Raw genomic sequence first — 72,089 nt, 5'->3', positions numbered from 1 at the left:
CGTGAAAAACATGTCAAACGTGTCAAAAACGTGTTAAACATGTCAAAAACATGAAAAACGTGTTCAATGTGTCAAAAATGTGTTATACGTGCCAAAAACGTGTTCAACATCTTAAGAACGTATTAAAAGTGTCAAAACGTGTTAAACGTGTGAAAACGTATTAAACGTGTAAAAATGTGGAAAACGTGTTAAAAACGTGTCAAAACGTACCAAAAATATGAAAAATGTGAAAAACGTGTTAAACGGATAAAAATGTGTTAAATGAGTCAAATACATGTTAAATGAAAAAATAAAAAAAAATTGGGTTACCCAACTCATATCCAAGCCATATTAGTAAATAATATGGGTTGAGTTACGGGTTGGGTAAATTTAATTTGGGTTGGATAATACGGATTGAGTTTACCTGTTTGCTCACCCTGAGAGAGAGAGTCAACAGTTTGACCAAGGGGTTTAAGGATATCGGAAACGCTGAAACGCTGGAGGACCCATCTTCCACCATTGTAGATAGAATAAATGTTCGTGAATCTGGCTAGGGGTGGAGAAAATTACCGATATTAAAGGTATATCGAAAATACCATACTGTAATATATCAAAAATATCGACTTTTAAGATATACCGAAAAAAATGTAAGATATGATATCGATACCGTAGTTATTTGGTACGGTAAATGTATGAGATTTTTAAAATTTTGGTATATCGAGATATACCAAAATACCGAAATAATATTTATAAGTTAATATATATATATATAAATATATATATATTACTTATAAGAAAATAATTAAATAGATTTGAAATTAATTTAATTATAGAAATATAATTTTTTAATAATATCAAAATATAATTATATTGAAATATTATTCAATATATGCAATCTATACTTTACCGATGAGATTGATTTTTTTTTAAAATTAATATATTTTTTAGGTATTAAAGGTATAATACCGATACCGTACTGAAAATAAGGTATACCGAAATTAAGGTAAGTTAAAGGTATGAATTTTTTGTATATCGAAATTAACGTATATCGAAACAAGGTATACCAAAATCAATGTAAGGTAAAAGTATACATTTTTTGCATACTAAAATTTTAGGTAAGGTATAAGGTATGGATAAAATATTAAAGTATACTATACCAACCCACTTCTAAATCTGGATACATACATTTGTGCACTTTAAATGCTAGAAAAACAGGGTTTATGGAATTGGAAAGGGTTTTTTATTCTTTCTTGGGAATGGGAAATGGAAAAGACCTTTCAAGTCTAGAGGAAAAACTAGGCTCTTCTATCTGTTATCATCTTATTAAATATGTTAATTTTAATTAGTCTAAACTGTATTGTTTAAGACTTTATATATCTGAATACTAATCAATTAAAATAAATATATAATATTATTAATATATTTATTTAATTTTGTTTTTATATTTTATAAAAGTTTTAAATTTTATTTTTAATTAAAAATATAAATTTTTAATATATCATACTATATATAAAAATTAATTTCATCATATAAATTAATAATTAAATGAAAATTATTTATTAATAATGTCCCTATATGATTTTCTCAAATTAGATTGTATGGGAATCTAAAAATAATTGATTTGCATCTAGTGTTCCGCAATTATCTTTACATTAAAAATGGTCTTTAGCTATTGTTTTAACATTAGTTTGAACTTCGCAACTACATTTGCAAGTACCGTTAAAAATTGTAAATACCTGGTTGCAAATTTGAATTAGTGTTTACACTGTGAAATAAAAAATTTATAAATGTAAGGTAAAAATCCATTTTTTCTGAAATTGTAATTAACCATGATTAATATATAATTGTCATAGATTTTGTAATATATTTTTTATTAATAAATCTAATATTTTGTAATAGAAATTCTAATAAAATGAATTTATTTAACAATAAAAATATATTCAACATAAAATACAATAACTTATAAAATTATGAATTATAATATATTTTGCAATATTCAATATAACAAATATATAAAAATAAAACAATAAAATTTGCACATTTTTATGCAATCATATCTACACTATTTACATTAAAAATATATTCAACATAAACTGAAATACTTTATTAAATTACATAATTTAATACTCTTTGCAATACCTATATTTATTTTTATTTGTAAATATATCTGATGTTTTATTTGCAATATTTGGTTTGAAATTTTATTTAAAATATTCAATATATTTTCGTGTATTACATCATTATCATTTTTTAGCAATGTTATAGATAAATTATTTTATTGATAATACTGCATTATATTAACACTTAATTCTACAGCTATGTCTGCAGTTATTGCAATTACTTTAGGCATAATTTTACAATAATATTAACAATAATTTTTACAACTTTATTTGCGTTATTTTAAATACACGATTTGCATAATTGTACATAATATATTTTCAAATTTTGTATTAAATTTGTAACATTCTGGGCATTATTTTAAAAACTACTATTACTAATTCAATTAATCTTTTTTTTAAATGATTCCCTATTTAATATATATATATATATATATATATATATATATATATATATATATATATATATATATATATATATATATATATATATATAATAACCAAAACAAACAATTATATGATAAATTTATTATAAACTAACCTAGTTCATTACAAATTTGCAAATGATATACATCAAGTAGTAAAATTTGCACATTTTTATGTAACCATATCTATACTATCTACATTAAAAATATATTCAACATAAACTGCAATACCTTATTAAATTACGTAATGTAATACTCTTTACAATACACGATTTACATAATTGTATATAATATATTTTCAAATTTTGTATTAAATTTGCAATATTCTGCGCATTATTTCAAAAACTAATATTATTAATTCAATTGAATCTTTTTTAAATGATTATTTATTTAATATATATATATATATATATATATATATATATATATATATATATATATATATATATATATATATATATATATATATATATATATATATAACCAAAACAAATAATTATATGATAAATTTATTGTAAACTAACATAGTTCATTACAAATTTACAAATGAAATCCATTAAGTAGTAAAAGTTCCCAAAATATTGTTAAACATGCCAAAATATTTCAGAGCACAATGCAATGCATTGATCTCTATTTGTTGTCAAAGACTGGAAGGATAACAAGGTGTGCCCATTAACATAAGGTGGAATGAAAGCAATGTTCATCAGTGGGAATTTGGTCGAGAGACTGCAATGCCACCTGAAGAATTCATTACAAAGAAATCACAATAACAACCACTTTATTGGCTCAAAGAGTTTATACATTTAACATCATGTTAAAATGTGTCGAAACCTATAGCATGTTGAAATCAGATTTCTTCTGAAGTATAAAATATAAAAAGAACACAAAATATGTGATGAAAATAGAACTACAATAAACGAGCCTAAAAAGTAGCTTTAACATTTTAAGTAACATATGTAGTATGCCAAACAATGTATTTAGTCAGAATATGTATTGAATTGTATAATGATATAATGTTTTCAGCTAAAATATTGTATATGCGTTCATCACAAAAGAACATGAAAGTCACACATTTCTTAAGGAAAAACATACCAAATTATTATGAGTTCTAAAATTTAATCAAAATACACCATCAGTATTGAAACATTGATTCTCAAAAGAACCTAACTCAACATGTCTTATAATTTCCTTGCATTTCCTAAACCAACTTCAGTTATCCCTGTTTTGCCGGTGTATAGTTTTTAGTTATGATTAATGTGAATTTACAAGTTTTATTCTTTGAGAAGATTTTCAATATTAGATTTTTAACCATAATTGTTGTCTTTAATGTTGCATTGCAAAATAGAGCAGTTATAAATGTTGTTGAAACCTCATGTTCCATAGAAAGGAGAAAGAAGAGATTTAATCTTCTCCAATTGGTTTCAGTTTTAAAGAAATGAATTAAAATTAAGAACTTTATATATATATATATATATTGTATCCAACACTTGTTGCAAGCTTTGGCTAATCTATATATATATATATATAATGATGCTTAATTTTTAAAGTATCCGGATTGCCGGGTCGAGAGCTGTGGTTAATTTGGATATATGTGAGAGTAAATGAATACTTGGGTCGGATTGTGGGTTGACCCGCCTATAAAATTTTTACCGTAATATTTTTTTCACGGTTTTTTATATTATTACTCGTGCAAATGCACGGGATACATGTTAGTGAATAATAAATCCAGTTTGAAGACATAGTAAAATATAAATTATCTATCATTGGCTAATGTCTGCAAATTAAGTATGAAAAGACACCAAAGACAAGCAATGAATCTATTTTAAACGAACTATGAATGATACATACCTTATAATTAGAATGAAGAAAACATTATAGCAAGTTCCTTATAAGGAACCTTAACTTCAACACAACTCCCAAGAGCCTCCACAAGTCTTGCAGTCAGTTGATGCATACATTGCCCACACAAAAATAACATCATCATTTTATTTCAAATCCCATTTGAAAACACATCCTAGAGCTGGTACTGATAATTTCCTTGAAAATCCATAAATTGGTTGACATTTTCGTGTCCAAATTCAATTCCAGCTGTTTCGAAATGGGATTATATGTTTAATTTACACATAGTTGTTCTCCTCTATTAACCACGTCATAAAAGTAAGAATAGTAAGAATTTACAATAATGTTCTAGGAAACAAAGTATTAATCCTTCCTCTTAAACTCTCCCATCAACTACATACACACCAAATTAATACCTAAGGATTTCTATCATGAATAAAGCAGAGTTACAATAACAACCAACCTGAAAATTGATCGCCCACTAGGTTCGCCACATATTTTCTTAACGCCTTTTTGATCCACTATCCTAGTAACTCTCTAGGTTTTTTCCAAACAAGAAATGCAACCTATAAACACACATTATCAGAACCATCTTCAATTTTCAACTTTCAAACATTACAACGAGTATGTATATACACAAACATGGATAGATGGTCGTCGTTTACTATAGTAGATTTGAATCCAATCAACACTCATCACCAACAGAACATAAAGATAAGATATTATTAATTAGAATACTAACAAACGATAATCAAAGAGGAAAAGGGGAGTTGATGATAAGCAATTGGGACTTGAGAGAGAAGAAGCAATATATTTCAATATTGTTTTTCTGTAACAAGATTACAAGTGGAATTCATCTATCTCTGCTCATTCACAACAATTAGAATTTAGAATTAACCAATATGTGCTTTTATCAACGACACAACTAATTTATGAAACTATTTTCAAGCATATTGATAATACTTCGAATTCTATGAAATGCTCTCTGTTGGAAAAAAATAAGTTAAAAGTTAATTAACTTAGAAGAAATTGTTGGAAAAAACTAATTAAAGAGTTAATTAAACGGAAATTATGAAATATTAAACAACTGAGTTTTGATAATGTTTAAATGTGAATAAAACTAAGTGTGTGCAGGTGCGTCAGACTTGGCTAATTTAGACGAGCTCTAAGCAGGCTAATTAGACGTGTTGCGAAGTTAGACGTTGAGGTCTAAATCCATTAGATATGATCGTATAATGGGTAACGTAGTTCGACGTTGAAGTCTAACAGATACGTAGTTAGACGTTAGAGTCTAATAGATACGTAGTTAGACATTGCAGTCTAACAGATACGTAGTTAGATGTTGCAGTCTAACAGATACGTAGTTAGACGTTGCAGTTTAACAAGTAAGTAGTTAATCTTTAGTGTCTAACTCTTTCAGACAAGTCTGAAGTGATACGTAGTTAGACGTTAAAGTCTAACAGATACGTAGTTAGACGTTATAGTCTAACAGATACTGAATTAGACGTTGACGTCTAACTCCTTTAGACATGTCTGAAATGATACGTAGTTAGACATTGAAGTCTAACAGATACGTAGTTAGACGTTGCAGTCTAACAGATACGTAGTTAGACGTTGAGGTCTAACTCCATTAGACATGGTAGTCTAATGGGAAATGTAGTTAGACGTTGGCGTCTAACTCCTTCAGACAAGTCTGAAGAGATGCGTAGTTAGACATTGAAGTCTAACTCAATTATACTTGGTAGTCTAATGGAACACGCGATTATACGTTGACGTCTAACTTCCTTAGATTAGGCAGTCTAATGGAGCACGTCTAATGCCTCGCTTCACCAACTGTTTGAAGTAAGTATACGTCTACCCACAATCAACTAGTTGTCTGCTACTTTGCTCCATTTACTCCTGTGTAATCTGACAAGCCAACTAATTGTATCAAATGAATGAACGCCTTTACACATATGATCTTCCAATGGTTTGTCCAGTACAAGATAATATCAGAGAGGATATTCGACACACTACTAGTTCGGTAGGGCCACGATCCATTTGCTCATAGTCTGTTGTACTCTTGTCCTATGGGCGGCCTTCCAATGGATGCTTGCCATGTGCCCATGAAGAAGATTCGACAGTTGGTGTCCTTCTACTATAAATAGATGTTCAAGGACAACAGACGAATCACTGGTTATCTTGCTCACATTACTGTCTTGCCGAATTATTCTTGCACTTACTAATTTTTATCATCTTCCAAGTTCAAGAGAGAAAGAATCAAAACATTGTCTAGCTGAGATAATATTGTTCTTAATTAAGTTGAACAGAGACGGTTTTGTTCAACAAAGTGATAGCTAGTTAAGTAAACTATATTTGATTCAAAGAGTTTAGTGAAATTCTTCCGGTTATAGAAGAAGGAGTGACGTAGGAGGATTTGCTCCGAACATCCATAAACAACTTGTTGTATTCTTTACTTTCTGTCTTTCATCTGTCATTGGTTCAAGCTTCAAATCCGACGAATACTTCTGCCCTTAAATCTGTTTCAAGAGTTCGAAGGATTTGTGAAGAATAGAAACAAATATTAATCTCTAACATGATTAATATTGAACCGTTTGTCATAAGCTGTTAACAATAGTCAGACCCTAGTCTCTATTGGAAACACTGATCCAATCAAGTGGTATTAGAGCCTTGTTTTATATTCTCAAGCTTCTAAAAGAACCTGAATCATGTCGAAAGATGTTAGCTCCTCCAAGATCCCAATGTTCTCAAAAGAAAACTACATGGTGTGGAATAAAAGAGTTCGTTCCCATCTTGCCTCCTTAAACGATGACATATGGAGTGTGGCCACATAAGGTCCTATCAAGATAGAGAAGGAAAAATCAGAGTGGACACATGAAGACAAAAGGAAGAACAACCTCGACAACTTGGCCATGGATATCTTGTACAAATCTCTTGACGACAGCATGTTCAACTACATCATATCTTGCAAATCAGCCAAAGAAATTTGGGACAGACTCACTCAACTCTATAAAGGCAATACGCAAACCAAAGAAAACATCAGAGAGATTCAGTCAGATTGTTACCACCCTATCTATTATGGGAAAGACCCACAACAACAAAGAGATTTCTATAAAGGTCATGTGTGCTTTACCAAGGGAGTAGGACATCAAGATTATGGCGATGAGGGAGTCCAAAGACCTAAATAAGATGGAGCTTTTCGACTTGCTTTCTGATCTGTAAGCTTATGAGTTCGAGTTGAACTCTAGAAATGAAGAGGAGCACCCCACATCCGCCATCATAACCAAGGCTTTGGTGACTACTGAGGAGTCACCATTTTCCACTAAAGTAAAGACAGATGCTCAGTAGCTCATCAACGATACTATGGCTCTTCTCGTGAAGAAATTCGGCAAATTCATGAAGAAGAAGAGCAATTCTAACTCAAGCTCCTCTAATAATACCAATGATGATAAAGCTAAATCTAAAGTTAACGTTAAATGTTTTAACTGTGGTATTTTATGTCATTACAAATCGGAGTGCAGAAAACCGAAGCGTGATGAGAAGAAGAAAGACAAGGAAAATGAGTTGAAGACCCTTATGGCGGCTTACAGCAAGACCAAGTGGATGCAAAGCGACTCAGACTACTCATCATCCAGTGACAGTGATGATGAAGAGGCTGTTTGCTTCATGGCAAGAGAAGAGGAAGATTATGAGGAATTTGAGGTATTAGATTTCTCTTTTGAAAATTTTTCACGAGATGAATTAGTGGATGCACTAAATGACATGGTCTCAGAGTATAAAAAACTATCAAAATCTCAAATTGAAATAAGTTCAAAATCTGAAAAAGATGAATATACTTTTTCTCAAATCTCTGAGCTAAAAGTTTTTGAAAACATGGATGAGCTCTCATCAGAGAATGAGACGCTCAAGGAAAAGATTCAAACTTTTTCTTCTAAAAACAAACGTTTAAACTATATTGTCAATTCTTGGACAAGGTTTGGAGAAGATTTCAAGTATTAGATTAGTCTTTTGAGGCCAGCTGGATGCAAATCCGGTCTAGGATTTGACTGCGATGACTCAGACAAGTCCTATAAGAAGTTAAACTCAGCAAATGACAAGCTTAAGCCAATAAGCTTTATCATATGGAGTTTAACTGATAGTGGAATTGAATCAAGCTGTGAAGATCTAACATTAAAGGATGAGATTATTTATGTTCCGCCAACTGTTAGCTGACTAAAACCTAAGTTAGAAGTAGCCAGCAAATCTAGCATATCAAAACTGACAGGAAGTCAAGGAGTTTTAAACAAAAATCATCCTCTAAGGTTAAGGGATCAACTGCTAGCATGAAGACGTCTGCTAAGCCTAAATCATACGCATTAATCAAAACACAAAATGAGAAATCCATCAAGATAACTCAAATATGGATCCTAAGGGACTGATTGACCCAGAACCCAAGTGAATGTGGGTACCAAAAGTTGTAAATGAATTTTTGTGTAGGTGATATAGGGTAACTACATGGAGGAAACATGGAACACACTCTTTTGAGATCATGCTCAAGAAGATGCACAGTGGCACACGCCACTTCCACAGACTAAGTGTTTCTTACCTAAAAATATTTTTGGTCTTGAGGACCTCAAAACATTCATTTATTTATTCTGTAAATATGCATAAATTGAGGGGGAAATTTAATGTTTTAAAATGTTTTAAAACAGATGCACGCAAACAAAAGCTTTAATTGGTCCATTAGACGAGGACATCTAAAAGAGAAGCAAGTACTTAGACATACATATGCTTACATAAAATGTGCTTCAGAGGTGGATTGTCTTGGTTTAAAACTTATGCGGTTAGACGACGAAGTCTAATAGACGTTTAGACGTTTATAAAACTAGCGTAGTTAAACGCTAACGTCTAACTAGACACACGTCTAATACGTGACATCTATGCATAATTAGACGTCTATGTCTAATAGACGCTTAGACATCTATAAGACAAGCGTGATTAGACGTCTGCGTCTAATAGATGTCTATCCAACTTAGATACCAGAAAGTAAAAGCAAATGACACGTCTAACTATGCGTGCAGTTAGACGTTTCATCTTCGGACAATTTAAGGACAACTGTTCTTATGCGCGGTCATCTAACTTTCCCGCATAAACATTAAAGCAGTCATTTATTAATGATTTGAAGACGCATGTCTTTCAATGTCAAGGAAAATGACTAATATACCCTTTAATATTAAATTATTATTGGTTTAAACCCAGTTAATGATGACTACCTTTGGGAAAAGGCGTCTAACATTAATTGGTGGTCCATCTTTGTCAAAACTGACAGTTAAGACATGTGACTTTTCGGATTCTATTTAAAGACATTGTGCATGTGTTTGAAGATTTTTCTCTCACAAGTTTCTTAAGAACCCTATCTTTTCTCTAACTTCTCTCTAAGAAATCGTGTTCATCTTCATCATCTATTCTAAAATGGCTAACAAGAAACCTATCACTCTTGGTCACAACACCTTGTAGGTGGATTTCGCATCGGTTGACACCATTGATCAACAAGATATTGTTGATATGTTCCATTCCTTAGAGTATTCTGGTCTTCTAAAGTACCTTGACGGACCGTTCGTCTTCTACGAGAAGGAAGTATGAGAGTTCTTCAAGACGGCGAACATGGTCGGAGATTCCATTACGGCGACTGTCAACGAAACGTCAATCTCTTTCAATGAATCTGCCTATACTGAGTTTCTGGAACTTTCATCGGATGGTCACACCTTCAATCTACCACTTCCAGCGAAAACCATCTTATAAATGCAGATTGCTTTCTCCAATGATGACTCTTCAATCAGGCTAAACGGGAAGAAGAAGGCCCTAAAGCCGCATTTCATCATTTTGAACGATATTGTGGCGAAGGCTCTCCAAGGCAAAGCAGGTTCATTCGACCTGTACAGTTAGGACCGCTTCGACTACATGACTGTCATTTCGAAAGGTATGCAAATCACCTGGGAATCTACGTTATTTTTTAATTTTTTTCTAGTTGGTTTACTCGAGGAACAAGGAGAGTGTGGGCTTCTGAACCCAACTCGGATGGTTTATGAAGCACTTGGGTGTTCTTATGGGCGAGGGTGAGGCTATTAACTTGAGTCGCATATTCACCAAATTTTCTGTGAAGAGAACTCTTGCAAGATCAAAGCTCTTGACGGACTTGGCTTCTTGATCATCCAGCCAACAAATAGGTGGCCAGTCGGTCACTCGATCTAAGCGACAAATTGCTTCCTTTCAATCTACGGGGGCAAAAAGAACTAAATCCGTAATGGAGTCTGCGGCTAGCACGAATAGCCAAAAGAGCTCTATGAAGAAGGATTCTGGAGTAGTTGACTCCAGGGAAAGACAAGGACTTCCTCCTATTACCGCCATTCCCATTTCATCCCTTCCGCCATCCCCCAGCCCGTTGAAGAAGCCAGCTAAATCATTTGATCCTACCGTTGATCAGTCGAAGGCGTCTAAGGTGTCAAATGCGTCTAAGGTGTCAAATGTGTCCAAGGCGTCTAAGCCATCTAAGGAATCCAAGAAGTCTACTAAGGTCGCTTCTTCCTCTCCGTAATTTGCAATTTTCCCTAAACAATCTACGAAAAACCTAAAATATTGATTTTCATTCTTCGAGCGAACGTGCGAGACTTTTTATCTTTGGCTGTAGTGCCTATTATTAATATTCCTATGATGGAACAATCTTAAGGGCCAATTGTTGAGCCAGTTGGTCCGAATAGTGAAATTATTGACAGGGTTGTGTCGCCTATCCTCCCCGAAGAATTTGTAGTGGTTGAGGCTACTAGTAATTTTGTGATTACTATTGAAACAGAGCAGACTATTGCTCCAACTCTTACTGTTGTTTTACCATCTAAATAGGCTCCTATTCCACCGAATATTGAGCCGATTGTGATCAAACTCGATGTTACGAGAAAGGGTGTTGTATTATAACTCCCAAAAGGGGCCTTTTCGAAGCCTTTGTCCCCTTTCGAAATTATGAGAACAACAAGGGGAGTTCACATTATTGTTATCGGTGAACATTTACCAACTCCTAAACCGATTGTGGTTCCTGGAAAGGGAAAGGGGATTCCTTCAGAATCTCCGGAGAAAATTTCTGAAGCCAGTTGTACTGTCAATCTTGTGATGGAGGAAGTAGAAATGAAAGTCACTGAGAAGATCGATATCTTTGACACTTGTGTGAACTACAGGTTAGCCACTCAGTTTGAAGAGATGCTCTCGAAAAAGGAAATTGTGAAAGAATGGAAGAATCTTATAAAGATAGAGAGGAGAGTCCTTAAGTGGACTAAAACTGATGAGGTATCTGAAGCCCTCAAAAGAAAAGATCTAGTGGTAGCTAATATCATGGAAGGAATTCGGTTTCCCATGATTGAGAAGAGAAAGGCCAATTTCAATTCGCTCGATAGGCATGCTCCTGCAGAGCAGAATGCTTTAAAGAGATTGGACCTCATTATGAATGGCTATTGTTCAAAATTCCTTCAACAGGTCCACGGAACAGACTCTTCCAGGTTAAGTCTGTTTCATGACTTGTCTAGTGAAGACGAGCCAATGGAGATATTTGATGTTGATCAATCGGTTGTAAAAGAAGATGAGCAGATCGCTGCCCATCTTATTGAGCTGGCTAACATATCGTTTGAGGAGAAACGGTTAATGGCACAGTAGATTGTTGAACAGACCCCGGTCTTGGATCAACCTGAAATAAATTTGGCAATAAAGGAGGTTTTTGTTTAAGCTCTTCAAACTCCTATTCAACAGAAGGAGACATCTGAGGTGGCTCCTCATAATCTTGTTACACAAGAAGAAATTCTAGTGTTGGAAGAAGAATCAGCAAAGGTTGCTGATTAGTCTCTAGATTCAAAAGCAAAGGGGGAACCCTTGAAGGAGGCAGATTTCGAGAAGATTCCCTCTACTGAGAGAGAACAAGCTAATAAATACGGTTCTTCATCCTCATAAGGATTACCTTTGGAAGAATGTTGCGTGCCTTGTTCACCAGTTCCACGATCATCTCCCATTAGAACAATGGCAGACATTATTGATAAAGTTGTTGAATTACCCCTTCATTTTGAAGGTATTTCTGAACAGATTCATCAAGTATGCGCAGACATTCTCAATGATCAAGAACAGTCTAAGGATGCGTCCAAGGCTCACTCTTCTCATTCCAAAGATAAAGAACCAAAGCGTTCTTTATAAGTAAATACGTACATAAGTCTCATTCACATTGCTCCAACTTGTTCTTAGGTTGTGTTCTCTGCTGCTCATTCTTCACAAGAGGCCTCTCCTGGTGGAGAAAACTTCTGTAATTCAATGTTGGATGCAATGAACTCCTTACAACAGAATATGCTGGACCTGCAGTCCAGATTAACTAATTTTGAGAAGGATTCAATTTCAAGAAAGAAAGATGTGTCTTATATTCTTGTTACTCAAAAAGAATTGGAGAAGACTATGCATAGAAATACATACGAAGTAAACATCATGAATACTACGTACAAAAAGTTTGAGAAGAATTTCTTTAATAGACAATTGGAGCAGTATGCTGAATCAAAGACTTTCACCCTAAAGCTTAATCAAGATGTTATATCAGTAATGGATCTCCTTAAAACCCAAATAATGGAGATGTCCAATGCAATGAATAGAGCTGAAGCCGAGAGAATGGAGAAAGAAGACTCTTTTTCAAGGTCCATTCAAGTTGCTGAAGAAGTTGAGGCGGTTGCTGCTAAAGAAAAAGCTCTTATTGAAGCTGATAATGTTAAAAAGGGGGAAGGTAGCTCTAGAGGTGGTGGCTCAAGAGGGTGAGCTATTAGAGGAATCCGATCGAAATCAAAACACAAAGCTTCTGAAGAGAACGAAGAAGGGAACGAAGAACGTTGTAGACCAACAAAGAAAGGTCCAGGTCGTGGAGGCGATAGAGGTGGTGGAAGTGGAGGCGGCCGATGTGCTATCACTCGATTCCATGAACTACTAATGGGCAACTCTCTGCTGTGAGAAGAAGTTGATCTAAATGTGAAAAGGAAAGGACCATAAAACTCTTTTTTGCTTTTCATATTTTAAAAACCTATGTTGGAATAGTTTTGTGAACTACTTTGATTTCTATCATATTTGATGGGTGATTACATTGTTTTATTAAGATTGCATAGTTTTAACATCATCATAAAGGAAAAAAATTTGGGGTTAAATAAACTCATTTGATTTTGATAAATAACTCCATTAGACGTTGAGGTCTAACTCCATTAGACGTGGTAGTCTAATAGGAAACGTAGTTAGACGTTGGCGTCCAACTCCTTCAAACAAGTCAGAAGGGATGCGTAGTTAGACACTGAAGTCTAACTCCATAAGACTTGGTAGTCTAATGGAACACACGATTAGACGTTAATGTCTAACTCCCTTAGACTAGGCAGTCTAATGGAGTACGTCTAATGTCTTGCTTCAGCAGCCGTTTAAAATTAGCATACGTCTACCCACGTTCAACTGACTATCTACTACTCTACTCCACACTCTCTTGTGTAGTCTAACAATCCAGCTAATTGCATCAAATGAATGAACGCCTCGTACGCAAATGTCCTTCCAACGATTTGTCCAGTACAAGATAATATCAGAGAGGATATTCAGCACACTACCAGTTCGGTACGCCCACGATCCATTTGCTCAGAGTCTGATGTACTCTTGTCCTATGGGAGACCTTCCAATGGATGCTTGTCACATGTCCATGAAGAAGATTCAACCGTTGGTGTCCTTCTACTACAAATAGATGCTCAAGGACAACGGAAGAATCAATGATTATCTTGCTCACATTACTGTCATACCGAATTACTCTTGCACTTATTGATTTCTATCATCTTCCAAGTTCAAGAGAGAAATAATCAAAACACTGTCTAGCTGAGATAATATTGTTCTTAATATTGTAAGTTGAATAGAGGTTGTTTTATTCAACAAAGTGTTAGCTAGTTCAGTAAACTTTATTTGATTCAAAGAGTTTAGTGAAATCCTTATAGTTGTGGAAAAAGGGGTGACGTAGAAGGGTTTGCTCCGAACATCCATAAATAACATGCCGTGTTCTTTACTTTCTGTCTTTCTTCTTTCAATGCTTCAAGCTTCAAATCCGATGAACACTTCCGCCCTAGAATCTGTTTTAAGAGTTCGAAGGATTTGTGAAGAATAGAAACAGATATTAATCTCTAACATGATTAATATCGAATCGTTTATCATAAACTATTAACAATAGTCAAACCCTAATCTCTATTGGAAACACTAATCCTATCAGTCTCTATGTTTGATTTAATATATCATAGGTTCTATATTATCGCTAAGAAACAAAAAAAAGTTATATAATTAAAATTTTCAAATAGAGAGATTTTTCTTAAGTGGGTTTAATTTGAAAGACAAATAATCATTTCCTATATCCGACAAATTAAGACATCAATATCAATATCATAATTACCTTACCTTAATAAAGTGGTTTAAATTGGACTGATTCAATAAGCTTTCATGTAGATATATAATTTATTTTCTTAAGAATCCATTTACCTCATGTTTCCACTTAGAGCAATTGTCTTTCTTGATGAACATCCGTAAAATGTTCATAGGTCCCCTGTAATTATATTGTACCATTAATTAAATGAAGAAGAGATAATTGATTATCGGGAGTCAAGTTATAACCTTAAATTCGGACCATTCATGCATTGGGTGAAGAACCAACCTTGTTTACAACTATATCTAGAATATATCAGTTGTAAACACAATGCCAATATTGCAAACTATGAGAGCAAAGGATATGGAAATCATTTGGGAGATGTTAAGGCAGATGCTGGAATTATGTTAGGATATTCTTCAGTTAGTAAAGCTTATATAGTGTATAATAATAGAACTCTAACTGTTGAAGAATTTTATCATATCGTCTTTGATGAATCTATTGAAAGCAATTCTAATGAAATCATTAAAGTTGCTAACAGTTTGGAAATCTTTCTTGATGAACATCCGTAAAATATTCATAGGTCCCCTATAATTATATTGTACCATTAATTAAATGAAGAAGAGATAATTGATTATCGTGAGTCAAGTTATAACCTTAAATTCAGATCATTCATGCATTGAGTGAAGAACCAACATTGTTTACAGCTATATCTAGAATATATCAGTTGTAAACACAATGCCAGTATTGCAAACTATAAGAGCAAAGGATATGGAAATCATTTGGGAGATGCTAAGGCAGATGCTGGAATTATGTTATGATATTCTTCAATTAGTAAAGCTTATAGAGTGTATAATAATCGAACTCTAACTATTGAAGAATTTTATCATATCATCTTTGTTGAATATATTGAAAGCAATTATGATGAAATCATTGAAGTTTCTAACAGTTTGGAAGCAGCTACACTCCAATCTGATAGTGATGATGAAGCTCCGGTCAACGGGATTAACACGTCTGATCAGACGACTGGATCAGTTGATACTCAACCAGACGACCAGACTATAAATCAGCAGATGGCTGACAGTCCGGACGTTACGGGTCCATCTGACCAGACATCTGATCCTTTAGGATCAAGCTTCAAATAGAACAAAAATCATCCACCCGAATTAATAATTGGTAATCATAATGCTCCTCTTAGGACAAGACACCAATTATAGGATGAAATTACAAACTCCACTTTTATCTCTTAAATTGAGCCTAAGAAAATCCATGAAGCACTTCTTAATCCAGATTGGATCAATGCCATGCAAGAGGAGCTGAATCAATTTGAAAAAATAAAGTGTGGTACCTAACTCTAAGACCGACTGATCAAACGGTTATTGGAACCAGATGGGTTTTTTTGAAACAAGCTTAGTGAAGATGGATTGTTGTGAGAAACAAATCCCGATTGGTAGCTCAAGACTATAGGCAGGAGGAAGGAATTGGTTTATAAGAAAAAATTTGAGATGAAAGATCTAAGAAAAACAAAGTTATGTCTTGGTTTGCAAGTTGAGCATTTAGATAATAGAATTCTTGTCCATCAATCTGCTTACACATCAAGAGTATTAAAAAGATTTTTCTATGGATAAAGTGCATCCCCTTAGTAGTCCAATGATTGTGAGATCACTTGATGTAAGTAAAGATCCATTTCCACGTCGTTTGTGTGATGAAGAACTAATTGGTCCTGAAGTACCGTATCTTAGTGTTATTAGTGCCCTAATGTATCTGGCTACTCATACTAGACCTGATATATCATTTGTAGTAAATTTATTAATGAGATATAGTTCTTCACCGACAAAGAGACATTGGAATAGAGTTAAGTATATTTTTTGGTACCTTCAAGGAACTATGAACATGAGATTATATTATCCATATATATGTGAAGCCTAATTGATTGGGTACGCAGATGTAGAGTATTTATCTGATCCTCATAATGATAGGTCTCAAATGGGTTACGTATTCATATATGGTGGTACAACTATATCATGGAGATATTTGAAACAATCAATTACCGCCACATCTTTAAACCATTCTGAGATCATAACTATTCATGATGCAAGTCGAGAATGTGTATGGTTGAGATCAATCATTCATCATATTCGAGAGTCATGTGACTTATCTGTAAACAAGAATTCAAGACTCTTGCTTTTCACATTCCACCATTACGTAGACCTTTGGTTTCTATGTATCTAGTCCTATAAATAGGACACATTGGAATATTGTAAATGTATCCCTTTGATAAACAATTATACATTCTTTTGTTGTTATCTCTTTTTTTCTTTATCTTATATGTTCATAACACGTTATCAGCATGAGTCTCTCATTTCCGAAACAAAAGGTCAAGGCTCCCTCCTCTTCTTTGGTAACCAAATTTCGCACCTCATTTGCGAAAGCCAAATCGGTCAAGGTTTACAAAAGGTATCTTCGAAAACATTTCAATCTAATATATTTTATCTCAATTTTCATGACAAATCTCAAACTATGTGGAGAAGTTATTTTTGATGGAGATATGTTAGAGAAAACTTTATCCACTTTCCATGCATCGAATGTGCTCCTACAACAGCAATATCGTGCAAAAGGATTTGAGAACTATTATGAAATTATATCATGTCTATTATTGTCCGAACAGAATAATGACATTTTGATGAATAATCATGAGGACCGTCCAACTGGATCGACTCCATTCCCTGAAGTGAATGTGACATAATATAATTATAGAGGACAACATCGTGGTCGTGGCCGCGGTCATTTTTCAGGTCATTCCCACAGAAATAGTCGTGAATGTGGTGGTGATCATATGATAAAAGGGAAGAACAATAAAGAAATACATGATAATAAAAAGGATCAAATTAATATGATTGTGGAAAACAAATGCTATCGTTGCGGTATGAATATCATTGATCGCGTACCTGTCGTACGCCAAAACATTTTATTGATCTTTATCAAGCATCACTAAAAGGAAAAGGGTCTATAGAGACTAACTTTGTTTTCAATGATGAAAAAATTATAATGGAGACCAAATTGGCTTCGGCTTCCGGTGATGATAAAATAACTTTTGGTCTCAATGATTTCTCCCAGTTTTATGTAGCCGACTTTCTTGTCGAGCAAGAAAATTATAATGGAATATTGGATATTTGTGTTTCTTTTATAATATTTAATAAAATTTCGAAAAAAAATATAAATAAAACAGTATTAATTAATGCCTTATATATAGTTTAATGATGCTTTTTGTATTATTATTATTTGTTTATTATTAATTATAAATATTATATTTTATTTAATGAAGAAAATGGAGGTTCCTGTAAGCGAACACGTGATGAATGAAAAATGCCTCAACACATACCATTTTAAAAAGCAAGATTTTTTTTTCTTTGGTGATGAAAGACACATATGTGAATACAATATCGGGTAGTTCAAAATTTATTGAAGGCTCTGGAAGAGCAAATATTTTATTACCTAAAGGAACAAACATTTGTATTGATAATGCATTGTATTCGTCTAAATCTCGAAGAAACTTGTTGAGTTTTAAAGATATCCGCGAAATTGGATATCACATCGAGACTACAAATGAAAGCAATAAAGAATAATTATTTATCACAAGTATCATCTCTGATAAAAAAAAAATGTTATTTAGAAAAATTACCCGCAGTTTCCTCTGGATTATATCTTACAAATATAAGTGTTGGCGAAGTACATGTAGTTACAAACCAAAAGTTTGTCAATCAAAATAATTTTATCACATGGCATGATAGATTGGGACACCCTAGAGATATTATGATACGAAGAATAATTAATCATTCATATGGGAATTCACTAAAAAACCAAAAGATTTTTCTACCCAATGAATTTTCTTGTTCTGCTTGTTCACAAGGGAAGTTAATAAAATGGTCGTCCCCATCTAAAATTTGGACTGAACCCTTAAAATTTCTTGAAAGAATACAAGGTGACATATGTGGGCCTATTCATCCACCATGTGGACCATTAAGATATTTTATGATATTAATTGAAGCATTTATAAGATGGTCACATGTGTGTTTATGATCAACTCGTAATCAAGCATTTGCAAGATTTTTTGCTCAAATTATCAAATTACGAGCTCACTTCCCGAACTATTTAATTAAATCTATTCATTTTGATAATGCTGGAAATTTTACTTCCCAAGCTTTTAATAGTTATTGTATATCAATTGGGATAAATGTTGAACATCCAGTAGAACATGTTCACACACAAAATGGTCTTGCAGAGTCATTGATAAAACGTCTTCAACTATTTGCAAGACCGTTGCTTATGAAAACGAAACTTCTGATACAAGCTTGGGGACATGCTATTTTACATGCAACATCATTAATTCGTATTAGACCTATACATTATAATGATGTATCCCCTTTAGAAATAGTTTATTGTTAGGAACCAAATATTTCCCATCTAAGAATTTTTGTATGTGCGGTATATGTGTCAGTTGCTCCACCACAACGCACAAAGATGGGACCTCAAAGGAGATTGGGGATATATGTTGGATATGAATCACCGTCAATAATTAAATATCTTGAGCCATTGACGGGTGACTCATTCACGACAAAGTTTACCGACTGTCATTTTAATAAAATGATATTGGAAGATGCATTTACTGATCCTAAAAAGGTTACGAAATCTTATATTCCACCGGTAAATACTCCAATTAGGATTCATGTCCTTGAAGGACAACTCACTACTGCTAATGAGCAAGTGAAGTGTGGTAGACCAGTCGGTTTCAAAGATAAAAATCCTCGAAAAAGAAAAGAAGTAATGGCTCAAACGGAGGAAATAATTACTCTAGAAGAGTATCTAGACATTGAAAAAATGATTCTAGAGGAATCACATGTACCTGTACCTGAAAATGAAAAGATCTTTAAAAACTATGTTTTGACTAGAAAAAGATGGATTCGAGATGAAATCGATATCGATGAAAATTTTGCATATGCTATAGAATACGATATTGTTAAAGAAGATTAGGATCATGAACCAAAGTCTGTAGAAGAATGTAGACGGAGAAATAATTGGCCAAACTGGAAAGATGTGATTGATGCTGAATTAAAATCACTCGCAAATCATAAAGTTATCGGACCTATCGTCCGTACCCCTGAAGGTATTAAATTGATCGGTTATAAATGGGTATTTATAAGAAAAAGTAATGAGAAAAATTAAATTGTCAGATATAAGGAACGACTTATTGCCTAGGGATTCTCGTAGAGACCTGGTATTGATTATTAGGAAACATATTCTCCTGTGGTGGATGTAACAACATTTAGATATCTCATAAGTTTATCAATACACGAGAAATTACAGATGGGATTAATGGATGTTATTACGGCATAATTATATGGCTCTCATGATAACAACATATACATGAAACTCCCTAAAGGATTTAAAATTCTAGAAGCATTTAATTCAGATCGTCAAGACCTTTACTCGGTTAAATTATGAAGATCTCTATATGAATTGAAACAATCTAGACGTATGTGGTATAAACATCTTAGTGAATATTTATTAAAGAATGGATTTCAAAATGATCCAATATGTTCATGTGTGTTTATTAAGAGATCTATATCATAATTTGTAATAATTGCAATTTATGTGGACGATTTGAATATTATTGGAACTACTGATGAATTATCTGAAACAGTTAGTTATCTTAAGACAGAATTTGAGATGAAAGATTTAGGGGAAAAAAATTATGTCTTGGCTTATAAGTTGAGAATTTAGATAATGAAATTCTTGTCCATCAATATGCTTATACATCAAGAGTACTAAAAAGGTTTTTTATGGAAAAGTGCATTCCCTGAGTAGTCCAATGATCGTGAGATCGCTTGATTTAAATAAAGATCCATTTTGACCCCGTATGTGAGATGAAGAGCTAAGTGGTCCTGAAGTATTATATCTTAGTGCTATTGGAGCACTAATGTATCTGGCTACTCATATTAAACCTGATATATCATTTGTAGTAAATTTATTAGCGAGATAAAGTTCTTCACCGACAAGGGACATTGGAATGTAGTTAAGCATATTTTCTGGTACCTTCAAGGAACTATAGACATGTGATTATATTATCCATATATATGTTAGGCCGAATTGATTGGGTACGTAGATGTAATGTATTTATCTGATCCTCATAATGGTAGGTCTCAAACGGGTTATGTATTCACATATGGTGGTACATCTATATCTTGGAGATCTATGAAACAATCAATTACCACCACATCTTAAAACCATTCCGAGATCATCGTTATTCATGAGGCAAGTCGAGAATATGTATGATTGAGATCAATCATTCATCATATTCGAGAGTCATGTGACTTATCTGTAAACAAGAACGAAACACATATCACCAAAACTCTTTTGTGTTTTCTTTATAATATATGATAAAAAATAAAAAATAAAAAAATAAAAAATAAACAAAAGCAGTATTAATTAATGCCTTATATATATAGTTTGATTATGCTTTTGTATTATTATTATTATTTCTTCGTTATTAATTATTAATATTATAATTTATTTAATGAAGAAAATGAAAGTTCCTGAAAGCGAACACGTGATGAATGAAAAATAAAGTTGTCTCGTAGACAGTGCCTCAACACATAACATTTTGAAAAGCAAGAAATTTATTATTTCTTTAGTGAAGAAAAAGACATATATAAATACAACATCGAGTAGTTCAAAAATTATTGAAGGCTCTAAAAGAGAAAATAATATATTACCTAAAGGAACAAACATTTTTATTGATAATGCATTGTATTCGTCCAAGTCCCGAAAAAACTTTTTGAGTTTTAAACATATCCGCAGAAATGGATAGCACATTGAGACTACAAATGAAAGTAATAAATAATATTTATCTATTACAAGTATCATCTCTAGTAAAAAAATGTTATTTATAAAAATTACCCACAGTTTCCTCTGAATTATATCTCATAAACATAAGTGTTTGCGAAGTACATGTAGTTACAAACCAGAAGTTTGTCGATCAAAATAATTTTATTACATGGCATGATAGATTGGGACACCCTAGAGCTATTATGATACGAAGAATAATTAATCATTCATATGTGAATTCAATGAAAATCCAAAAGATTTTTCTACCCAATGAATTTTCTTGTACTTCTTATTCACAAGGGAAGTTAATAATAAGGGCATCGCCATCTAAAATTAGGACTGAACCCTTGAAATTTCTTGAAAGAATACAAGGTGACATATGTGGGCCTATTCATCCACCATGTGGACCATTCAAATATTTTATGGTATTAATTGACGCATCAACAAGATAGTCACATATATGTTTATTATCAACTTTTAATCAAGCATTTGCAAGATTGCTTGCTCAAATTATCAAATTACGAACTCACTTCCTGGACTATTTAATTAAATCTATTCGTCTTGATAATGCTGGAACCAAGCTTTTAATAGTTATTGTATGTCAATTGGGATAAGTGTTGAATATCCAGTAGCACATGTTCACACACAAAATGGCATTGAAGAGTCATTGATAAAACGTCTTCAACTAATTGCAAGACCGTTGCTTATGAAAACGAAATTTCCGATACAAGCTTGGGGATATGCTATTTTACATGCAGCACCATTAATTCGTATCAAACCTACACATTATAATGAGGTCTCCTCTTTAGAAATGGTTTATGGTCATGAACTAAATATTTCCCATCTAAGAATTTTCGGATGTGAAGTATATGTGTCAGATGCTCCACCACAACGCACAAAGATGGGACCTCAAAGGAGATTAGGGATATATGTTGGATTTGAATCACCATATATAATTAAATATCTTGAACCATTGATGGGTGACTCATTCACGACACGGTTTTCCAACTGTCATTTTAATGAAATGATATTTCCAACATTGAAAGGGGAAAATAAGAAGTAGGAAAAGGAAATAATCTGGCGTGAGTTATCATTAGCTCACTACGATCCTCGTACAAAGTAATCTAAACTTTTAAGTTCAGAAAATCATTCACTTGCAAAATTTAGCAAATTAATTGCTAGATGCGTTTATTGATCCTAAAAAGGTTACAAAATCTTATATTCCAGCTGCAAATGCTCTAATTTGGTTTAATGTCCTTAAAGGACAACCCACTACTACTAACGAGCCTAAAATGAAAGTGAAGCGTGGTAGACAAGTCGGTTCCAAAGATAAAAGTCCTCAAAAAAGAAAAGTAGTAATGGCTTAAACTGAGTAAACAATTACTCTAAAAGAGTATCCAATCATTGAAAAAATGATTTCAGAGGAATTATAGGTACCTGAAAATGAAGAGATCTCTATAAACTATGTTTTGATTGAAAAATATGGAATCGAGATGAAATCGACATCGATGAAAATTTTGCATATGCTATAACATGCGAAATTGTTAAAGAAGATGAGGATCATGAACCAAAGTCTATAGAAGAATGCATACGAAGAAATAATTGGCCAAACTGGAAAGATGCGATTGAAGCTGAATTAAAATTACTCGCAAATCATAATGTTTTTGGACCTATCGTCCGTACCCCTGAAGGTATTAAACTGATCGTTTATAAATGGGTATTTATAAGAGAAAAAAATTGAGAAAATTTAAATTTTCAGATTAAGGCAGAACTTGTTGCCCAAGGATTCTCGTAGAGACCTGATATTGTTTATGAGGAAACATATTTTCCTGTGGTGGATGCAACAACATTTAGATATTTGATAAGTTTATCAATACACGAGAAATTGCAGATGAGATTAATGGATGTTGTTACAGCATATTTTTATGGCTCCCTTGATAACAACATATACATGAAACTCCCTAAAGGATTTAAAATTCCTGAAACATTTAATTCAAATCGTCGAGACTTTTACTTTGTTAAATTATACAGATCTCTATATGAATTGAAACAATCTGGACATATATGGTATAAACATCTTACTAAATATTTATTAAAAAAATGAATTTCAAAATGATATAATATGTTCATGTGTGTTTATTAAGAGATCTGGATCACAATTTGTAATAATTGCAATTTATGTGGACGATTTGAATATTATTGGAACTACTAACGAACTATCTGAAACAGTCAATTATCTTAAGAGGGAATTTGAGATGAAAGATCTGGGAAAAACAAAGTTATGTCTTGGCTTGCAAGTTGAGCATTTAGATAATGAAATTCTTGTCCATCAATCTGATTATATATCAAGAGGAATAAAAAACATTTATGGATAAAGCGCATCCCCTGAGTACTCTAATGATCGTGAGATCACTTGATGTAAATAAAGATCCATTTCGACCTCGTATGTGTGATGAAGGACTAATTGGTTCTAAAGTACCATATATTAGTGTTATTAGAGCACTAATGTATCTGGATACTCTTACTAGACCTGATATATCATTTGTAGTAAATTTATTAGCGAGATATAGTTCTTCACCTACAAGGAGACATCGGAATGGAGTTAAGCATATTTTCCGATACCTTCAAGTAACTATGGACATGGGATTATATTATCCATATATATGTGAAGCCAAATTGATTGGGTACCCGAGATGATACTTGTGATAAATAAATAGTCTTCATTGCTTTTATTTGTAGTCTCGATGTGATATCCATTTCCGCGGATATCTTTAAAATTCAACAAATTTCTTCAAGATTTGGACGAATACAATGCATTATCAATACAAATGTTTGTTCCTTTAGGTAATATAATATTTTCTCTTTCAAAGCCTTCAATAATTTTTGAACTACCTGATATTGTATTCACATATGTCTCTTTCATCACCAAAGAAATAAAAAAAAATTGCTTTTCAAATTGTATGTGTTGAGGCACTATCTACGAGACAACTACATTTTGCATTTATCACGTGTTCGCTTCCAAGAACCTTCATTTTCTTCATTAAATAAAATATAATATTAATAATTAATAACACACAAATAATAATAATAATAATACAAAAGGCATCATCAAACTAAATATATATGTAAGGAAATAATTAATACTACTTTTATTTATATTTTTTTTTTTCAAAACATTATTAAATATTATAAACAAAACAAAACATATCAAATGACCTAATTCCTATTTTCACGCTCTACAAGAAATTCGGCTACGTCAAACCCGGAAAAATCGATGGTCCCTTTTCCTTTTAGCGATGTTTGATAAAGATTGATAAAATGTTTCGGCGTGCGACCGGTACGTGACCAATGACCTTTCATGTCGCAACGATAGCATTTTGAAAAGCAAGAAAAAATTGAGCATTTTTTCCACGGTCTTATTAATTTGATCCTTTTTATCATCGTTGCGGATATTTTGTCGACCACCACCACGTCCATGACCTTTTCCGCGAGCACGGCCTGATAAATGACTACGGCCACGACTACGATGTCGTCCTGTACTTGTCGTACGCCGAAGCATTTTATCAATCTTTATCAAGCATTGCTAAAAAGAAAAGGGACCATCAAGTCCAAAAGATATTTTATCATCACCGGGAGTCAGAGTTGAGTTTGACTCGATGGTCCCTTTTCCTTTTAGCGATACTTGATAAAGATTGATAAAATGTTTCGGCGTATGACAGGTACATGACTAATGACCTTATATGCCGCAACGATAGCATTTTGAAAAGCAAGAAAAATTTGAGCATTTGTTTTCCACGATCTTATTAATGTGATCTTTTTTTATCATCGTTGCGGATATTGTGTCGACCACCACCACCACGTCCACGACCATTTCCACAGGCATGGCCTGAAAAATGACCACGACCACGACTACGATGTCGTCCTTTATAATTATATGATGCCACATTCACTTCAGGGAATGGGTTCGATCCAGTTGGACGGGCCTCATGATTTTCATCAAAAGCTCATTATTTTATTCGGCCAATAATAGACATGATATTAATTATGAATATTTTTCAAAATCTTTTGCACGATATTGATGTTGTAGGAGCACATTCGATGCATGAAATGTGGAGAATGTTTTCTCTAACATGTCTCCGTTAGTAATAGTTTCTCCACATAGTTTGAGTTGAGAAGTAATCCGAAATAAAGCATAATTATATTCACTCACTGATTTAAAGTCTAGTAGGCGCAAATGCAGCCATTCAAACTAAGTTTTTGGAAGGATGATAGTTTTTAATGATCGTACCTTTCATTCAAATTGTTCCATATGACCAATGGATCTTTCATAGTGAGATACTCAATTTTTAAACCTTCGTGAATATGACGATGAAGGAAAATCATTGCTTTGGCCTTATCTTGGTCAGACGAAGTGTTTTCATCTTTGATGGTATTTCCAAGACCATTAGCGGCAAGATGAATTTCAGCATCTAAAATCCATGAAAGGTAATTCTTTACGGTGATGTCAAGAGCCGAGAACTCTAATTTCGTAAGGTTCGACATGAAATTGTTAGATGAAATAGTTAAGATTTAAAGTATAAGAGAATACCGTTGTCAATCTTGATCGATTTGGTTTTCACAAATGAGGTGCAAAAAATTGGCTACCACAATCGAGGAGGGAGTCTTCGACCTTTGCTTCAGGATTGAGAGTTATCGTGCTGATAACATGTTATGAACATACAAGATAAGGAACAAGAGAGATAATAACGAGAGAATATATTATTGTTTATCAAAAGGATACCTTTACAATATTTCTATGTGTCCTATTTATAGGATTAGATACATATAAATAAAAAATCTTCATAATAGTGGAATATAAAACCAAGAGTCTTACAAATGACATCCATTAAATATATTGAATTTATAATAGAAAGTTAATTATTAAATTGGTTTAGTTTTAATGTTTTTGTAATTTTTGTTTTGTCTAAATGTAATTTAGATTGAATATATACATTTATTTATATATATATATATATATATATATATATATATATATATATATATATTTACACAATTTAAAATACTTTATATTTTTTTAAAGTAGAATTTAGTAATTACATTTTATTACTTTATTTTTTATATATTTTTTATATGAAATAGTGACTAAAGTTCATAACTATAAAAAAAAAACTCAGCAATATTTAATAATGTGATCATTCATTTAAGATATCTTTAAAATGTTTTCAAATATTTGATTTAAATTGATTTAGGGTCTAAGCATTGTATTGTTCTTGATTTAAAATAATTTAGTAATATTTATAACATTTTTGAACTCTGTCTGTGACTCACTATAGGGCTGATAAACAAAGAGAAGATGTGTACGAATAAGATATCCAGTAACAAGAAAAAGGAAAAACATTGATAAAAAGACGAGTCGCGGATGAAGAAAAATATTAAAATTGAGGATGTGAGATAATCGACAATAAGAAGGAAAATTTTCGATAATATGACGAGTGCGAATGAAGAAAAATATTAAAAGTGAGGATATAAGATGATCGATATGTCTTGTCGGTTTGTGCTTAATGTTCAATGTAAGAGTAGGTGATGGTCAATTATGTCATGTCATTGGAGAGATTTTATCAATTATATATTCATTAACATATCAATAAATTATAAAATAAGATAATTGTTATATTTTTGTTAAGTTATTGTATTATAATTTTTAAAATATTTTAAATTAATTAGTATGCAGTAATATTTATAAAAATATTAATTGATGATAACATTTATTGTATTATTATAAAATAATAATAATTTAAATATATAAAATATAAATAATTAAATCTAGAATTTATTTAATAAAATTAATTTTTATATATTTTCTATATATCTATTATTTATATAATTCATTTTTTTATTCATTCTATTTTTTATTTGTTATTTATTAACAATAATTAAATATATATTTATAAATTGAATTCAACCATCAAAATTTGTTTAATAGTTAAATGATTAACATTTTAAATTTGAGACCAATGTTCAAGTTTCATTTGGTGCAAAATTTAAAAAGTGTATTATAAATGTTAAAATGAATGGTGATATTAATTATGAAATTTTAAAGGATAAAATATGATGAAATATGTATATTTAAATTAGATGTATGAATGAATGTTGGTTCGAATGTCAATAATAATGATATATGTGAGAGTTTGAATTTGAGAAATAAAGAAATCTATGTATTTAGTGTTTATTCGAATTAAAGGGACGAATCGGCACCCATTTATAAAGTATGAATTACTTATTTTCCATTTTTATAATTTATTTGATGGGTTTTGTATTTTGATCATTTGCATTATTTAGTTTTTAGTTTTATCAAAAATAAATTTATAATATTTTTAATTTGTAATAAAAAAATATAGTATCTTACAAATTAATTAAATTTAAACAAATCTGTATTTTACCTATATTATTTTATTTAACATTAAAAAATATTAAAAACCACTATTACCATTTAAACTAAATTAGTGATTTAAATTAAATTAGTGAGTTATATCTAGATAAGTTTTAATATATAGTTAATATATATAAATGAACTATTTATATAAATATATACTTTTAAATTAATTTTTTCTCTATATAGATATTTTGTGTTACGTTTTTACTGTTATATATATATATATATATATATATATATATATATATATATATATATATATATATATATATATATATATATATATATATATATATATATATATATATATATATATATATAAATAAAGTTGTCACTTTAAATGTTTAATTTTGAATATCTAATTTAAGTGAATGACTTGAGAGTCATACTTTTACAAGTATAAGGACCATTTTGTAACTTTGTTAAAAATACTTTTGTTTCACTAGTAATGTTATTGATTTGAGCCATGTATTTATTTCAATTAAACGCCTAACTAATAAATGTTGTTAATTTATAAGGTAAATTATATGAGTTTATTATTATTATTCTCAATTATTACGATAATTTAATATTATTATTAATAAATTAAAAAACTATGTAAATGTAATTGTAATTGCTTTAATTATTTTGAATAAAATGTAAAAGTAAATAAAGAGGCAAACAATGTTAATTGTTGGATGATTGATGGTTTTATTTAATGATTTATCTTGTCAACAATATAAAACCATCTTCTCTCTATCCCATCATCTTACACCATATCATCTATCTCTCTAGAGTTACAAGAGATGATTTTTTAGATAATATATTGTGATCTCGGTGATAATTTATGTACGTTTGTCAAAATTTAATGCGTAGTGATTCTAGTGTTAAATCACAACTAATTTCGTTGTACCTTAGGAGACATTCATCTAATAAACTCCAACACAAGATAGAGACGATGAAACTGTCTTAAGAAAAATATTCTAAACACATTACTCGAATAAACATTTAACATCGGTGATTTTGTTCTTTGTAGATTTTAGTTGATTTTTGTTCTTTGTAACATTGTATTTATACATATATTTTGTTATTTAAAAACAAAATACCTAACATAATGTTTCTTTGGAAAGCTTTTCATAATGCTCCCCCAACTCTTGAAAATAGTTTTCGACGACAAATCTCGTCATCCCCTATATGTCCTAGGTTTTCTTTCAATATAGAAACGGTTGAACACTCATTGTTACTACGCCAAGAAAATCTTGTTACATTCACTATCTAGTTTATCTCATTCTGAATATTTCATTAATAAATTTGACACATGGTTTACTTGAGACTTTTTAATAGAAACTGTCATTATCTCAAATGTTTTTTTAACAATACCATTTTATGTTGAAATCAATGAAAGAAACATAAATCATTCTTTGTTTGATAAATCAAAATTCTTAACTTCAATGTATCAACTTGGTCTAAGTGATGTTTGAGACTATTTGAATTACAAGAATAATGATGGTATTTATTAAACTGAGACTTTCTCAAGAGTTGTTATGTGTTGAACATCGTCGAACATTGGACGAATAAAGATCAACTATAATGCATGTTTTCTTGAAAATAGATCCAAAGCGTTTCAGAATCATTATTCGGGATCATATGGGCAATTTTCTCAAAGTCTTTGGCCATAACTTCAGATGCCTTAACTCTGATGTGGTCAATACCAATGCAATTCGTCAAGTGATGTGGACAATCATGACACAATGTCAATTTTGAGTTAAACATTAAACACTGAATTTGTGGGTTCATTAGCATTACGAGTGATGTTGGTGGTGAATAGGGGTGAGCAAATTAGTTAACCCAATTCATATTACTTATCTCATATTCAACCCAAATTAAATTTATCCAACCCATAGTTCAATCCATATTATGGGTTGGATAAATTTAATTTGGGTTGAATATGAGATAAGTAATATGAATTGGGTTAACTAATTTGCTCACCCCTATTCACCACCAACATCACTCGTAATGCTAATGAACCCACAAATTCAGTGTTTTGCTACTGCCTATAATTTTAATTTTCGCTATCGTTTTTCTTTTATGTTCCATCACTAAAAACTTCTTTGTAATAACATTATATTTCAATAATTAATTGGAAGATAATTTATCAATTGTAAATAAATTTTGAATTCTTAATTTTATTTATTTATATTTATTATTTAAATAAAAAAAATTAATTTAAGAAAAAGAATTTCATTCATTAATAATTAAATACACTACTAACAAAATATAGTTAAGGAGAGAAATGATAATAAGAATACAAAATGTCGTATTCAATTTTTTATTTAAATCGATCAACGGTTGACCCACACGAACTGATATGGGTTATACCCATTTATTTCACACCAAGATCCAAATCGTTATATAGTAAACTAATAGATACTAAAGATTTTTACAATCTATTCTAACTAATTAGAATGATTGAAACTCAATTAAACAATTTAAAATTAATGCATAGATCAAACTAGTATGACATCCCACATATATGCTATCGCTATCATTTAAAGCGCTTCTAGTGTGTGAATTGAATCCATGATATTTTTGTTTCTTAAGTCAACTTCTGAGCCACTATAGTGGGTACTTTTGGATAACATTACTTTTACAACCATTAAAATCATAGTTTGAATCCTCAAAAGATACAATTTAAGAGAAATTATAAATATTTAAATGGAGGGTGTAGACCATTATATGAATTCAATTGTTATTTTCATTTTATAAATATTTCATTTATTTAATTGAATTTGATCATTTAATTAATAAATACGGAATGATTTAAGAAGGGTTTCAATTGGAGTTTAAACGAAAAAGTTATTAAAAAACAAATTCCTAACAGAGTTCTATGAAAAATATAAAAAAAGAAAGGATGAAAACGCACAAGTCTTATGACCTATCCAACACACAAGAGCAACACATACCCAAATTGGACATATAAAAAATGTGTTCAAAATTCAAATTTAAAAAATATTTATGTCACAGCTTATTTTTGCTAAGTTTTTTTTCCTATTGGTTTTCTTTTTGAAATTGATTGATAACCATCTAGAATTCAATCAAAGGAAAAAATGGAAGGTTAATCCCAAGAATAAATAATTCTAAAAAAAACAAAATTTCAATCGAATATAAATACCCAAGCTCCATCTCGTTTAAAGATTTTCTAACATGGTAAAACTCCCAAAATACTTTAAACATGTAAGCTATAACATTATATTTTTGAATTTTTGTAAGACTAAAATAAGCTTTTAAATGTGAATTTAATAAGCATTTAAATGAAAAATCTAAAGAAAAAAATATTTTCACAAGAAGGCATTTTTAACTCTTCTATGTGGAATGGAAGGCTTTGGATCCTTCAATACCAATTAGAATCCTTGTTACGGGATTTAGTGAGAGACAAAATAGTCAAATATTTTAATTTATTTTTTAAAATATGACTCTTTTGTCCTTTCAATGTGGGCCGTAACAAGGATTCTAACTGTTTAAATACAACAATGGGTGATGCCAATGATTTATCTCCAAAAATAGTTGTGACCAAAATGACCCAACTAACTTGCATAACATTTGGAAATGATCAAAGTACATAAACAACTAAGAAAACTATAATGATTTGAACATGCAAATTAATTCCCCAAATTAAAGTAAATAAATACCAAAAATTGAAATTTTCAATAATCAAATTCAACAATACCAAAATCCAATGTTTTGAACATGCAAGCAAATTAATTTCTCCAAATTAAGGTAAATAAATACCAAAAATTTGAAAAAATGTGATAACCAAAGATAATAAAATGAGAAACAAAAGCTTTGTTTAAATTATTGATTGAAAATGCATGATCTTGATTGAAGCTATACGGTTCGAATCATCTGTAAGATACTCCTCCCATGTTTTCTCGTTGGTTTAGGCTCTATGATTTTGATCGAGCCATCACTCAGTCCAATCGCAAATTGATGGCAATTAACGGTCATTACAATTGATTCATGTTCATCTCTACATAGTTACAAATTAAGAATTAATAAAATATTCTTATCACAAGTAATAATGTCTAGTTATTATTGTTATATGAAAAAATTAAAAAGTTTACCATTCCAATAGAGTCTTGTGCAGGTAAACATTGGGTGCAATACGACATATTATTCTTAAGTTGGAGTCGAATATTCCAATGTTCCCACCTCGAAAGGATGTGTAAATCATCATGCAATCCGACGAGTACTTGACCTCACCCGATATCGGCGACGGGAGAATCCCTATGGGAAACCACTAAACACAACAAATCATATAAGAAAAGCTTATAATTAATCTTTCATAAATTATTTATTTATTTTGTTTTTAAATACCTGAGGTAAACGAGTCATCATTAAGATGTCAAATATTGCGAGATGCATATCATATGACATGCGAATGTGGATTTTGTCAGTGTGGAACTCGACACTCTTTTCCCCAATTTGAGGAGCCTCCTCACCAACCGGGAGTTGTAAAATGAGGGAATTATTCTTATCCCAAGTATCTAAACTCCAGAAACAAAACTGCCAATATCATAATATTTATAATTAACTACAAATGCATTTTTTTAATTAAGAAACAAAACAAACATTAAGTCAAATTACTTGTCATTTGTACCTATCCACAATAACAACACATCATGATATATATCAACCATTTTTAATCTTTTTATTTAAAAAAATGTCAAACACGAAAATTCGCCACTATTTCATTACCGCGTCCATCCTAACATTGTAAACATAGATATGCCTTTCTTGTATTCCAGACAATATTATGTTTTTGTTGTGTAGATGATAAACTGTAAATGTTGAATCAGGCTGAGGTCTCATAACAGTATTCATCCCCTGTAAAATTACTCAATAATCAATAATTATGTTTGTTTAAACTACTAAATGTTTTACACTAGACAATGAAAGTTTTCTTACATTAGAGCATAACAAGTAGCAGGGTTCAAGATGTTGTAATGTAATTGTGTTCCTCAATAGAATCGACTTTTAATACAAATTAGAAAACCTTATACATATATAAAAATAAATTTGAATTTATCTCTTAGGTAAAAATAGTATACAAGAACCATAATTGAGCAAGAAACAAATTTGTAAGCTAATATAGTTAGATATCTTTGAAAGTAATAATATAATAGAATTACCTTGAGTTATTTTCTATTTTTGAAAATGTTTAGATTTTCAGTCAATTTGTTACTTGTTATTTAAAATATATATATATAATCTTTTCTTTTCAAAAAAATTAATATGTAATTATCTATTTAGATAAAAATAAAGAAAGTTACATATGATGATTTTCTTTTCAAAAAAGAAGTCAAACATGATAAATTTAGGCCTTATTTGAACATTTTTTTATTATTTTTAATTTAAAATTTAATGATTTTTATTATATATTATTAAATAAAATTATCAAAATCTTTTTTTTGGATTAATATCTTATTATTTTAATGGGTGATTTTAAAAATCTTATTATAAATAATAATGATTGATTATATAATAAATTATTTACAAATAATTTCAAATAACTCATAAGAATAAAAATATTATTAAGAAGAATAAATTATTTTCTTTGGAAAAAAAAGAATAAATTAATTAATAACCTATTGAGTTCATTTGAAAAAAAACTTAAAAATTAAGAGTTGAGAAAAAAATGCACTGTAGTAATATTTTGTGTTAAAATCTCGAGTTTTTTCATTAAACGTTATTCATATTAACATAATATTAACTATAATCATTGATTTCTTTTAACAGTTAAAACTGGATATATATATATATATATATATATATATATATATATATATATATATATATATATATATATATATATATATATATATATATATTTATATTTATATTTAAGAAGAAGAAAAATTAATTTAAGAAAAAATTTCAATATGGTGATAATGTTATTTAATTCTTTATATAGTAGCTAGATTATTGTTTCCAAATGGATAATCCATCATATTTTTTTATTTAGTTTAAATTAATCATTTCTTTAATAAATATAAGTTATTTTATTAATAAATTAATTATTTCTTTAATAAATATATATATATATATATATATATATATATATATGTTATTCTCTATTAATAAATTGTTTATTTCTTTAATATATATATAAGTAATAAGATATGTCCCAATAAGAGAAATAGGTTATTTTCTTAGAGGAATATTAGTTGCAATTTAACCAAGCTTGTTATATCAAAAAAATTATAAAAAATAAATAGTTCCAAATTTGTATTGAACAAAGTATGAAAGTTATTTACTATTAATAAATTAATTATTTTTTAACAAATATAAGATTTTTTGTATTAATAAATTATTTATTTCTTTAACAAATATAAGATATTTCCCATTAAAAGAAATATGTTAGTTTTCTAATAAGAATATTGTTGAAATTGAATAAGTTTCATATATTAAAATAGTTGTAAAAAATAAATTGTTTTCAAATTTGCAATTGAACGATGTATGAAACTAAACAAAACGTAAATTAATAGTCATACATAGTTATGACATCACTTTAACTTAAGATTAAGATGTTCTAGTTAGAAGTTTTTTATAAATTAATTTTGTTACTTAAGTTATCTTAATATGTCAAAAAAATTAAATTAAACCTAATAAAAAAAATTAATTACTTGAAACAGTTTTTTAGTTTAATTTTTCATCTAAATAAATATTAAAATTTACATCCCAATATAATTAGTTTTATTTTTTATTTTCTCTTTCTCTTTCTAATCTTTTTTAATGATAATGAATATATTTAAATTTAAAAAAATAATAAAACTAAATTTTATAAATAAAGAAAAAAATTAAGTTAAACACAATTTATAATCTAGACACACATTTTTATCCCAAATTCATAATATATTATTTATTTTAAATTTTAAATTTTTCAAGATTTATTCAAAGACCATTGCACAATTTTAATTGCATGATTATATTACGACACAATGTCATGTCGATCGACCTCAACTACTATTCTTTTGATACCATTCTAAAGCATATAAATCAAATCAATGAGCTATACTCTAATCATAACCTTTCACATATCAATATATGGGGCCGTGATAGGGATGCCGATGATGGGCCTCCGACCATACAGCGAATCCTACGTGGCTGCCTTGAGGAGAAGTGCGGATGTTTGGAATCGTTGTTTTCGGCAATCTTCTTTTTTTTGACAATTTCGAACTGAAAAAATGACAAAGGTGAACGCTCCATATAACTATTTATTACGATCCATATATCTACCTATTATGCTCCATATAACTACATATTATACTCCATACAACCACTTATAACGCTTCATATAACTACTAATTACGCTTCATATAACTACTTAGTACGCTTCATATAACTATATTTTACGCTCAATATAACTAGTTATTACGAAATATAACACGCAAAAGATAACTTACCTTCTAAAATCTTGGTTGTCAACATCGTTGGTCTTCCTCTTTCGTGTCTTCGGGATGGTCTTCCTCTTTCGTGCATTCGGAGTCGTTACAATGTCGGAATTAGGGGGACGGTAGATGGGATGTTGATATCGGTAGCAGAATCCATTGATCTTAGAGAATAGATAGCAAGAAGCGATTGGATATTGGAGAATACGTACGGCGAGAATATAAGAGGAGGCGAGGGGCTTCCACATCGAGACGGATAACAAGTGGCGGCAAGAAGAGATTGATGGAAATGGTTGAGCGCTTCCACGGCGAGACAGAAAATGCATCACGGCTCGACTAGGGTTTACACATGAGGGAGCGAAAAGAGATAATAATGAGAGAGAATCAATGCTTAGACTGACGGCTCGACTAGGGTTTACACAACAGGGAGCGAGAAGAGAGAGTAATAAGAGAGAAGGGCAGGCGAAGAGTCACAGATTAAAGCTATTTAATTTTTTTAATTTTTTTTTTAATTCAAAAAATCCAGCGTGGCAATGCCACATAGATTCGCTTTATGATCTAAGCCCCACCCTCGGCCCCAAATCATTATTCTCAATATATGATATATTAATATAACCCTAAACTCAACCACATATTCTCAATATCGACAACATCTCACACTCCTAATTTCATTTAATTACATTTAATAAATGTGATTGTTGAATTAAATTTATAATTATATATATATATATATATATTTAATATTTGTTAATGAATAAACAAATAAAAAATAAAATAAATAAATTATATAAATAATAAAGATGGAAAGAGAAGATATACAAATTATTATTTTTTAATAAATTAATTAAAATTTTTAATTAGAGATTGAGGTGAAAATATTTTTTAATTTTAATATATAATTATAAATTATAAAATAATTAATAAAAAAAAGTTTTTTTTATGTATATATAAATTAGAAAAAATATAAGATTTAAAAATATTAAATTAAGAAAAAAAATTAAAATAATATTGTATCTAATAAATATATAAAAAAATATTTTAATCAAAATAAAAAATTATTTAAAAAATATGGAGGGAGAAATATATATTAATATAAAATGAAAATAAATAATTAAATCAGATTAATTTATTTTTATTTAAATATATCAAGAATTAATTTTAAATATATTATTATATATATTTAATATATAATTATATAAATTATAAAATAATTATAAATACAAATATTTATTGATGTAGAATTAAAAGAGAAAAAACCCATTTTAACATCTAGATGAAGTTTGATAATTAATTATATACACATTCTTTATTTTTTAAATACTTTTTAGTTTTTATTAAATAAAAAAATAAAAAATAAAAAATAAAAGATATTTTGTATAATTTATACAATATACATTTAACTTTGGTTAAGTTTATAATTAAATGAATCTATTAAGTTAATTTTATCAGACAGAAGTTTTAAAATCTCTCTCTCATCATTTGTGAATCTAAAAAAATGGAAGGATAGATGAAGAAAGAATGACGTTACAGAACAAAGTAAAAGATATATAAAAGTGAAATTATTTATTTTTTCCACCAAAATCAAATTATTTTCATCTATCATCTTAACGATTACAATACTAATTATTTAATCATTTATTAAATTGTTACTATTTCCATTCATAAATTTGATTAAAAAAAATTACCAATGAAACTGTATGTTTGTTGTTTCTAGTTAAATAAAATCATAGTTTATAAATCTTAGCCTTTCATGCAAAGTTTATGATAATTATTTTTCTTCAACAAGTGATCAATGTGGACTTGTTTCTCCTCCATTTTAGTCTCCAATAAATGATTATTCTCAGCCTTAAACTTGTCAAACTTTACTACCATCTCTTCAACCAACTTTTTCTTGTTAGATAGCTTCAATTTCTACCCATTGGTCACCTCTATTTGATCATCAAAATCTCGTTTCAATTCCTCTTTTCCGATCAACTGTCTTCTTCTCCTCTTCCAAATCTCCCTGTTCACTCGACCGAGTCCCAACAAAATAACTTTCTATTTCCAAACAAGCAATAACAGCGCGCAACTTGTTCAATTCGGACACAAGGGTTGAGTTCTCGAAGATTGAAGAGAAGCTTTTGATTTGAGGAGAGAGTAGGGGTGAGCATAATTTGGGTTCACCCAAACCCAAAATATTAATTTGGGTTGGGTTGAGTTTAATTTGGGTTGGGTTAGGGTTATCCAAATTATATAAATTTAATTTAATTCTCTATTATTAATCAAATATAAACTAATAATCTTCCAACTTTAAATCGAACACGTTTTTAACATGTTTAACACGTTTTGAACACGTTTAACACGTTTTTAACACGTTTTTAACACGTTTTTAATATTTTTAACACGTTTTCACACTTATAACACGTTTTTCATATGTTGAACACGTTTTCACGTTTTTGGCACATTTAACACGTTTTTGACATGTTTAACACGATTTTCATGTTTTTGTCACGTTTTTCACGTTTTAAAACGCTTAACACGTTTTTGACAAGTTTAACACGTTTTTGGCATGTTTAACACGTTTTTGGCATGTTTAACACGTTAACATGTTTTTATAAGTTTAACACGGTTTTCATATTTTTGGCACGTTTAACACGTTTTTGACATTTTAACACGTTTAACACATTTTTATATGTTTAACACGTTTTTCACACGTTTAACACGTTTTTTTACATGTTTAACATGTTTTTCACGTCTTTGGCATTTTAACACATTTTTGACATATTTGACACGTTTTTCACACATTAACACATTTTTACATAATTAACATATTTTGACATGTTTAACCTGCTTTTTGCACATTAACACGCTTTAATAAGTTTTAACACGTTTTTGGCATGTTTAATACATTTTATGCATGTTTAACACGTTTTCACGTTTTAACACGTTCATTTTTTCACGTTTTGGCACGTTAAATGTGTGAAAACATATTAAACGTGTCAAAATATGAGAAACATGTTAAAAGTGTCAAAAACGTGTCAAAACGTGCCAAAACGTGAAAAATGTGTGAAAATGTGTTAAGCATGTTAAAATCTTGTTAAGCGTGTCAAGAACGTGAAAAACGTAAAAACATGTTAAATGTGTCAAAACGTGTTAAATGTGCCAAAGACGTAAAAAAATGCATCAAAATGTGTTAAATTTGTCATAATCATGAAAAACATGTTAAACGTGTCAAAAACGTGTTAAACGTGTTAAACATGCCAAAAACATGAAAAACATGTTCAACGTGTCAAAAATGTGTTAAACGTGCCAAAAACGTGTTAAACATGCCAAAAATATGAAAAACGTGTTCAATGTGTCAAAAATGTGTTAAACGTGCCAAAAACGTGTTAAATGTGTCAAAATGCATTCAACGTGTGAAAACGTGTTAAACGTGTGAAGAACGTACTAAACGTGTCAAAAATGTGAAAAACGTGTTAAACGTGCCAAAAATATGTCAAAATGTGTTAATTGTGTCATAGTCGTAAAAGACGTGTCAAACGTGTTAAAAACGTGTTAAACGTGTTAAACATGCCAAAAACAAGAAAAATGTGTTCAACGTGTCAAAAATGTGTTAAACGTGCCAAAAATGTGTTCAACGTCTTAAGAACGTATTAAACGTGTCAAAAACGTGTTAAACGTGTGAAAAACGTATTAAACGTGTAAAAATGTGGAAAACGTGTTAAACGTGTCAAAAACGTGAAAAACGTTTCAAAACGTGCCAAAAATGTGAAAATGTGAAAACGTGTTAAACATGTCAAAAACGTGTTGAACAGATAAAAATGTGTTAAATGAGTCAAATACATGTTAAATGAAAAAATAAAAAAAAATAATTTGGGTTATCCAACCCATACCCAAGCCATATTAGTAAATAATATGGGTTCGGTTACGGGTTGGGTAAATTTAATTTGAGCTGAATATGGGTTAGATAATACGGGTTGAGTTTACCCGTTTGCTCACCCTAAGAGAGAGAGAGAGAGAGTCAACAATTTGAACGAGGGGTTTAAGGATATCGGAAACGCTGAAACGCTGGAGGACCCATTTTCCACCATTGTAGATAGAATAAATGTTCGTGAATCTAGCTAGGGTGAGGAAAATTACCGATATTAAAGGTATATTGAAAATACCGTACCGTAATATATCGAAAATATCGACTTTTAAGATATACCGAAAAAAAGTTAAGGTATGATACCGATACCGTAATTATTGGTACGGTAAAGGTATGGGATTTTTAAAATTTTGGTATATCGAGATATACCGAAATACCGAAATATTATTTATAAGTTAATATATATATATATATATATATATATATATATATATATTACTTATAAAGAAATAATTAAATAGATTTGAAATTAATTTAATTATAGAAATATATTTTTTTTGAATAATATCAAAATATAATTATATTGAAATATTATTCAATATATATAATCTCTACCTTACCGATGGGATTGATTTTTTTTAAATTAATATATTTTTTAGGTATCAAAGGTATAATACCGATACCGTACCGAAAATAAGGTATACCAAAATTAAGGTAAAGTAAATGTATGAATTTTTTGTATATCGAAATTAAGGTATATCGAAACAAGGTATACCGAAATCAAGGTAAGGTAAATGTATGCATTTTTTGCATACCGAAATTTTAGGTAAGGTATAAGGTATGAATAAAATATTAAGATATACCGTACCGACCCACCCCTAAATTTGGTTACCATTGGTGTACTTTAAATATGCTAGAGAAACAGGGTTTGTGGAATTGGAAAGGGTTTTTTATTCTTTCTTAGGAATGGGAAATGGAAGAGACGTTTCAAGTGAAGAGGAAAAACTAGGCTCTTCCATTTGTTATCATCTTATTAAATATTTCTGTTTTATCGAATGATGGATATCTGAATACTAATCAATTAAATTAAAATAAATATATAATATTATTAATATATTTATTTAATTTTGTTTTTATATTTTATAAAGTTTTAAATTTTATTTTTAACTAAAAATATAAATTTTTAATATATTATATTATATATAAAAATTAATTTCATCATATAAATTAATAATTAAATGAAAATTATTTATTAATAATGTCCCTAATAGATTGTATGGGAATCTAAAAATAATTGATTTGCAACCAGTGTTTCGCAATTATCTTTACATTAAAAATGGTCTTTAGCAACTGTTTTAACATTAGTTTGAACTTCGCAACTACATTTGCCAGTACCGTTAAAAATTGTAAATACCTGGTTGTAAATTTGAATTAGTGTTTACACTAACTGTTTCAACAAAAAATTTATAGATGTAAAGTAAAAAATTTATTTTTTCTGAAATTGTAATTAACCATGATTAATATATGATTGTCATAGATTTTGTAATATATGTTTTATTAATAAATCTAATATTTTGTAATAGAAATTCTAATAAAATGAATTTATTTAACAATAAAAATATATTCAACATAAAATGCAATAACCTATAAAATTATGAATTATAATATGTTTTGCAATAATCAATATAACAAATATATGAAAATGAAACAATAAAATTTACACATTTTTATGCAACCATATCTACACTATTTACATTAAAAATATATTCAACATAAACTGAAATACTTTATTAAATTACATAATGTAATACTCTTTACAATACCTATATTTTTTTTATTTGTAAATATATCTTGATGTTTTATTTGCAATATTTGATTTGAAATTTTATTTAAAATATTCAATATATTTTCGTGTATTACATCATTATCATTTTTTCGCAATGTTATAGATAAATTATTTTATTGATAATACTGCATTATATTCAACGCTTAATTCTACAGCTATGTCTACAATTACTGCAATTACCTTATGCATAATTTTACAATAATATTAACAATAATTTTTACAACTTTATTTGCATTATTTTAAATACACGATTTGCATAATTATACATAATATATTTTCAAATTATATTAAATTTATAACATTCTGGGCATTATTTTAAAAACTAATATTACTAATTCAATTAATCTTTTTTTAAAATGATTCCCTATTTAATATATATATATATATATATATATATATATATATATATATATATATATATATATATATATATATATATATATATATAATAACCAAAACAAACAATTATATGATAAATTTATTATAAACTAACATAGTTCATTATAAATTTGCAAATGAAATACATCAAGTAGTAAAATTTGTACATTTTTATGTAACCATATTTATACTATCTACATTAAAAATACATTCAACATAAACTACAATACCTTATTAAATTACGAAATGTAATACTCTTTACAATACATGATTTACATAATTGTATATAATATATTTTCAAATTTTGTATTAAATTTGCAACATTCTACGTATTATTTCAAAAACTAATATTATTAATTCAATTAAATCTTTTTTAAATGATTATTTATTTAATATATATATATAACCAAAATAAATAATTATATGATAAATTTATTGTAAACTAACATAGTTCATTACAAATTTACAAATGAAATCCATTAAGTAGTAAAAGTTCCCAAAATATTGTAAAACATGCCAAAATATTTCAGAGCACAATGTAATGCATTGATCTCTATTTGTTGTCTATTTGTTGTCTGCTCTTTCTTGTGACAAATGGGCCAATGGATGCGTCAAAGGCTGGAAGGATAAGAAGGTGTGCCCATTAACATAAGGTGGAACGAAAGCAATGTTCATCAGTGGGAATTTGGTCGAGAGATTGCAATGCCACCTGAAGAATTCATTACAAAGAAATCACAATAACAACCACTTTATTGGCTTGAAGAGTTTATACATTTAACACGCTGTTGAAATGTGTCGAAACCTATAGCATGTTGAAATCAGATTTCTTGTGAAGTATAAAATATACAAAGAACACAAAATATGTGATGAAAATAGAACTACAATAAACGAGCCTAAAAAGTAGCTTAACATTTTAAGTAACATATGTAGTATGCCAATCAATGTATTTATACAATGAATGTTTATTGAATTGTATAATGATATAATGTATTCAGCCAAAATATTTTATCCTAGTAACCTGAAAATTAATCTCCCACTAGGTTCGCCACATATCTTCTTAACGCCTCCTAGATCCACTATCCTAGTAACTCTCTCTAGGTTTTTCCCAAACAAGAAATGCAACCTATAAACACACATATTATCATAACCATCTTCAATCTTCAATTTTCAACTTTCAAACATTACAACGAGTATGTATATACACAAACATGGATAGATGGTTGTCGTTTACTATAGTAGATTTGAATCCAATCAACATTCATCACCAACAGAACATAAAGATAAGATATTGTTAATTAGAAGTACTAACAAACGATAATCAAAGAGGGAAAGGGGAGTTGATGATAAGCAATTGGGACTTGAGAGAGAAGAAGCAAAATTTGCCCATATCGTTTCTGTAACAAGATTTTAAGTGGAATTCATCTTTCTCTGCTCATTTACAACAATTAGAATTTAGAAGCAATCAATATGTGCTTTTATCAACGACACAACTAATTTATGAAACTATTTTCAAGCATATTGATAATACTTTGAGTTCTATGAAATGGTCTTTATGTTTGATTTAGTATATCATAGGTTCTATATTATCACTAAGAAACAAAAAAATCTATAATTAAAATTTTCAAATAGAGAGATTTTTTTAAGTGGGTTTAATTTGAAAGACAAATAATCATTTCATATATATGACAAATTAAGACATCAATATCATAATTACCTTACCTTAATAAAGTGGTTTAAATTGGACTGATTCAATAAGCTTTCATGTAGATATATGATTTGTTTTCTTAAGATTCCATTTACCTAGAAGGGATTTTAACATGTTTTCACTCAGAGCAATTATCTTTCTTGATGAACATCCGTAAAATGTTCATAGGTCCCTGTCATTATATTGTACCATTAATTAGATGAATAGATAATTGATTATCGTGAGTCAAGTTATAACCTTAAATTCGGATCATTCATGCATTGGGTGAAGAACCAACCTTGTTTACAACTATATCTAGAATATATCAGTTGTAAACACAATGCCAAGTTAGGTATCGCAAACTATGAGAGCAAAGGATATGGAAATCATTTAGGAGATGTTAAGGCAGATACTGGAATTATGTTATGATATTCTTTAGTTAATAAAGCTTATAGAGTGTATAATAATCGAACTCTAACTGTTGAAGAATTTTATCATTTCGTCTTTGATGAATTCGTTGAAAGCAATTCTGATGAAATCATTGAAGTTGTTAACAGGTTGGAAGTAACTACACTCCAATCTGATAGTGATGATAAAGCTCCAGTTAACAGGATCAACACGGCTGATCAGACGGCTGAACCAGTTGATACTCAACCAGACGACTAAACTATAAGTCAACAGACGACTAACAGTCCGAACGTCGTGGGGTCATCTGACTAGACATCTGATCCTTTAGGACCAAACTTCAAATAGAACAGAAATCATCCACCCGAATTAATAATTGGTAATTCTAATGCTCCTCTTAGGACAAGACACCAATTATTGCATAAAATTGTAAACTCCGCCTTTATATCTCAAATTGAGCCTAAGAAAATCGATGAAGCACTACTTGATCCAGATTGGATCAATGTCATGCAAGAAAAGTTGAATCAATTTGAAAGAAATAAAGTGTAGCACCTGACTCCAAGACCAACTAATCAATCGGTTATTAGAACCAGATGGGTTTTTTCGAAACAAGCTTAGTGAAGATGGTTTGGTTGTGAGAAACAAAGTCCGATTGGTAGCTCAAGCCTATAGGCCGAAGAAAGAAATTGACTTTGAGGAGTCATTCGCCCCTATCGCTAGACTTGAAGCAATTAAAATCTTCCTACCTTATGCATCCTTTAAGAATTTTAAAGTTTATCAAATTGATGTAAAAAATGCATTCTTAAATGAAATTTTAAATGAGGATGTGTATGTTGAACAACCTCCTAGATTTCAATATCACTCCTTGCCTAATCATGTTTTTAAACTCGACAAAGCTTTATATGGTCTTAAACAAGATCCTAGAGCTTGGTATTACACTTTAACAAAATTTTATTTGATCATGATTTTATCATTGACACAGTAGATAAAACTTTGTTTAGATTAGTTCAAGATTCTCATATTATGCTTGTTCAAATTTATGTTGATGACCAAGGCTTTTTAGCCCCGACTATTAAAACGAACCTATGACCTAGAACCTTAGTCTTAAGGCCTGTTTGGTTCCTCTTTTAAGATTCTAAAATTATTTTTAGAATTTTGAAATCTCAAACCATTTTCTAAAAATCCCAAAAAATTAGAAAATAATTTCATAATATTTTTAGGATATTTCTACACAAAAAAATATTTTGATAAAGGCATGTTTGAGATTTATGTTTAAATCCTAATGACTTTGAATACTGATATTCTTCAAGTATTTTCCTCCCTAGTCATCAACAACAACATATATCGACATTTAAATAACTGTTGTTACAATTATTTAAATACACACAAATTTGTGCATGTCTAGGACCGGAAGAATAATTGGTTAAAATAAAATGTTATACAACCGATTTTCAAAAGTCAAATTTATAAGTAGATACCATTTTTAAAACGGGTACGAAGGATGAAGCGCGAAAGCTCTTTTTTTCGAGTATCACCAAACTACGAACTAAAAAAAACTCTAGCTAAATATACATTTGTACATGTATATTTTTTTTATTAATTTAAAAAAATCAATTGGCGACTCTATTTCAAATAAATAATCTTTTAAATTAATTATTTTTAATTAATTTAAACTTAGATTTTCAAAAATCAAATTATAATTTGATAATGACAAATCTAAAGATTATTTAAACTTGAACCCAAATTAATTATTTTCATAAATAATTTCAAAAGCTGTCAGGAATTATTTAAATTTTTAAAATAATGTTTTATTTTAAAAAGATTCCTAACACGCAAACCGATGTTGAAATGTCTCAAACCTCAACTTTCCATGAGACAAAGGTTTTTTCGGGGTTATAAATATTAATTGACTCAATTTATGAATAAAACTAATTATATTAAAATATAAATTCATATTTATCCAACATTAAATATCATGAAAAAATAAGTTGCTATAGTACACAAATAATGGGTTTTTTTTTAGAAAACTACTTAACGTTGTTTTAATAAAAAAATCCCAACGGAAAAATTTAATTTGAAATTAAGGCAAAATAAACCTTTAACTTAATTTAAAGAAATAAATACAACAACATAACACACAATTGATTACACAATCAACAAGTTCCAATATCTAGCTAACAATTTTATTCATTTATATATCTAGGTTCAATATAAGGAATGAGAAAATTAGATAAATATGACAAGATTAGATAGACATTTGAATAAAATAGGGTGGGAAGAGTAAGAAAGTAAGAACTGAGGAGTGTATTTAAATATTGATTTAAGAATGTTAAATATATGAAAAAATATTTAATGAATATGTACAAATTCTCAGTTTTGATTACTAACAGAATTACAATATTGATTTATCAATTTTGGTGGAAAATTAAAAGCAAAATTAATGGTATTCATTGAGTTAAATGGAAAAATAAGATTAAAACAAAATATAATAAGGGAATGAGTTTGAAGGATATCTAATGTATGAACAAGGCAATGCATTGCCTGCAAAACAAGCTTGCAGATCGGCAAACAAACTTGAATCAATTTGGGCAAAAACACTTAAATAATTTATTACCAAATAACACTTTTTGAAACTTAAGTAACATGACAATTTTTTCATGGACATGAAAAAGCTTGATGTGGGACAAAACACTTCTTATACAAAATGACAAATCATTTCAGATAATCAAAATTTGGGAATATTAGTGGTACCTTCAGGTAACACACTCATTCAAGGAATTATCCGCAATTAGGGATGGCAACGGGTACCCTACCCGCAGGGTAGTGAAGTACTCATCCCCGAACGCGATTTTCATTTTACTACTCAACCCTGACGGGTATATCTAATTTTATCCCCATCCCCGATTTATCGCGAGTACCCGATCACTACAACAAAACATGCATTTAGTGACACATAACTGCCCACGCTTATTAAGCGTCAGCAAAAGTTCAGAAAATAATTTTTTTTATCTACCTATGACAACCTTTATAATTTTTTATTTATTTATATCCAACATTAATGACTATCCAATGTTTTGACTAATAATGTATATCATATATTTAACTTTTAATATTTAATAAATAAATAAATAAAAATATGAATACATAATAATTACAATATTAAAAAAAAAATTTAAACAGTTTTTATTTTCACTCTCATCCTTAACTAATTAGTCTTAAAAAAAATTGTAAAATTATAAAATTTTTAAATATTTGATCAGTTATAATTTTATTACAAACTAGTCAAATTATTTAATATCTAAAATAAAATAAATACATTTTTCATCGTCAACTTTTTAATGTGTGAAATATAAAGAAAACTAAAAATAGGACATCCACACGATGAGATAGATGAAGTTAAGTAGAGAGAGGGTGATAAAGTTCAAATCCAGATGGCAACTCTGTTAATCTCCACATAAACTCAACTTCTCACCTTCTAGGTTTTCCTTCAACTTCTGATCTTCCGCCGATGACTCCGACGACGCCGAAACTAAATCCACTGCTGCTGATGCATCATCATCATCAGATCCAGACAGTTTCGACAACAAACTCTCTCAAATCAGGTTGCGTTACCGCAGCGGATCTGGAAAGAAGGCTGAGATTCGCAAGAGCCGAAAAGGACATAAATCATCTCTTCTACAAGGTCATTGCAATCAACGGATGTTGTTCGAAAGGAGATGATCTCGAAAGCTCTTAGTTGACCTAATTTAGATTTGAGAAGCCACAGGTATCTTCCAACCCTCCTCCTCTGCGTTTTCCTCTCATAATTTGACTTAGGGGATGACAAATGTTTTGAACAACAGGAAGGGGAAGGTAACTCAGTAGTAAACAAACGTCTCTACCTAGTTTGGTTACTCAACTTTCAAATACCAGTTGCAGGCAATGGCTGAGGAAGAAGTCAAACATAACAGGTTAATAATTCCAGTTCATTCCTCTTCTTTGCTTTGATAGAACATTTGCGAATGTCTTCATATCTCAGAAACGTAGTACATCCTTTTCTCAAAATTTAAAATTAAAAACTCGCGATTCACCATCAACATCAAACCTCACACATTTGACATTCCTTTTCTTTTTCCCATCCCTGCATTTTATTCATAAGTAAGACAACGGAACATATGAATTATCAGATCAAATCTTAAAACAGTTTACTTACAGTGTATGATTATTGATGCCATTGATAAAACGGGCAATGTTGCTTCTGTTATCAGCTGATAACGAGACTTCTTGAGACTTCTTGATGGATCAGAAGCATAAAGCAATGTCATTATGCTATCTCCATCATCATTTTCGCGCTTCTTCAAATAATCAACATCTCCAACATATTCCGATATTATAGTCAGATCCTTTATCTGTCTATCCACTTCAACAGTATATCTATCCAAAACAACAAGGAAGAAAATCTTGAAACCAATTTTTCTGTACATGTGTATTCTATTCTTTATAGAAAAGGCATAAACTACAATTAACTCACCCTTCAATTGGGTCATAAACAACCATTAGGGGGAGGCATTCCCCTCTTTCCATCATGCTTTTGCACAAATTTAAGGCTTCACAATCCTATTTTGACAGAACCTGCACAATTTCAAATATATATATGAATTTTTACTATCCAATCGATTGAATTATGGAAGCCTCGATCTTTGTTAAGACATTTTACCTGCACTCCGCTATGCTCCAAAGCAGCAGAATTTGCGAATCTAGGAGCCATTCCGGGCATGTAAGTGAGCTCGTTTCTGTAATCAGCTCCGGTTGATGTAAGAGTTGTTGCCAGCGAGGCCATTTGTTCTAATCTCCTAGTGGGATCTTCAGTTGGAATGTAGGGCAGCAACCTTCTTCTCTTCTTTAATGATGAAAAATTGACTGTTCTTTTTCTCTTCTTTTTGTTTTCTGCAAGTATTATAGAGATAAGAGAAATCTTCAGTTCATCAATGGCATCCTTTTTAATTGCGAAAAATATTTTAATTTTTGTTTATAGAGGTGTGTTAAAGAAACAAATTGATTATTCTATTTTTGTTGTGTTAATAACTTGATAGCAGCATGATTAATTGATATTCTGTTTTTGTTGTATTAATAATTTGTGACAGGCACTTATCATTTGTGAACAGGAACAAGAACTTCAATTTGATTTTCAGCTTTATGGGTAAGAACTTACAGTGGTGGTCTCTCTTTTTAGCCATTCCAGTTCATCCCTCTTATTTTGTTTGATAGAACATTTGTGAATGTCTCTAGATCCCAAGAAACGTAGTTCATCCTTTTTATGACCTAATAATGTATCCATTCCCAGGATTTATATAGTATTACAGTAATTACATATAGATAGTACCTTCTAGATATTAATGTCTATCTTCTTGTATTCTAGATTCTGAGGATTAGTTTCAATGAGATTGTCAAGATTGATATGTTTGTCTATGCTTTTGGAGATGAGGTAAATTTTTTAATGTTTTCCTTCATTATGAACCATATATTGTATTAACACTTCTATAAACAGAATGTAAGACTTGTCAAGGTTGCTCTTAGGATTGGTGCTGGTAACATGGTAAATGCTATTCTATGAAAGTTTCACATAAGGTACTTTTAAGAAGAAGAAAAACTTATTTTATTCCTTGCGAGGAATATGCATGATCAATATAACTTAGTATAGTAAGTGATTCTGCAGGAAAGGAACTCACTTCCATTGCCAAATATACAAGGAGATGTGCGTCGTGTGTGCTCTTGCAACAATTTATTCACATCTAGTTGTACGCTCATAACCATCACTACACTCATTTATAATATTATTCATTCAAATGATTTTTTTCCTCTCGTTTATATTTGTTTTTTTGTAGTGGATGGTGAGGCGATGGATACAGTATCTTGGACGCGATAAAATAGTGAAGTAATGGTGTGGAACAATAATCACTAATGGTGTGGAACAATAATAACCCAGCTTCAGCTTGAGGTTCATATGCGAACAATTATTATTTTACTACAAAAATACATTTAGTTCTTATTTTTTTGAAATCTCTATCTTAGGGGCAAACAACATAAACAGGGTTTCACAAGAGCTGATCTATTGAAGTGTCTTGAAATGATAAAGGTATTTTTGTTGTTAACTTCAATGTATATCAATTTTGTTTGGTTGTTACATTTGATTCCATTTGAATCTTTCCCTTAACTTTCTTTTTCCTATTATTACTCTTCTTCAGGTTGAACATGAACTTTCTCCGCATATGTCGAATTTTGCTCGAATAAGAAATTGGAAACAGGTAAAAGAAAATAAAATAGAGTTGTTTTTAGTTTTATCTACATTTCTTTATTGGAAAATTTTATAATGATTAAGATCTAATCATCTAAGGTTTTTAAATTTGGAGCATTTTAAAAGTGCATTACAGGTAAAGATTTTATTATGAATCCACAAACTGATGATAGCATTGATGATGGTGCATTGATGATGGTTGGGCTGAAATCTATTATTATGAAATTTGTATTATTATGAAATTTGTAATATGATAGATTATTTTGAAATTTGTAATATGATAGATTATTTTGAAATTTGTAATATGATTTTGTGAAATAATACTATGGGAGAAAATTTACCTTTCTTTTTTTATTGTTTAAATTGAGAATAAATAATTCTATAAATGTCATTTTTAATGATTATTTACCTTTTTTTTTTTAAATATAAAATAAAAATATAGAGAAAATTGATAATATAAATTTAAAAAGCAAAAATAAAAAATAAAATAAAATTGTTAAAAATTAAATGGGTTTTTAGCGACGCTTAAATTACTTTTACCGACGCTTAAATTACTTTTACCGACGCTTAAATAAGCGTTGTTATAACTTGCGCCGACCCTGCTTATGGCGACGCAAGAATAAGGGTCGGTGATATTTTTGGCGACGCTTTTAAGGGTTGGCAGAAGTCTTTTTAAGGGTCGCCAGAGGTCTTTTTTGTTGTAGTGGATCCTCGACGGGTAACCCCATTAAAAACTTAAAAATTGTAGAAGTTGAAGAAAAAAAACATAATAACTGTAATAAATTCTAAAATAATTAATATCAAAATGTTAAAAAAATAAACAAAAACATTACTTACCTAAGTACTTATGTTATAGGTCTTGAAAAAAATAATAAAAACTTTGTTGTTTGTTGTTGCTAAAGTGAAGAAAAGTTAGAATAAATGTTAAAAAAATAAATAAAAATATTATTTACCTATTTATGTTGAAGATCTTGAAAGAAATAAGAACTTTTTTGTTGCTAAAGTGAAGAAAAGTTAGAATGAATGTTAAAAAAATATACAAAAACATTACTTATCTATGTACTTATGTTGAAGATTTTGAAAAAATAAGAACTTGGTTGTGTTAGAGTGAATAAAAAATAATGAATATTAAAAAAAAATTAAAGATAGAATATGAAGAGTGTTGAGATTGAAATACATCTCGTTATTAAAAGAAAATTTAAAGATGATGAGAGAAATAATTTTTTGGGGGAATATAAAGAAATAATGTTTGAGTGGAGTGTGGATAAAAGCAAAATATTTATGATGATATTTGTAATGATGAAATATTTGAAATGTCACAATAAACTATAACAAAAAAAATATTTTATTTTTTATATTAATATAATCGGGTATCTTCTCTCATACCCCATGCCCGACCCCGACCCCATACCCAATTTAAAATACCCGAATCCGATTGTCGGATGCCCACGGGTATCGGGCATACGGGTACCCATTGCCATCCTTATCCGCAACAATTAATGTAATTATCCATAACAATTTATCAAAGATCATTTCATCCAAAGAACTAAGAATGAGATAAAAACTATTATATAATCATTTTCACATTAATATTGTCAATAAAATTTTATCATTTTCATTGGGTGAGGATGTAACAAAGATATTATGGTTTGGCCAGACACCACAAAAGGAACATATAAAGTGAAAAAATGTTATTTAATAGAAACATCAAATCCTTCGATCGAACTTAGTCGAAATCAAAATCAAATTTGGAAAGATATTTGGGATTTAAAAAATGCTTCAAAAATAAATAAAAAATTATGTGGAGAGCTATGAAAGAAGCAATTGCAACGAATGTCAATTTCGTTAGTATAAATTTTCAAAATGATTTACTATGCATAAAATGTCAATCTAACCATGAAACAACTAACATACTTTAATCGAGTGCACTTTTTTAAAAGAAATTTAGCAAAAAACAAATCTGCATACCACAAATCCTAACATAACTAGTTTTAATTTTCAGGATTGAATCAGTCACAACTTGAAAAAAAGAGACGAGTGAAATGAACATTGCTCAGCTTTATTGGCAAATTTGGAAAACAAGGACTAACTTTATTTCTAGAGACAACGAACGTGGAAATAATTTTGAACATAGATGTACAAGAACACACTGCCTTTCAAAATGCGAATATCTCTAAACTATCCACAACAGCAGAACCTCGAACAAAAGTTAAAATTCAGGTCGGGAATAACACCTTCATTGCACATACCGACACAACTATTATCAATGATTCAAACACAAATCATATTCCAATCATTATTAGCACAAATAAAGGAGAATTGTTTGATAGCAAGACAAAAGAAATTATTAAAGAAATGTTACCATCGTTAAAATGAAAGCAATCAAACTTCCGATCATCACCGCCTGTTGGAAAAATCGAATAATAACACTTGTTTAGCAATTCAGAAATAAACAAGTTACAACAAGACCTAACAATTCTTTTTCCCTTTTGTGTAATCAAATAGGCAGCCAAAACAATTGAGCATCAAACAATCAAACAATCAAAGAAACATAGAGCAGGACACCAAGATTTTACGTGAAAAACTCAAATTAGGTAAAAACCACGGGACACTTCGGTCACTTAAATCATCCACTATATCAAATGGGTATACAATATAGTTCAATATAAGCCTAGAGGTAATCTAACAGAATTTATCAATTGAACTCATCCTAACTTGTCATTCACATACATTATCATCATCACTAAAGATTGCTAACCAAATGGAGAAGATATAAAGGAAATCAGAAGAAGAACCTGCTACTGCAATGGAGGAATTGCTGCTTCAATGGAGGAAGAACTGTTGGAAGAGAGAGAGAAAAAACCACCCAAAAAAAAACTGTGTTTTTTTCCTTAATTAAATATGCCCTAATGGGCTTTATTAATTTGTTAGGCCCAGTTGCCAAATGAGCTGACCCAACAAATCTCCCCCGTCAGCGCAACTTCGCGGGCTCCAATAAACCCGCTCTCTCCCGACAATCTTCAAACTTGTCATTAGGCAAGGATTTCGTAAACATATCGGCACCATTCTCACTTGTATGAATCTTCTCCAAGTTCAGCTCTTTTGCCTCAAGCACATCACGTAACCAATGATATCTCACGTCGATGTGTTTGGATCTCGAATGAAAAGCTGAATTCTTTGAGAGATGAATGACACTTTGACTGTCGCAAAACAAGGTAAACTTCTTTTGCTTTTGGACCAACTCTTGTAGGAACTTCTTCATCCATAATACCTCTTTACATGCCTCGGTAGCTGCAATATACTCAGCTTCTGTAGTAGACAAAGCAACACACTTTTGTAACCTTGACTGCCACGAAACAGCACCGCCTGCAAAGGTAACCAAAAAACCTGATACAGATTTTCTTGAATCAACATCACCTGCCATATCAGAATCTGTAAAACCTTCCAAAATAGGAGTATCACTTCCGAAGCATAAACGTGCTTTCGAAGTGTCTCGAAGATATCTGAGAATCCACTTAACAGCCAGCCAATGTTCTTCTCCTGGGTTTGAGAGATACCGACTAACAACACCAATTGCGTGTGCTATGTCCGGTCTTGTACATACCATAGCATACATAAGACTACCAACTGCAGAGGCATAAGGTACATTCTTCATTTCATCTTTCTCTTTCTCACTTGTAGGACATTGTTTAGAACTCAACTTGAAATGACCTGCAAGTGGAACTGAAACCGATTTTGCATTTTTCATTGCAAACCTCTCAAGTACCTTCTCAATGTACTTCTTCTGTGATAGCCAAAGTGTTATGTTCTTTCTGTCTCTTGTGATTTCCATGGCTAGGATCTGCTTCACTGAACCCAAATCCTTCATCGTAAAAGATTTGTTCAAATCCCTTTTGAGCTTCTCAATTTTTGCAATATCTTGCCCAACAATCAGCATATCATCAACATAGAGCAGAAGAATAACATAATCATCAACACCGTATCTCTTGATGAAAACACAATGATCAGAAGTAGTCTTACTGTACCCATTTGCTTCCATGAAAGAGTCAAATTTCCTGTACCATTGTCTAGGCGCTTGCTTGAGCCCATACAAGCTTTTCCTCAACCTGCAGACAAGGTCTTCTTTACCTTTAACTTTGAAACCCTCAGGTTGTTCCATATAGATCTCTTCCTCTAAGTCACCATGGAGAAATGCAGTTTTCACATCCAGTTGTTCAATTTCCAAATCTTGACTAGCAGCCAATGCTAACACAACTCTGATGGATGACCTCTTCACAACCGGTGAGAAGATCTCTTCAAAATCAATCCCCTTTTTCTGTCCAAAGCCCTTCACAACCAGTCTTGCTTTGTATCGAGGTTGTGAGCTATTCTCTTGGTGCTTCAACTTGAATACCCACTTGTTCTTCAAAGTCTTCTTTCCTTTTGGAAGTTTTACCAAGTCATAAGTCTCGTTCTCTTGCAAGGAATTTATCTCTTCTTGCATTTCCACCGACCACTTGTTCTTGTTTTCATGAGACAATACTTCTTGATAGGTTTCTGGTTCTCCCCCGTCAGTCAACATCACATACTCATTGGGAAGATACCTACTAGAAGGTTGTCTCTGCCTACTAGATCTTCTAATATGCTGATCATTAGGTGGCTCTAGAGAATTATCATCATCTTGTTCAGCTTCCTCTGTTGGCTCAGCATCAACTAAAGGAGTCTCATCAACCTTAACTTGGGCATTCTCCACATCATTGGGTTGTGATTGTGGTGTACGAATCCTACCATTGTCAGGCAATTCATTCTCCGTAGACTTCGGCTTTTCCTTTTTCTCAAAGTCTTCAATGGTCTGATCTTCAAAGAATACCACATCTCTGCTTCTAATGAGTTTCTTGTTAACCGGATCCCAACATCGGTACCTAAATTCTCCGTGACCATAACCAATAAAGATACACTGTCTCGTCTTGCTATCAAGCTTAGCTCTCTCATCTCGAGGAACATGAACAAACACTTTACAACCCAAAACTCTCAAGTGATCATAAGAGACGTCTTTACCTCTCCAAACTCTTTCTGGAACATCGCCATATAAAGGAGTTGAGGGTGAAAGGTTTATCAGATCAACCGCTCTCTTCATTGCTTCTCCCCAAAAGGATTTTGGCAACTTAGTATGAGACAACATACACAAAATTCTCTCATTGATAGACCTGTTCATCCTCTCTGCAACTCCATTCTGTTGAGGTGTTTTTGGCACAGTCTTCATAAGCTTGATTCCATGACTTTTACAGTATTCCACAAATGGTCCTCTGTATTCGCCACCATTGTCCGAACGAACACATTTCAACTTCTTCCCAGTTTCTCTCTCCACTTCAGCATGAAACAACTTGAAGTAACCTAATGCTTGATCCTTAGTCTTCAAGCAATATGTCCACACCTTCCTTGAGCAATCATCGATAAAAGTGATGTAATAATGAGCACCACCTAAAGTCAAGGAATCCATAAAACATATGTCTGTGTGAACCATATCTAGGATATTGGGCTTCCTAGATGGAGAGAAACTTTTGAAGGAAACTCTATGTTGCTTACCAACTAAGCAATTTGTGCATGTCTTCAAATCTGTGGACTTTAAGCCCTGGAGATCGATTGTCTTGGAGAGAACTCGCATGCCATTCTAACTTAAGTGACCAAGTCTCTTATGCCAAAGTTGTGCTGAACAATCATTAACTGCATTTGCTTCTCCACCGTAAGACTTAGTCTCTGTCACATAAAGAGAACCGACCTTCTTTCCTTTAGCTATCACCAAAGATCCCTTAGTGAGTTTCCATTTTCCTTCACCAAAGTAACTATGATAGCCCTCATCATCAAGAATACCAGTAGAGATCAAATTCATCCGAATATCAGGAACATGTCGAACATTTTTCAAAAGTAGCTTGCACGAAGTGTTAGTATCCAAACAGACATCTCCTTTTCCAACAATCTTACACGTAACATGGTTTCCCAACGTCACTAAACCAAACTGTCCACTAGTGTAAGAAGCAAATATATCACAACGATTGGTGACATGATAAGAAGCACCTGAGTCTACCACCCATTGTGTATCTTGAGAAACAAGGTTGATACTTTCATTGTCGTAAACAATATCGATGTCGTTACCACCCACATCTGCAACCTTACTACTTCCATCTTGTTTATTCTCCTTTTGTTCCCGCTTCAAAGATCTGCACTGATACTTCATGTGTCCTGGCTTGCCACAATGATAACATGTAATCTCTTTTCTCGAGCTAGATGTTCCCCGTGACCTGTCTGAACTGCCACTACGATTCTTTGGAGATTTACTTTTACTTCTACCCCTTTTCTCAGTCACGAACACCTGACTTGGAGTCGAGAAGCCCTGTTCTTTTCTTCTAGCCTCTTCATTCAGCACGCTCTCTTTCATCATTTTCAAAGTGAGCTTACCTTGTGGAATAGAATTGGTAATTGAAACCACAAGTGTTTCCCAACTATCAGGCAGAGAATTAATCAAACACATAGCATGAAGCTCATCATCAAATTTCATTCCTATCGCAGCCAACTCATTTAGAATCCCCTGAAAAGCATTTAAATGCTCAGACATAGAAGACTCATCTTGATATTTCAACGAGCAAAACTTCCTAAATAGAAATGCTCTGTTTTGAGTGTTGTTCTTCTCATACAGTTCACTCAAAATAGTCCACACCTTATAAGCATTAACTTCAGTAGCCACATGCTGATACACACTGTTGTCAACCCATTGCCTGATTTTACCAACTGCCTTTCTGTTCAGCTTCTTCCAATCTGCATCTGTCATTGCCTCTGGTTTCCTTTATCACCCAAAATAGTATCTTCATAATCATAGTTACACAATAAGTCCTCCATCTGTGACTTCCAGATTGTGTAATTGGTAGCTATGAGTTTGATCATTGTTCCATTACTACTCAACGATTCTTCCATTTGAATTATACAAGAATCACCACCAAACGACCTCAGCTCTGATACCACTTGTTGGAAAAATCGAATAATAACACCTGTTTAGCAATTCAGAAATAAACAAGCTACAACAAGGCCTAACAATTATTTTTCCCTTTTGTGTAATCAAATAGGCAGCCAAAACAATTGAGCATCAAACAATCAAACAATCAAAGAAACTGAGAGCAGGACACCAAGATTTTACGTGGAAAACCCAAATTAGGTAAAAACCACGGGACACTTCGGCCACTTAAATCATCCACTATATCAAATGGGTATACAATGTAGTTCAATACAAGCCTAGAAGTAATCTAACAGAATTTATCAATTGACCTCATCCTAACTTGTCATTCACATACATTATCATCATCACTAAAGATGGCTAACCAAATAGAGAAGATATAAAGGAAATCAGAAGAAGAACCTGCTACTGCAATGGAGGAATTGCTGCTTCAATGGAGGAAGAACTGCTGGAAGAGAGAGAGAAAAAACCACCCAAAAAAACTGTGTTTTTTTTCTTTAATTAAATATGCCCTAATGGGCTTTATTAATTTGTTAGGCCCAGCTGCCAAATGAGCTGACCCAACACCGCCAAAGACCTAGGACTCACCGATGTTCAAATTCTTTCAGATTGTCAAGAAGTTAATGATATAAATCCTATGAACAATTTCTCCTACTGACAAATCAAATCGATCCGTCATGGCATACATCAATCTCTTCAACAAAATTAGAAATACAAAATCAAATGGATTCCTAGAACCAAAAATCTCAATGCACATTGGATCGCAAAAACACCCAAAGAGAAAAATTTGCTAGAATAGTGGACCGAATAAGATCTTAATATATTTAAACTCTTACTCTCTTTTAAGACCTTCAGACGATCCAAAAATTAAAAAAAAAATAAAACAAATCAAAGTTTGAACACAATTAACCGTCCACGAAATAGTGTAGAAAGTAGAACAATGACAAATGAAGTGAGATGACTAATGAAAGAAGTCATCAATGAACTACTCAAAGTCTACGCTCAAAGTAGTTTTTTAAAACTTTTAAATATGATTTAATTTAAGTCAATTTAGTTTCACACGGTCTAAATTGTATTTATAAACGCTATAAAATATGTGCAATTTTGAAAAAAAAAATATAAAAAATAATAATAATATGTTTTAACATTTTTCAAACAACCAATAAATGTTTCTAAATTGATTCAAGGTTTAGAAGAAAAAAAAAATAGTTCAAATTTGAGTTTTCGTGGTGAACCCTTGCCGGCTGCATAATTCTCTTCTCTTTCTCTCTATTAGACCTAAGAACTCACTCCTGTAGGATCTCATCTTTAGCCAGTATCAGCAGTTGAAGGCGACGACGAAGGAAGGATGTGGCCAAGTGGAAACGATGGTGCCCCGGAAGTTACTCTGGAAACCTCCATGGGTTCATTCACCGTCGAGGTTTTAGCTTTCCCCCGCTCTCTACACATATCATATTATTTATTTTTCATATCCTCCTATAGATGTAATATTTCAACTCCATGTTCAATCTATCCTTTCATTTCTTCCATCTTTTGTTTTTCATCGATGAAATGTAATGTGTAAAGCAGATGTACATACGGCACGCTCCGAGAACTTGCAGAAACTTCATTGAACTCTCTCGCCGTGGTTATTATGATAACGTTAAGTTCCATAGAATCATCAAGGTATTTTGCCACTCATCAATTTCCTTTGATTATTGAACCATAACTCAACTGAAATAGCCCTTCACTCAAATTTTATTTATAGGAATTCATTGTGCAAGGTGGGGATCCTACTGGGACTGGAAGGGGTGGAGAATCTATATACGGGTACTCTTATTGCATCAATTTTATTATCTAATTCAACTTTTAAAACTCTAGCATAAACATCTCATATGTATAAAACCAAAATGATAAACCTGCTGCATAAACTGACAAACCCAATGATATACTCTTCCTTTTTTCTTTTCTATGGTATGCAGAAATTTCTTACATGGTTTCTTCTTTATTGTGATACTCAACTTATCAACTAATGGGCTGGATTAAACAAATATTTTCAGTACATTTTCATTTTCCTTGGATATATAATATATTTATAGTTTTGAAATTCACATTTTGAGTTGAAGTGAAAATATGGATTTCATAAACAGTTAGAAAATTTGTAGATAAGATGGATCTCATAATCTAATATCAGATGTTTATTTCTCTCAGAAATTTATTTAAGTTATAGTTTGTAACTGTCAATAATATCATACTATATCTTAATGTAATCATTGCAATGATATCCATCTAATTGTAATTCAAGAATAGAATATGTCGTGCTGAATCAAGGAGCTAACATATTGTATATCCATTTATCTAGGGTCATTTTATGAATTAGTTTCATAATTCATTTATTTATTTAACTGTAATTCTTCTGGAGTAATACTGAATGTTTTAGAAGTTTCTCTCATGGTTGCAGTGGTAAGTTTGAGGATGAAATTTCACCAAAACTTAAGCATACAGGAGCTGGCATCTTATCAATGGCCAATGCCGGTCCAAATACCAACGGAAGCCAATTCTTCATAACTTTGGCACCAACACCGTCATTGGATGGTAAGCCATGGGATTTTAGACTTAAAAGATTGTACTATTGCACTCTCTTTTATTTTATCTATAATACAAGGTTTTATGGATATCCACTAAAAAGATGTATATCCTAAGCTAATGGTCTCTTTACAAATCAAGCTTATAGGGTATGTTGATTGGAGAACCAGTTTCTTCTCTCCTCTTACCGTTTCTTTTGTTCTCACGTTGGGGCTTGGGCCAATTTTCTTCTTATCCCTAGTTTTTGGTTTGGTATGTAACAATGATATCGGAGCAGTTTTTCTAGCACCTGAGTCGATACAACTATTGGATAACAACATCTTTATCCTTATCTTTGAAACAAAACTCTCATTGGATGTATGAAACGTCATCTTAGGATTTCATTTCTGTCATCTTTTTCCACCCCTCAAATGACAACAGCGTTTGAGCCCTATCACAAGAACTCTGCCATTACCACAATTTATAAGCAAACTTTTTCATCATCGAGCAAGAACCATGGAAGCATGATGCCTCTTCGCTTGCATCAACAACACAAAACTAGAATTTTCGTTTTGTATTTGACAAAAGTAAGTTAAGACGGCATGAAGTTGTATAACTGCACCCAATCCTTGAGGACAAGGATTTCAACATAGAGAGTAATGAATATGATACATAAGAATGACATAGCAGTAAATAATAGGAATGACATAATTGTAACTAGTGCTGGATGAAGCATATAAGTAGAAGTAAACTCTTGTAATAGGGATATGCTGAACATTGAATGGAAATATAGTTTCCCAGGGTTTTCTACAATTCTTCTTCTTATCCCAAATCAGGTACTAAATCATTGCAATCTATTGATTTAGGAACTCACTTTACATGTTTAAGCATAATTAAGGGAAAATAATATATCTTTTCTTTGGAATAGGAGATCCGTTATGTTATAATTGGTCCAAAATAGATTGTCATATGGCCTCTATATCTTTTGAAAGGCCTAGCATATTACACATTAGGTCTTCTATGAAAGAAATTTGACAAGGGAGTAAATACTCCCTCTTCCTTGAGTTCTCTCTAGTGAATGAAAGATTTTGGTCATGGATTCAACCAAGGGAGTTGGAGATGCAATCTAAATTTTCATGGATGTTCAAGGATCTTGAACATCAAAAAAGGTATCAAGCTAGGAAGGTGGTATGTGTTTCTTCTAGCAAAATCTTTGTTTTGATTGAAGTTTCCTTGGGATTGAGAGTTAGAATCCATGGAAATAGACTGAGAAAATGCAAACGTATATTCATTAATAGATTTGACAGAAGTTGAATGGGGGAGTTGATTCTTGATGTTGAAAAATGCCTTGTCTGGACTGGATACTTTAAATGCTCGTTTTGAACAATTAACGTACATTATTTCCTAGAGAGACTTTGGCTCTTTAACTCACTGGGCCACTAGGGTAGCTCAAGTGGTAAAAGTCGATGCCTAAGAGACCAAGGGTTAGGTTTGATTCCATCTTAAAACGTCTTAAGTTGAAATGGCGTCATGACTGTGGAGAGATCATGCTAGATTCCTACATTAAAATAAAAATCAACTACTTTAGCTTCTTCATTGAGCCTCTTTGAACAGTGGTATTTTGTCATAATCACATTTGAAATTGCCAAAGTAAAAAGTAAGTGATTGTTTGGCATTTGGTTTGAAAATTGTGATTGGAACTTCATTTACTGAATAACGTGTGAAAAGTTTTCAACTTTCTTGAGTGAGCTACAAAATAATTGTAGATCAGTCTTTTTGTCAAATGCATTTTTGTTACTTGGAAAAACTACCATGCCAAAAATGCTCAATTGTATTCAAGAAGCTATTAAGAAGTGATTATTTTTAGAAGGCTGTGGTGCCACTGACAACCGAGCAGAGGGGTTGTCAAATTTCTGCTATGCTTCTCAAGAACAACGGGTGTAATGGTAATGGAAACCTTGTAATTGTCCAAGGTGATTATCTCCTTCCAATGTCAATCATCCTAAATCTTCATAGAGACTAACACCCAAGCAAGGAGCTTGGGCGATTTTCTGATGACAACAAAATAGTTTCTTGGTATTTTTACAACAAGTCCAAGAAGACAGCGACAATCCAAGATTCAAATGCAAATGAAAATAGTTTAGTGGGAAATGAGGAGGGGAAGTGAAGGCCTAGAAAATATGAACAATGTAGTCAAAATAGTTGTGTTGTCAAAGAGAATCAAGCCAAACCAGCTGAAAACCAATACAAGAAAGGAAAACAGCCTCTTTTGGAGGCAGATACAGTTATTTTGCCTTAACAGTAGCAAGTTAGTGCTTATGTATTGTACCTAGTTTTTGAATCTAGTGGAATCTTCAAAGCTGACCAGTTGAGCTCCCAAACTCTTGAGATGATCCAACAAGAATGCCCTGAAAGTCTTGATAAGGTATGTACCTCTTTCTTGTCAAATCTTAACCTACTGTCCAGAAACTTGTTGCTGCCCTGTTCAAGAAGTCTGTATGTTCAGAACAATTTGCGTGCTCTAGCTTAGCCCTTCTAGAGTCAGGTCTTAAAAATCCAGGTGATGAATATCTGCAGGAATCAGGATTGAGTACAAGTTGATGAAGGGGGGAAGTCTCTTGATGAAACAACCTAGGATGAAGAAGCAACAAGTTATTTGCTCAAACACAGTAGAAATTCAGTGTTGAAGCTCAAGGAAAAGAAGCTTCTCAGCAGATTCAAGAGCAATAATCAGTTAAGGGTAGATCATGAAGGCACCATAAGGGAAACAGGCTAGTGAGTAGAAGAAAGGAACCTTAGGGACTAACTACTGCAATAGTAAGACTAGTGGGAAGTTGTAACTGTCCAACTGATGTAACTAAATAACAGCTTGTATGATGTGGCAGCAGTTGAATCAAGTCCTATACAGTTAGGGAGTCTTAAGGCTATAGGCGAGCTATAAACTAACTGAATACTGAATATTCAAGTCTCACCTTCTTCTCTATAAGTCTCATCTCACATAATGTTACAAAGTGTCTTCTTTAAGGAGGTGCATGCTTCACGACAATGAAAGATGTGATGGTTTTGGCAAGTTGAAATCTGGATTTGGTTTTTAGCTTATTTTCCTTCAGTCAAGAGGAAGAAAACCTTAGGGAGAATGATTTAGGTTCAGCATTATTATTATTTTTATTTTGTGCTGAAGATTTTGCCCCTTTTTCTGCCCTGTTTTCAAATCCAAGGCTGGGTTGTGAAGCATGAATTGTTTTCGATGCTCCAAAGCCATTGCATTTTATGGGTACCATGAAGATGATGAGAATTGAGAGGATTTGTTCTTATGATTATATTTGGAGCCTTTGTGAAAAAGATTGTCTTTCATCAAGAGCTTTTGAGGATGACATTGCCTCTGACGGGCCATTGCATTTTCAAGGGGTATCATTTGACTAAGAGAAGTGAACAGCTTTTTAAGGGGATTTGTTACAATTAACATTTCTACACTCATGAATTGCATTTTCAAGGGGTATAATTTGATTAAGATAAGTGAACATCTTTTTGGGGGATTCTACAAGTAACATCTCTACACTCATGAAATGCGAGCCAAGTAATCCAAGAATGGTAGAATACTAAAATGTTTGATCCACATGTTATGTGCCTGATGGAGTTTCAACATGTTAAAGTTTGTATTAATAGAGTTATTGCAAATACGACTTCTAATAATATAAATAGTGTATATACCAATTTTTGAACATGTGACATGAACGTTGTTAAATCAACTATCGAGTTCATCAATTCTTTAGTGAATCACATTACTAAAGAGTAGAGATCCAAATGCATTGTGGATTAGAATTCTAGCTGAACTAATCCATCTGATAAACTTATAAATGAATCAAGCTTGACATCCAAGCTTGTGTTCACGCTAATGAATTTTATCTAAATCAATCTAATACTTAATTGTTCAGTTTGGTTGTGTGAAGTGTGTAAAAGAGAAATGATTAATCTCTTATACTGATCAATCTAGACTACTATCTATACATAGTGATATAAAGAACATATATGAAATGCATTACCCTGTATCTTTTTAAGACATTTATGTTCTTTTAGTTTTCCGCTATTCTAATCCCTAGCATTATCATATTCATGCTAAAATTATTATTAATTGTATGCAGAATTGGCTTCTATCTCTTTTATTATTTGAAATTTGTTAAATTTCTTACACTTGGTATAATATTACTTTTCAAGGAAAACATACTATATTTGGAAGAGTATGCAGAGGAATGGAGATCGTAAAGAGGCTTGGTAGTGTTCAAACTGATAATAATGACAAGTATGTAACTTCAGTCTGCCTTTATTTTCAAGTTGTCCTGTTCAAACTTATTTCTCATCTTATGACTTAATGACATATTTGGTTCTTGTAAATCTAGGCATTTTTCTTTTTTTTTTAATAAATGAAATCTAAATAAAAAAAACCCAACAAACTGAGTACTGCAAGAAATCAAAGTAACTTAACCTATTAGTATAGAAAAGACAAATAAGCCAAGGAAAGCAAAACAGATTAGAAAGACATAATCAATCCTTGCCTGTTTTTTTACACTGCCCAGTATCCTAGGACATCTCAAGGTTAGCATAAATAATAAACATGCTACTAGTGGCTGTGCTAGTGCCTCCCAAGTGAATAAAACCCATGCTGTAAATGATATTATTTGACATTGTAATGTTTGGTAAATTGAGAATTCCTTGTGCAGGCCCATCCATGATGTGAGAATTCTGAGGGCAAAAGTTCAAGATTGAGAGTCTGCCGATGAAGGATGTAAAGAGGAGTGTTACATTGGGGTGATATTAATTCTGGAATCAACCTAACACCACTTTTCCAGTATCTTTTGTAGAAGTAATCATCACTTTCATATCAGTGTCCAGTTTCTGGGAATATTTATTTTTCTTGAATTGAAGTCTAACTGGATGATGGAGACATCATTCTTATTTGTAGAGTGATAGGTTTCTTGAAATTTAGCAAAATTTGAGACTCAACAATCTAAGATAGACTTATGGCCCTTAATCTGGTTTTAATCTTGCTTGTCATTGTTATTTTATTTTGTTATATATATATATATAATTATATTTATAATTATAATTATAATGATAATGATAATGATAATGATGCTTAATTTCAATTCGTTGGATTGAGATCGGTGATTAATTTGAATATATATGTGAGAGTAAATGTGTACTAAGTTTCAAAGGAATTTGATAAATGTATGAAATTGCTACAAATATATATTTAATATTTTAACGAATTAAACTAACAAAGTTTATAATTTAAATTTAACATTTAACTAAATGTATAATATTGAGTAAATCATGTATTTAAAGACAACAAAAATGAGTTATCTGTATGAGTAAGGATGACAATGGGACGGTTCGGGACGGGGAATGCAATTATCATTCCTGTACTGTTTTTATTTCGGAAATTTTTTTAATACCATCCTCGTCCCGTTTAGTTTTTACGATTTTGGGGAATTCCACGGGTACTGTTTTAATAAAATATTTTAAAAAATAAATAAATAAAAATTATAAAATAATATTATATAAACATATTTTTAATATAATATATTATAATATATTGAAATTGTATATTATTATAAAGAAATAAACTTACAATTTTTATAAAATATAGTGAATAAATAAATATATTGATGATTTAATATATTTAGTTATGTTTTATGAGTAATGATATATACAACACCTATCTCATTTGGCAAAAAGAGAAAATATTTTTCTTTCTTTTGTACTTTTTTAAGATATATTTTCTCTTTCTTTCCAAATGAGGTAGGTTCTGTATTAAGATGCTATATAAGGGTGCTATATATATCATTACTCATGTTTTATAGTGTTCGGGAGATAATCGGGGTGAGTTCGGGGCGGGGGACACAAATACCATCCCCACCCATCCCCGTTCGGTTTCGGGGAAAAACCGTCCCAAATAGGGCAATTTGGTTCGGTTTTCGCATGGCAGTTTCAAATTGTCATCCTTATGTATGAGAGTTAACCGATTAGTTTAGAGACATCATCTACCCTTGAACTGAGTCGAATGATTTGAAAATTTCAACACATCATTGATGATTGCAGACAAGGTTGATTTGCTGCACTTTGCGACCGAAGACCGACGTTTGCTGCACTTGGAGACCGAAGATTGCTACTACTGGCCGAAGACCGACGTTTGTTGCACCTGGTGAGTGAGGACCGTTGTTGTTTGCTGCCGCTAATTGAAGACCGACACTTATTGCACTTGGCGATCGAGGATTGCTGCTACTGACTGAAGACTGACGCTTGATGCACTTGGCGACTGACGTTTGCTGCATTCGACCAAGCCGTGTCCAATTCTTGACCGAGGGCTAAGTTCTCAACCATTGAGGCTTAGCCACAATCCATTTTTTTTTTCTGTTTTCTTTAGACTTAGGGTTTATTTGTTTGAATTTTTTATTTGCTTAGTTAAGAGTTTGTGACTTCCTTGATCCTAGGTTACGATAAATTTTAAAATTAAACCCTAACTAAAATTGAACCTAGCCCTAACTTAGACTTATGATTTTTTTTTCTTAAACTTAGGACTTTCTTTTGAGTTATAATTTTTTATATTAAAACCCCCAAAATAATAAAATTTTAGAACCTTTAAATAATTTACTAAAGTTCTTAAAAATCAATCTAGACTTATGCCAATTAAATTTTGATTAATAATTTGCTAAGTTTTTGTTTTAGGATAACTTTATGTGTGAATTATATGTTCTTGTTTTCAAATTCTATCTTTTTTTTGTCTAATGACAACCTTTAAATGTTAAATGGAAAGATCTAAATTGTAAAGCGTAAGAATTTTTAAAGAAAAGTCAAAATTAATTAGTAGAGACTTTACGGGCGTTGTGAGACATAACGTCTAAAAAACTCTTTCACACACGTAACTAAACGCGGAACTCACTCTCTTAATTTCCTAATTTTTAAAATTATGTGGCGACTCTCTAGTCGTGAGGTTAATTAATATTGAAAAAGTTAAAGTATGCCTATGTCATACATCCCATTAAAAAACTCTTAATCTCTCCAGATTCGACAAGACAATATGATATGAAGTTGTCTACAAAGCTCGTTTTATAAATTAAATTTTTTCAAACCTTAAATTAATTCCCCTCTCATTTTCAAAATAAACTTTTAAAGAGCGTCTCAGATTTTTCAAACTCGTCGATTTTTAAAAATGTTTTTATAAAAAAATTGATCACACTATCAACTCGTAATTTGATCATAGGAGTTTTATCAGCTGTTGGTAGGTTTGTGGAGTTTATCTTACAAGAACCTTCATCATCTGAACCCACTTCCTTCACAAAGGGATCATCTCTGACCAGTTTTTCCAGGGTTTCATGCCAATAAGAAGTCATTTTCCTAATTATATTAACAGATAAATTATGATTAAAATAACAATCTAGAAAGATTTTGAAACCTATAGAGAGAGTTTGCAAATTTGATTGAAGAATGGCTCGGGAAAATTAAAACACAGTGTAGTTTTCCCTTCTCGCATAAACTATTCATTTAGGGTTGGAGTGATAAATATATATTGTTTATATATTTTACCTTTCCTAGATCCTTCATACCCTATCGGAGTATATCTGATACCGAAGTTATCTGAGTCAAAATAAGATCATGGAGAAGAAGGCATGCTAGTATCAATTGGTCATAGACCCAATCCTATAAAATATCTCATTTTCAGCATTAGACGCATGAATATAACGTTATATGGTGTAAAGTTAGGAATGTGAGATGAATTCAAACCTTGCCTAAATATAGGACATATATCGAATTCACTTAACACAATCTCATTATGGGGTTGAGGCCATAGTTTTCATAGTTCCATCTATTGGCGTGGAAGTTATTGATCTAGGGGATCAACTCGATATCCGTCAGCATGGACATCGTTGAAAACTGCGATCATAGAAGAGGGGAGAATTGCGATTGTAAAACAAAAGAAAATGTATATGCAAATAACATGACTTAGAGTAAATATCTCATAAGGCTTTATATATTTTCTTTAAAAGAATCCTGATAAAGTTCAAATTTTTTGGGGTTCTTAGTTTAGTAATTAATTACACTATCTCATTTCTAAATTTTCCTGTTATACAAAAAGGGTAAAAGTAGAGCTCCTCTTTAGGGGGAACGAGTTCTGCTACAACGGATGGAGGTGATGGATCCTTCACTCTCGTCTTCCGCTTGCTGATGTCAAAACTCATCCATGATCTAGTCGAGATAATCCCTCATGTCTTTAGGGATTCCCATCATGACTGTATCGTTCCACAGTTCTAGATAGTTTGCAAAATCATTATGCTCGAGTGTCCTGTCTATGGCGACCGCGTAGTCATGATATAGAGGCATGTAGTCTCGCCCGAATTTCTTAAATAGCTCACTTTTGTAGTAGGAAGTGATCCACTCAAGACCCATAAACATGATTATGGGTTGGTCATTCATTAGATAAATCATCTTCTTAATACCGTATCTCGGTAGAAGTTCACGAATAGAGTCATTATTATAGATGGGTGTTTCTGGCTTGGCACTCATAATGCGTCAGATTTAGAGGGAGACACTCATTTCATTGCCACCACTCCTAATGCGTCAAATTTAGAGAGAGTCACTCATTTCATTGCCAGAAAGTGGAGAAGGTATACGCTCCATCTTTTCCAAAAGCCATATGTATATGATGATTGGAGTTCCTATTTTGTTGAGAGAGTATGTGAAATAAGACTCGTTTAAACCTAGAAATGTTTCAGTTAGGATCCTTATTCGCTTCTCTGAGATGATAATCCACTTCTAGTATTTTGGAAGATGGCAGGTGGTTGCCTATTGGGGGATAAGAAAGTGGGTCATCATGATTATCATGGTAAATAGGGAGGTGCCAAAGTTTAGTGGAATATCTCTACTCTAAGTGGCTAGGTTTACCCAACGTGGCAGATTTAGGTATTTTCTCGCTATGATTTTATCTATCGTGGTCTTGGTATATCCAAATTCTTCATGGATTAAGCGTTGGAAGGACGTAGACTTCGTGTAAGGCTTGAGTTGTATGATGTTCTTATTATCGATCATCATAATGATCTTGAAATCTTCAATGGTAAGGCAAATATGGTGATCTCCTAACATGAAAGCCTATATTGGATCCCATCTTCGCTGCATCTCCATCATGACGTTATGATGGATTCGAAAGTGATTGTATTTGAGAGTGGTATTTAGACCTTAGCCTCGGTAGTACCATTTCGTTTTATGGAAATGGTGGCTCTAAAGGAATACATCTTCGTTCTCTAAGAGAGACATTCTACAAGTGCATAATCAACTTCATAACACATGTCATTTGCTTTTGATAAAGCAAATATGCTTAAATATGTTTATTATATCTATTATAGATGTATGCATGTATAATAAATAAGCACGTACATGTTTGATTTGTGAAGGCTTTGTTGTTTGGGCATGTCAAACAATGGTTTGGACAGAGTAAACAGGTTTTGTGTGCTAAGATTTAGTAAAGGTTTGGGTTGAAATCTCTCCCCACCATCGCTAAGATCGCATCCTGATAGATGTATCAAAGTCGAAATGGGGGATCCATTCCAGGTTCCTTATTTTTTTTCACACAACATCTCTCAGTCACAAACTAGTATGATCGGTCTTCACTTAATTTGTAAAAGTACAAAATTTTGATCTGGTACTTCTTCACATAATTCTGGGTGATATACCTGTCTAAGATTTTGGCAATTATTAGGGTAGAGCATATGTACCTTTTCGGGTGATGGACCCTTGCAAGGTGAACTATTGTAAATGTTATAAATAAAAAATTATATAGCCAAAATTTTAATTTTTTATTAAATTAAACTAGTCCCAAGTAGAGTCTTCAAGAAAGTTGTAACCCCCGTGGGATGTTTCCTTAGTTCCCCGCAGCTTAGCACGTGTTAGGTAGACACATGGCAATACAAGGAGAGAACGTAGGGTTTGCTTGTGGTTCGAAGCGTTCAACCTTGGTTTGCGTTCCAATCATCTTTTAAAATGAAACATTTATTTTTAAAAGATTTTGATAATACCTTGTTGCTTTACAAATTAATTAATTAAAAATTATTAATTTTATTCAAATTTTAATAACTTGGGGATTTGGTTATAATCAAACAACAATTTGATTTGAAATTTAGTTTAAATTAATCAAACATAATTAATTTAAGAGATTATTTATTTGAAAACAGAGTCGCCAAATGATTTTAGAAAAATCAGTAAAATATATGTGTATAAACACATTTTTACTAGAGTTTCTATAAGGGGTTCGTTGTTTGGTTACGCTCGAAAAGGAGCTTTCGCGCTATGTCCTCTACGCCCGTCAAATGACGGTTTTATTTTTTTATAAAATTCTGGTTATTAAAAGATTTATTTATAACATTTTTTATTCAATTATTAGTTCGGGAGTCCTAAACAAGGATGAGTTTAGATTACGTAAATAATTACACAAAATTATTTAGAAGGTGTACATGCGACTGCGTTGATAATAGATTAAACAAAACCTGAAAAATATAAAAAAAAGTATTATAATTTAAATATAAATTCCAAACGAGGCCTTAGCCTAAATATTTATTTAGGAGACATCCATGAAATATTTAGAAATCATTTTCTAACCTTTCGAGATTATTTGAAAATAGATTGGGGTTCCAAAATTACCAAAATAATTTTAGATTTTGAAAAGTGGAACCAAATAGGTCTTAGGACCAGAGTCCTGGGGCTTGGGTCCGTTTATACCAACCTAGACTCGGTTGGACTCGGACTAGACCAAGTGGTCTGGACCGGGGCTCGGGACCCTTGGTTAAAAGACCAAAGGGTTTGGGTTGGGGTTCGGGTGGCTCGGCTCCGGACTCGGGTTGCTCGGTCTTTGGTCATAGGTGAGGGCTCGATCCTAGGTTAGAAGAGGGCTCAAACCTAGTTTAGAAAAGGGCTTGGTCTCCTAGGTTAGAAAAATCAGTCCTAGGCTAAAAGGAGAGATCGGTCCTAGGATAGAAAAATCGTTCGGGTTCCACGGTCATAGGTTCGAAAAATCGGTCCTAGGCTAAAGGAGGGCTCAGTCCTAGGCTAGAAAACTCGATCGGGTTCCACGATTCCAGGTTAAAAAAATTGGTCCTAGGCTAAGATCCTCAGTCCTTCGCCTTCGAGCTAGGTTAGTTTTCTCGGTCTTTGCTCTTGGAACCTCGGTCATTTGCCTTGGTCCAAAAGGGCCGAGTGTTCTTAATTTGGTCAAAAATTACAAGTCATATATCTTTTAACACAGATAATGAAATTATAATCTGTAAGTTGCAATCAACTCATATGATTGTAGGGATTAAAAGCCCTAACCTTAATCACGATCAATCGATCTCTATAAAAATCAATTTTTCAAAATCGTTTTTAGGTCAAAATTTGGCATCTTTTTAATTAAGTCATCTCATGGCCTAATTCTTGTTCTATTAACTTTGAAATGATGAACATAGTTGAACACAACCAAAACAAGAACATCATAGCAGCTCTGTAACAACTTTTAAAATCAAAATTCAAATTCATTGTTTTTCAAAATTTCACTTGGATCAAACATGATCGGAATGATGTTATAATGATTTGAAAATCATCCTAACATGTTTACAAACATGTTAGACAACTATTTGAATCAAAATCCAATCTTAAAAGCTCAAAAACATCAATTTCAAAAAATCCAGATTTTCAAACCAATTTTTCATTTTTTTTTGCTTAAGGTTGATTTGATCAAAACTCTTTCAACTGAAAATTCCTACATCATCTATGAAGTGATTCTAAACAAAGAAATCACACAATTGAACCCTAGAACAGATCAAACTTGGGAAAATCTAATTTCAATCACAAATTGAATTACAATGGATTTGGAAGCTTACCAACAGTTGGAGAACACTCCAATGAAGTGTTAAAAGTTTTTCCAAAGCCTATATCAAAGCTTTGATCGCTGAAGAAGATTTTTACAAAAATTAGTTCTTGTCGGAATCTTGAATCATTGATATAAGTTGTAATATGTGATGATTGTTTGATAGAAGCTTAAACCCTAGGGAGTATTTATACTCAGCTAGGTCGGTTGAGGATGTCGAATTCAACTTCAATTTTGCATTTCAAACCTTATCCCTAATTATGTTCTTATCTTCAATAGTCTAATTTTAGGATAATATAGGAATTCTAGGCTTATGGGTAATGATGGAGAGGATAAGGCGTGTACGTGGATGAATTTTCAGAGGATAAGGACAAATGTAGACGGAGATAAGGCTTCCGAAAGAAATGACAGTCATCGATCGCATTTCTAGCGATCCCCTATATCGGAAAAGAAGACGGGTCAAAATGACAATGTTTTGTTTAACCGAAACGAGGCGTTTCAGCGTTCCATCACGTCGCATTTGGGCATTTTTGGCTAACGAGTTGACATCCCGTTAGTTGATTTCGCGTGGATGGGCGCGCGCGTGCCTCCGTTACAGCGGGGTGCATGGTGTCTTCCAGGACACTAAATCTGATGGTCTAGAATCCTGCTGAAATAATTAAACATAATTTCGGCTACACAGAATTATCAGTTTATATTTTTAGTAAAAGA

At 31.4% G+C, this 72,089-nt stretch overlaps 1 protein-coding gene and 1 pseudogene across 1 annotated transcript; one reads left to right on the top strand and one right to left on the bottom strand.

The window, feature by feature from the left end:
- Nucleotides 1-32,194: 32,194 nt before the first annotated feature.
- LOC124943570 lies at nt 32,195-49,002 on the bottom strand (annotated as a pseudogene).
- Nucleotides 49,003-58,154: 9,152 nt separating this feature from the next.
- On the top strand, nt 58,155-64,557 carry LOC124944101 (peptidyl-prolyl cis-trans isomerase CYP18-2). The gene is made up of 6 exons (XM_047484569.1): nt 58,155-58,364; nt 58,514-58,609; nt 58,692-58,753; nt 59,385-59,518; nt 63,704-63,788; nt 64,207-64,557. Exons 1-6 carry the CDS (start codon nt 58,293-58,295, stop codon nt 64,250-64,252), a joined length of 495 nt encoding a protein of 164 aa, XP_047340525.1. The 5' UTR covers nt 58,155-58,292; the 3' UTR covers nt 64,253-64,557.
- Nucleotides 64,558-72,089: the final 7,532 nt, after the last annotated feature.

This window comes from Impatiens glandulifera, chromosome 6, assembly GCF_907164915.1.
Source record: "Impatiens glandulifera chromosome 6, dImpGla2.1, whole genome shotgun sequence".
Lineage (NCBI taxonomy): Eukaryota > Viridiplantae > Streptophyta > Magnoliopsida > Ericales > Balsaminaceae > Impatiens > Impatiens glandulifera.
Note: the sequence above shows the minus strand (reverse complement) of the source record. Positions and strands in the feature narration are given on the sequence as shown.

Coding starts and splice junctions, on each gene's coding strand:
- LOC124944101 (XM_047484569.1), top strand. CDS start 58,293: ATGTGGCCAAGTGGAAACGATGGTGCCCCGGAAGTTACTCTGGAAACC. Junction 58,610..58,691: donor AGTTCCATAGAATCATCAAG/GTATTTTGCCAC, acceptor TTTTATTTATAG/GAATTCATTGTGCAAGGTGG. Junction 59,519..63,703: donor ACCAACACCGTCATTGGATG/GTAAGCCATGGG, acceptor TTACTTTTCAAG/GAAAACATACTATATTTGGA.